Source organism: Zingiber officinale, chromosome 6B (genome assembly GCF_018446385.1).
Source record: "Zingiber officinale cultivar Zhangliang chromosome 6B, Zo_v1.1, whole genome shotgun sequence".
Lineage (NCBI taxonomy): Eukaryota > Viridiplantae > Streptophyta > Magnoliopsida > Zingiberales > Zingiberaceae > Zingiber > Zingiber officinale.
The window spans coordinates 55,753,067-55,825,155 of record NC_055996.1 but is presented as its reverse complement, the minus strand read 5'-3'; the positions used below and the strand labels follow the sequence as shown (position 1 = coordinate 55,825,155).

The 72,089-nt window shown below is 39.7% G+C and overlaps 2 protein-coding genes across 3 annotated transcripts; one reads left to right on the top strand and one right to left on the bottom strand.

Annotated features, from left to right (window-relative positions):
- Nucleotides 1-15,640: 15,640 nt before the first annotated feature.
- On the bottom strand, nucleotides 15,641-16,935 carry LOC121990196 (acyl carrier protein 4, chloroplastic-like). Its single transcript, XM_042544390.1, has 4 exons — nucleotides 16,807-16,935; nucleotides 16,215-16,313; nucleotides 15,996-16,118; nucleotides 15,641-15,911 (listed from the first exon to the last, which is right to left on the bottom strand). Exons 1-4 carry the CDS (start codon nucleotides 16,864-16,866, stop codon nucleotides 15,777-15,779), a joined length of 417 nt encoding a protein of 138 aa, XP_042400324.1. The 5' UTR covers nucleotides 16,867-16,935; the 3' UTR covers nucleotides 15,641-15,776.
- An 872-nt stretch (nucleotides 16,936-17,807) lies between these two features.
- Nucleotides 17,808-25,141, top strand: LOC121992455 (protein Asterix-like). Of its 2 annotated transcripts, XM_042546842.1 has the most exons (4): nucleotides 17,808-18,008; nucleotides 23,977-24,077; nucleotides 24,242-24,304; nucleotides 24,896-25,141. In XM_042546842.1, the coding sequence occupies exons 1-3, from the start codon at nucleotides 17,859-17,861 to the stop codon at nucleotides 24,300-24,302; spliced, it is 312 nt and encodes a 103-aa protein (XP_042402776.1). In that variant the 5' UTR covers nucleotides 17,808-17,858; the 3' UTR covers nucleotides 24,303-24,304; nucleotides 24,896-25,141. The 2 variants fall into 2 exon arrangements, with proteins under 2 accessions (XP_042402776.1, XP_042402775.1); XM_042546841.1 differs by lacking the exon at nucleotides 24,896-25,141 and having other exon boundaries at nucleotides 24,242-24,653.
- Nucleotides 25,142-72,089: the final 46,948 nt, after the last annotated feature.

The following is a 72,089-nucleotide window of genomic DNA, read 5'->3' as shown; positions in this document are numbered from 1 at the left end:
TAAAAAAAATAAGTTAGCTTTCCTACTAGACTCATTTCAAATTCTTGTTCCATTAGACTTGTGAATTCATCTAAAAATTCTAAATTTGTTAACCCAAAGATAATATCATCTACATAGATTTGGGCTATGAAAATATCTTTTTGTATTGACTTAACAAATAGGGTTGGGTCAATTTGACCTTGGTTGAACCCTTTAGAAATTAGGTACAAAGTAAGTCTTTCATACCATGCCCTAGGAGCTTGCTTAAGTCCATATAAAGTCTTTTTCAATTTAAAGACATAATCAGAGTGTTCTAAATTTTCAAACCCAGGTGGTTGTCCTACATAGACTTCTTCTTTTATTTGTCCATTTAGGAAGGCTGACTTAACGTCTATTTGGTAGAGTCTAAATCCTTTGTGGGCTGCATAACTAAGTAACATTCTAATGGACTCTAGTCTAGCCACTGAGGCATAAGTTTCATCATAGTCAAATCCCTCTACTTAACTGAACCCTTTAGCAACTAGTCTAGCTTTATTTCTTGTGATTTCCCTAATTTCACTTAATTTATTTCTAAATGCCCATTTTGTTTCTATTATCTTTTTATCTTTGGGTGGTGGCACTAAATCCTAAACTTCATTTCTTTCAAATTGAGTTAGTTCTTCTTGCATCGCAATTATCTAGTCTGGGTCAAGTAATGATTCAGCCACTGTTTTAGGTTCAATTTTTGAAATTAATGAGATTTGACTTAGGTTTCTAAAGGATGACCTAGTCTGAACCTTTAGGTCTAGATCACCAATTATTTGGCTAGTTGGGTGATTTGGGTTGACTTTAATAGTTCTAGGAGGTTGATTCTCTTGAGGTTCTTCTTCCTCTTCATGATTTAGAGATTGATTGGTTCCTTCAGAATTTGTATTTTCTTGAACAAATTCAATTGGTTGAAGTTGGGTTTGTTCTATGTTTTGTTTGAATTCTTCAAATTTTACATTAGTAGTTTCTTCAATTCTTAAGGTAACTTTATTATAGACTCTGTAACCTCTACTGTTTAAGGAGTAGCCTACAAATATTCCATTTTCTACTTTAGAGGTGAATTTTCCTAAGTGTTCTCTTGTGTTTAGGATGAAGGTTGGGCATCCAAATACTTTAAAATATTTTATATTGGGTTGTTTATTATAATAAAGCTAGAAAAAGGTTTTATTATGTGTTTTATTTAGTGTTATTATATTTTGTACGTAGTAGGCTGTACTAACAGCTTCTGCCCAAAAATATTTAGGTAGGTTGTATTCATTTAGCATTGTCCTAGATGCTTCAAGTAGAGTTCTATTTTTTTCCTTCTACAATTTCATTTTGTTGGGGAGTTTTAGGACATGAAAATTTGTGATGATAGCCATTTTCAAGGCAAAATTTATTAAAGTTATGATTTTTAAATTCTCCCCCGTTATCACTTCTAATTCTTTTAATTTTAATGTCTTTTTCATTTTCAACTTGTTTACAAAAGTTTGTAAATATTTCAAAAGTTTCATCTTTATTTTTTAAGAATTTGACCCATGTGAACCTGGAGTAGTCATCTATTATGACTAGACAGTATAGACTTCCATTTATTGATTTGACTCCATGGGAGTCAAATAGGTCTAGGTGTAGAAGTTCTAATATTGAGTTGGTTTGTGATTGATTAGTTGGTTTGTGAGTAGATTTTGTCTGTTTACCTTGTTGACAAGCATTACATATGGTTGAGTCTAAGTTAGGTAATTTTGGTAAGCCTCTAACTAATCCATTTAATTTATTTATGTTTCTGAAATTTGTGTGTGACATTCTTCTATGCCATAACCAAGTTTCTTCTTTTTGTGTTAAATAACACTTAACTGAAGAAGTGGTTAAGTTGATTGCATAGATGCTGTCTTTTCTAAAGTCTTTTAGACTGATGGTAGGATTATCTAAGTGTTTGATTAAGCATTCTGCAGATAAGAATTTAACATTATACCTAGTGTCACACAATTGACTTATACTTAGAAGATTATATTTAAAATTTTCAACAAGTAAGACATTTGTAATAATGAAATCTATTTTTAATTCAATGTTACCTATACCGATTACCTTGAGTTTGTCATTGTTTCCAAAGGCAACTGTTCCTAGACTCTTGTAGGTAAGTTGGGTGAACTTGGTGTGATCTCCAGTCATATACATGGAGCAACCACTATCCAAAATCCACCTAGTTTCCTACAATAAGTAGGAGTTAAAGTTAGTCTAATTTTGTTCTTTTAAAATCATTTTTAAGGTTGATCATTTTATGTGAGAGTGTGAGTCAATTTTCACGCACACAGAAGTTAAAATAAAATTTTTAAGTAAAAAAATTTAAGTTAATTTTTAAAATAAATTTTTAAGTAAAAAAAGATTTTAAGTTAATTTTTAAAATAAAATTTTAAGTTAAAAAAAATTTAAGTTAATTTTTTAAAATAAATTTTTAAGTTAAAAAATTTAAGTTAATTTTTAAAATAAACTTTTAAGTTAAAATAATTTAAGTTAATTTTTAACATAAATTTTTAAGTAAAAAAAATTTAAGTTAATTTTTAAAATAAATTTTTAAGTTAAAAAAAATTTTAAGTTAATTTTCAAAATAAATTTTTAAGTTAAAAAAATTTTAAGTTAATTTTTTAAAATAAATTTTTAAGTTAAAAAAATTTAAGTTAATTTTTAAGTTAAAAAAATTTAAGTTAATTTTTAAAATAAATTTTTAAGTTAAATAAGTTAATTTTTAAAATAAATTTTTAAGTTTAAAAAAAAATTTAAGTTAATTTTTAAAATAAATTTTTAAATTAAAAAAATTTAAGTTAATTTTTAAAATAAAATTTTTAAGTTAAAAAAAATTTAAGTTAATTTTTAAAATAAATTTTTAAGTTAAGAAAAATTTAAGTTAATTTTAATTTTTTAAAAAAAAAAAAATTTAAGTTAATTTTTAAAATAAATTTTTAAGTTAAAAAAATTTTAAGTTAATTTTTTAAAATAAATTTTTAAGTTAAGAAAAAAATTTAAGTTAATTTTTAAAATAAATTTTTAAGTTTAATTTTTAAAATATATTTTTAAGTTTAATTTTTAAAATATATTTTTTAATATTAATTTAATTTAAATTTAAATTTAATTTTAATTTTAATTTAATTTAATTTAATTTAATTTAATTTTAATTTAATTTTAATTTAATTTAATTTTAATTTAATTTAATTTTAATTTAATTTAATTTTAATTTTAATTTTAATTTAATTTAATTTTAATTTAATTTAATTTTAATTTAATTTAATTTTAATTTAATTTAATTTTAATTTTAATTTTAATTTAATTTAATTTAATTTAATTTAATTTAATTTAATTTAATTTTAATTTTAATTTTAATTTTAATTTTAATTTTAATTTTAATTTTAATTTTAATTTAATTTTAATTTTAATTTTAATTTAATTTAAATTTAAATTTAATTTCTTAGTCATCTCACCCGATCTATGTTTTCAATTAGGGAATTCTATAATTTTATGAGATGAGTTAGATTCAATTTTAGGGTTTGGTTTTAACTTGTGTTAGATTCAGGTTTAGCTTTGGGTTCAACAGATAGACATTCTCTGGATAAACTTCTGGGCTATGGTGAGTCACTTGGACATCATTAGAGTAACCATGCCTTCGAGGTTTTCCAAATAGTCCTATCCACTGAACTTAGTACAAAACCTTGGTCTAACTGGTTAGGATCCATAAAGGATAGCTTCGGTCAGTTCCACTTAGCCAAATGCACCAGGTCGAAGCCATATCTTCCTAGGCATGCATAGACTAAGCTTCCCTAACGTACTATCATCTAAAATTTCACCAGTTCCAATTTTCAAGTTAAACTTGAATCCCTTTCTAATTAGTCCTTAAGTACCCTGTTGGGTAGATTAGTTTGGGTTACCCTTCCGGGTAGGTTAGTTTTGAAGGTGCCAGCTATTCTGGAGCCTCCCCCTGAATTATTGGCCTTTTTAATTTTTCGTTCTAGGTTTATGTCTATTTACTTGATGATTGTCTAAGTTTTGGTGAGTTTTAGAATATTTAGATTTTGAGTTTTTTGGTTTAGGTTTGTATTGTGGTTTTTGATTTGGTTTATTTGACTTTACGTAATATATTTTATTTTTAGGTATGTAATATTGGTTAAGTCCTACTTGCGTGGTTAAGCACGCTTTCGGAACCCAAGCTTTTCTTATTGGTTTGTGTTGGGTTATTAATGAATTAAATGTTTTATTTGAACTTGACTTATAGCCAAGTCCGATTTTGTTGTAACTTGCTTTTTGATTATTTAAAATTAAGTCTAAATTTTTTAATCTTGTAGTAAATTTTTCTAACATTCCTTTTAAATTGTTAATTTCTAATTTTAATGATGAATTCTTCTCCTCAAGTGTTAGATTTTGAGTTGGTTTGTTATTTGTGATTTGTTCCTTGAGGTTTTGGTTTTCCTCAAGAAGCAATTTATTTTCTTTTTCAATTTTCATTAATTTATTATTTAAACACGAAATAATTTTTAAAAATTTTTTGTTCAAATTAAAGTATACCTCTTCGGAACCTTCGGAAATGAGTACGGACTCGTGGCTCGATTCGGGTTCGGACCCGTCTTCCGATTTGTCCTCTGACTCTGCTTTGCGGGCCATCAGCGCGAGGTAACTCTGGTTCTTCTGATCTTCGTCCTCCGATTCTTCCGAAGATGAGTCGTCCCACGTTGCTTTGAGGACCTTCTTTTTGGTCGGTTTCGTTTTGTCGTTCTTCGATCTCAAACACTCATTCTTGTAGTGCCCCTTTTTGTTGCATCCGAAGCACGTCACGTTCCTCGATTCGGTTGTAGTGTTGATCTTCTGAAGATCCTTCTTGCTGAAGCTCCTTTTCTTCCTGGTGAACATCTTCCTTACCAGGTTCACCAGGTGCTCTTCATCTTCGGAGTTCTGGTCAGAATCTTCTTCAAGTTCAGGCTTGTTCTTCTTTTCCTTTGAGGAACCTGCAAGCAAAGCTATACCTTTCTCGGATCCAGCATTAGTTTGTTCGTGTAGTTCTAATTCACAAAAAAATTCATCTAATTTTAGTTTAGATAAGTTTTTAGAAATTTTGTAGGCATCCACGATGGACGCCCACAAACTATTGCGTGGGAATGCATTTAACGCGTACCTTATCAAGTTTCTGTTATCCATCTAGTGGCCTATCGCGTGAAGCCCATTGAGGATGTCCTTGATCCTCGCGTGAAGTTGACTCGCCGTTTCTCCTTCCCGCATTTTTATATTAAATATTTTATTTAAAAGCAAAGCTCATTTCGTTACCTTTGCGTCGTTGGTTCCTTCATACAACTCGATTAGCTTGTCCCAGAGTTCTTTCGCGTTCTGATGCGGTCCTACCCGATTCAGCTCTTCCCTCGTTAGTCCGCATTGTAGCGTGTTGATCGCCTTGTTCTCCGTTGATGCTTTCTTCTTTATGTCTGACGTCCATTGTTCTGGATCAAGCAGATTTTCCGGAGTTGTCAACTAGCGGTTTGTAGGCTTTTGTGACGCTAAGCCACTGGTCGAAATCCGTCTTGAGATACACCTCCATCCGCTTCTTCCAGTACGAGAAATCATCCCCGTTGAACAGGGGAGGTCGCACTGTGCTGAAACCCTCAAGCTGCGACATTTTAATCTTCACACAGGAGAACAAACAAGAGAGGTTCCAAGACTTAGTCTTGGATTAGTAGTGCGGGAAGAAAAAAATAACTAAATTAGTGTTGCACCAATTTAGATTTAATTACAACGGAAAGGAATTTCCAAAAAGGTAAGAATACCAGTTTGGAATTGTACGAAAAATTGAAAACCAAAAAGAAAAGAATTTAAAACAGATCACCCCCTTGTCTGATTGGTGGTTGCACCAAATCAGATCGGTACCTGCTTTGATACCACTTGTTGGATCGTGAAGAATCGATAGAGGGGAGGTGAATATCGATAACACAAATTTCAAAGCTAATTAAGCAGCGGAAAAGAATAAGAAAAATAATTGTAAGGCTAACACAAGTTTTTTTTACTTGGTTCGGAGCCTTTGACGACTCCTACTCCAAGGCCCGCACACAAGGGTGCTTTCGATGGGCAATTCACTAATAATTCGGAAAGTTATTACAAGAATTGAGTATAGGAATTATAAAAGAAATACCGACAGAAAGTAAGAACTGAAAAGGAAAGCGCGTTGTCGGAGAGTTTCATAGCGTCGCAGGAGCACAAGAGAGTGAATTCTTAGTTGTCTTGGAGCTTCAGCCTTGACCCTCCTTATATAGGAGGTTTGGGGGCGCCTAGAACCTTCAGGGCACCCCGGTGTGACGTAGCTGACCCAATCAAGAGCCTCCATGTGGTGTTGACGCGAAGGGGATAAAATCTTGCCTCCAGGCGCTTGGGTACCTCCCTGGCGCTTGGACCTCCGGGCGCCTGGGTACCTCCCGAGCGCCCGGACCCAAGTTTTCCAGCAGACTCCTTCCTTCAAGAAACACGTTAGTCCGAGGCAATTATACCCTGCAAAATAGATTATTAGCACAATTCATTGTTTAACAGAAAAAGAGTATGACTTAGATTCCGTCTTTTCGAGATCGAAATCTAGTCACAATCTCGACTTAGAGTTCCGAAATGGTTCTAAGTTGGATCGGCGCCTATGTTCCCTTCCCGGGAACGCGTCCTCCCAGTCACTTAACTCCAGTGACTTACCTTTACTTACCTGCTAGACGTCCGGCCAGCCCTTCGACCCGTCTGGACATCGCGCCAACTATCTGGTCAGCCCGTCGACCTAGCTAGACTTTGTGCCAAACGTCCGGTCAGCCCGTCGACCCGTTTGGACTTCGTGCCAGCTATCCGATCGGCCCGTTGGCCTAGCTGGGCTTCGTGCCAAACATCCGGTCATCTCGTCGACTTGTCTGGGCTTCTCCTACACACTCGGTCAGAGTGTTAGATTAACAACAAAACTAACTTAACTTATTTTGTCATTCATCAAAACCTGGGTTAGACCGTTAGTGCTAACTGCACCAACACGGACAAGGCAGCGAGGACAAGGGCCGAGGGAAGCGACTTTGAGGCATACATGAAGGATGGCATTGGGGACGAGCCGCGGGCTTGAATGCATCCAAGGGACGAGAGCCAAAGGAAGTAGGCTTGAAGGCCAGAGGTCAAGGCTGCAAAGAAGCGTCAAGTGAGTCATAAGGGTTAGGGTACGAGTGCATGAGAGATTGTACTCGGAGTAAAATTCTAGTTTTAGGGTTTTATTGTAGAGTTATTGTAGCAGTACTGTAGCGTTACTGTAGCAGTTGTCTGCATGTTTTAGCAATCGACTGGTGCACTCGACTGGGAGCGAACAGAATGCTTCTGTTCTTTCGGTCAGTGTGGAGCAGTCGATTGCTAGTTTTAGCAGTCGACTGGTATCGAGCCGTTGGGATGTAACGGTCGAATTTCCACATAGGGCAGTCGACTGCATGTTTTGACAGTCGACTGGTAGGCGTGGTTTTTAACCCGCGGCCTATATAACCAAAGTTTGGGAGCTTGGTTATAGTTGATGAAATTGGACTTGGTTAAAGTCTAATTAGTAGTCTTTTGTGCTCAAGAGATCTTTGTGTGCCAAGAGGTCTTGGTTGGAGTTGTGGTGAGGTTTCTCCACCCACAAGGAGGTTGAGCTAGCCGGAGTTTGCCGGGGACTAATCCATCAACGGATTAAGGGATCGTCCACCTTACAGACACACTGTGGAGTAGGAGCAAGTTATCTCCGAACCACGTAAACGAACGTGTTAGCGGTTTGCATCTCTTCCTTTGTATTTAGCTTTCATATTTGTATTCGTGGTTGTATTCTTTGTTTTCCGCTGTGCACTAACGAATACATAGGAAGCGATCGATTTTGGGGTGCCGTCTATCCAACCCCCCTTCAAGCCGGCCACTGATCCCTTACAAGTGGTATCAGAGCCGAGGTCGCACTTCACCGGACTAATCGGCGTGAAGAGCAAATACAAGAAGATGACCGACTTGATTGAACCGCCAAAGTTTGAAGGCGAAGGCTTATGGGACATCACCTATTGGATGATGAAGATAGAGGTCTTCTTCGACACGGATTGGGATATCATGATGGTGATCAAGGAACCGTTCGAAGTCCAGAAAGATAAGAAAGGGAAGAAGCTCCAACCACAAAATTGGATGGAGGAGCAAACCTCAAGATCGGATGCAAACAATAAGGTAATATCAATTTTAATTGATATGTTGCCTTCTAATGTGATGAGGTGTATAGGTGAGTACGAGAATGCTCATGATTTGTGGAGTAAGATAAAGAAGGTTCAATGGGAAGAACTCATCCCTACACAAGAAGAAAGAAAATCTGAAGAAACGGGTGAAGAAGCTCAAGTAGAGGAGGAGCAACCGAAAGGTGACGAGTGCTCAACTTCCGAGGAGGAAAAAGATGAAGAAAGGTCATCCACAAGTGTGGATGAGGAAGATGAGGCATCATCTACATCCTCAAAGTTTGAAGAAGAATCCAAGACAAGTAAAGAAGAAGAGGAAGTCTTGGAGGTCAACTTAGTAAGCGTCTCCACCGAAGCAAAGTCAAAAGACCATATTGTATGCTTTGAGTGCAATGAGAAGGGACACTACAAGAGTAGGTGTCAAATGGGTAAGAAGAAGGTAAATCCTAAATCCGTTCAAGTTAATTTAAACACTAACAAGAGTTGTAGGAATAAAGAAATCCAAGGAAAAAGGATGCGCATCATATGCTTCACGTGTGGAGAGAAGGGCCACTACCACACCAAATGCCCCAAGAAAGGGGAAATCAAGAAGCTAGCGCAATTAAAGAAATGGGAGAAAGAGAAGAAGAAGAAGAGCTCAAGTCGAGGGGGAGCTTCAAGGGTAAGAGAGGTATACCCTAATTTGAAGTGTAATTCAAATTTAAATTCTTACACTCCCATGCATGCTAAAAAGAATCATTTTCATTATTTACCCATGCAAAATTTTGGTTTCAAATATCATGATAGGAGTAGGGTAAATGTGGATTGAAACCCTAAGGAATCTATGCATGATAAATTTAGAAATGGTAGACCTAAGGAGACCCAAGACATTAATCCCAAGAACGGGAGACAGATGTCTAGAAAGGGTAGGTCTAGGAATGTCCATGGTGGACATGTTGACTCTAGGTTTAGGAACGTAGAAAGGAAAAATCAAGCCTTGAAGGCAATGCTTGATAAATTGGAGAAAACCCTAGAAAGATTCAATATTGGATCTAAGGGTTTAGGTATGGTGTTGGGTAGTCAAAGACCCAACAATGATAGATCGGGTTTGGGATACCGATCTAATCTCTCTAAGGCTAAGGGAAGGTCATATGCTAGGGTTGCATATGACTATAGCAAGGAGAAGCCAATAAATGGTAAGGAAAAATTAACCAAGGACAAGGTGTCCAAGGTTAAGGAAGTTAGGTTTGTAGGCCAATGTCACCGGAGGTGCACCGAAATGGCCTAGCCATTGTGGATGAGTCACCTAGGGAGGTGGCTAAGGCTAAGAGCTCTAGGGGGAGATCAAAGAGTCAATTTGGGACCCATGACCAATGGATCTCAAGTGGATTTTACTTGGGAGTCTAGGTTAGGTCATGGAATGTGCCAAGTGCTTGGAAATATGACATTGGGGTAATATAGCATGATAATTGATTTTGGATGTATAGATGCCATATAAACCAATGCTAGGGATGCATTGTGGGTTAGTATGGGCAAATACATCATGAGAAAGTCAAAACTAAGACTTTAGGTCAAGGTTCAATTGAACTTTTTAGCTTATTTTGTATTTTGTGTCAATCTTGGGATTTGTGATAAATATATTTATATATATTTTTTCCAAGTAGACATTGATAAAATAGACCTCTCCACAAAATTTGAAAATTTTTGGAGGTTTGTGGAATTTCTGGCGCATTTCTGAAGTTGGTCAGAAAAGGTTAATTTTTGCATGAATAGTGTACCAGTCGACTGGTGCAGTTAGCAGTCGACTGGTAACAATATTTTTGAGCACAGAATGTCTCTGTAAGCTTATTTCGATAAGGGCAGTCGACTGGTACTTCTTGCAGTCGATTGATACCAGTCTGAAAGTGTTTTCAGCACTGGATTTTGACCGGGTCAACTCGTATAGATGTATAGGATCCATGGGGGATAAATACATGAGTTTAGGGTCAGTTGGATGATAAGTTTTCAACAATTTGAATATTGTTCGAAAGCTTTTTGGATGTTAGGCAAATGGGGAGAAGTAAGGTTTAATTGGGAAAACCTAAGTGCCTTTGCGTAGGGGGAGCTTTGGAAAAATTCCTAGCTCAATGAGAGCATAGGTGTAGGGGGAGCCTTAGGATAGGTTCCAATGCATATTTATATTTTTATTTCGGCGTTGTAAGTCCAAGTGTGTAGCCTTGGCATCGTAAGTCCACTCGGCAGTATAAGTCCAAGTGTGTAGCATTGGCAACGCAAGTCCATTCGGCGGTGTAAGTCCAAGTGTGTAGCCTTGGCAACGTAAATCCATTTGTTTTAGCATGTTTATTTGCTATTATGTTTTCCCTAACTTAAACATATTGCCAAATATCAAAAAGGGGGAGATTGTTGGAACAATCCCAATAGTCCGTGGGACCATGTGTTTTGGTGTTTGGACAAAGAGTTTAAGTTAGGTTCACCCTTGTTATTTGATATGTGTATGTGAGTTGTGCAGGTTTGCAGGATACACATGTGACTCAGGTTGATGACTTCGGGTCCGGTGAAGGATGGAGCATCCGATGGACCGTGGACAAGGCGGCGAGGATAAGGGCCGAGGGAAGCGACTTCGAGGCATACGCGATGGATGGCATTGGGGACGAGCGCGCGGGCTTGAATACATCCGAGGGGCGAGAGCCAAAGGAAGTAGGCTTGAAGGCAAGAGGTCAAGGCTGCAAAGAAGCGTCAAGTGAGTCATAAGGGTGAGGGTACGAGTGCACGAGAAATTGTACTCGGAGTAAAATTCTAGTTTTAGGGTTTACTGTAGAGTTACTGTAGCAGTCAACTGCATGTTTTAGCAGTCGACTGGTGCAGTCGACCGTGCAGTCGACTGAGAGCGAACAGAATGCTTCTGTTCATTCGGTCAGTGTGGAGCAGTCGACTGCTAGTTTTAGCAGTCGAGTGGTATCTAGCCGTTGGGATGTAACGGTCGAATTTCCACAGAGGGCAGTCGACTGCATGTTTTGGCAGTCGACTGATATGCGGGGTTTTCAACCCGCGACCTATATAACCAAAGTTTGGGAGCTTGGTTATAGTTGACGAAATTGGACTTGGTTAAAGTCTAATTAGTAGTCTTTTGTACTCAAGAGATCTTTGTGTGCCAAGAGGTCTTGGTTGGAGTTGTGGTGAGGTTTCTCCACCCACAAGGAGGTTGAGCTAGCCGGAGTTTGCCGGGGACTAATCCATCGACAGATTAAGAGATCGTCCACTTTACGGACACGATGTGAAGTAGGAGCAAGTTATCTCCGAACTACGTAAACGAACGTGTTAGCGGTTTACATCTCTTCCTTTGTATTTAGCTTTCATATTTGTATTCGTGGGTGTATTCTTTGTTTTCCGCTGTGCACTAATGAATACGTAGGAAGCGATCGATTTTGGGGTGTCGTCTATCCAACCCCCTTCAAGCCGGCCAACGATCCCTTACAGATAATTCATTGATAAAAAGAAAGAATCGCCGATCGTTGGACATACAATGAGACTTCAAAAAACTTTTACAAGACAGATGCTCGGCCTCACTCTATATAATTGAAAACATCATCAAGCATCGAGTCGTTCAATTTGTTGCGATTGATGATGCTGTCTGTTGTATCGAAAGGGAGGTGGTCGTCCGTCTTGAGCTGCTGAAGCGTCCCGTCAATAGCCAGCTCGAAGGCATGGACGATCCGGTGGACAATCTTGTCGGTGTACTAGTCTGAGTGGAGGTACACTTGCTTTAGCGCTTCGAGTCTAGCCGACTCAGCTTCCCGGTAGGTCTCTAGAGCTGAGCGGGACGCCTCCAGGGCATCTTGAGCATCCTTGAGCTTCCCATTCAGAGATGCTTCTGCAGCTGCGCGGTAGTCCCGCTCGATAACCAGGAAGTCCTCGGCCTCTTTGAGCTTCTGAGAGAGCCGTCGAGCCTCTTGGTTTTTTAGCTCCAGATCAGCGATGACTTGTTTCTTCCTTGTCGTGGGCAGCTCGATCTTTTTATCATAGGTTTTCACCTGCGCCTCGAGCTGGCCCAGCCGGTCTTCCTGATCGGCAGACTTCTTCTGCTCGGCCTCAAGGAGCTTCTGGGCCTTCTCTAGATCGACCTTTAACTCGGCGACCGATGGCCCCCGGGAGGAAGATGCACCACCTGAGATCTTGAGCTTCTTTAGCTCGCTCTCCACAAAAGCGAGCCACTGGCACATGACCACACTCTCCACCCAGTACTACAAACAAACAGGAAAATGTTGAGCATCAATCGGAGGTAAATTATGAATTGTTGATGAAATATGTACCCCGGTGGGCATCTGTAGGTGGTTGTTGCCAAGCGCCCCTGGGGATATCATCGCGGCTCGGAGCCTTGCTTCTTCCCAAACGCTGCGCGAGTGACCCTCGGATCAGAATCTTGTGTTCGGGGATACTCGGACGAGCGCACTGCTCAAGATAGTCCTCTGTTGGAAGGTTGAGGACCGTCATCACGGAGCACCGACCGCTCGGGTTCGACGAGGAGGAGACCACCGGACCGGAAGGTGCGGCAGCGGGCGCGGGATCGATCCTGGACCGCAATGGTCTCTGTTGGGCCGGTGGTAGGAACGCGACCGACTGGGCAGCAAGGGTCTCCGGCGGTAGCTCAGCTAAAGACGGGGTCTGGTTAGATGAAGTAACCTCGGGCGTTGTAGGGAGGGTCACAGGATAAGAGGTGTCGACCCTCTCGGCGGCCCCCACAGCCGAGGTGGCGGAGCGGGGTGGATTGTCTGTATGGGACCTCTTGCGCCTAGTGAGTGGCACTTCATCACCCGAAGACTCGGAGCCTCTGGTTCGAGCGGTGGGTTGTGCTTCAGATGTTGGGAGCGGGTCACCAGCCGCTTCAATGCTGGCTGGCGGTGCCTTTGGCCACAGCGGGCGTCTTCCCGCTCCCAGCGGGCGTGCCCTCTTGGAAGCTGACCGACGCTAAGCCGTGACTCGCCAGCTCCTTTGCAGCGACCGCCTTGATCTCGACATCTTTTAGCTTGCTATAGCTGGTCACCCGTGCTCGCATCATGGTTCGGGCTGCAAAAGGAAAAAAGGAAATCAGTAGACTCAAAGGAAAGAGCCCAAGAAATTTCTTACCTAAGCCGCGCGGGAGATGGGATTGGATCAGACTCAGGCCGAAGATGTCCATGACACCTTCTAGTAGCAGCTTATGGATGCCATATCTCTGGTCGGCCAGCATGGTCATTGCGTAAAGATAGTCCGGCTGGCTCTTATACTTCTTCATATCGGGCTGAGGGGGCAAGCTGACATGCCAGCGTGTTCGGAAACAAGGCAGCTCGGGAAGATGCAAAAAGAAAAAAAATACTCCTTCAAATGTTTGTTGGACGTAGGCATCTTGTCAAAAAAGACTAGCTCGACCCGCGACTAGAAAAGGAAAGTCCATAGCTCAGACTGCTTAGGATAGTAAAAATAATGGAAGACTTGCGGGGTCAGGGGAATGCCGTGCAGCCGAAACAAAACTACGATGTCGCACAACAAACGGAAAGAGTTTGGTACGAGTTGTGGAAGGGGAACACAGAAATAGTTACAAACTTCAATGATGAAGGGGTGGATTGGGAATCGAAGACCGGCCATAAATTGGTCTCGGAAAAGATAGATAGTGTCGGTCGGTGGGTTATTCGACTGATCGGACGGGGAGGCTAAGATTATATCATGATCAGAGGGGATATCAAAGACATTTTTAAGACTCTCAGTGTCGTCCGCGTCAAATCTGGTCTCCATGGTACTGTACCAGAGACCAGGAGCGGGGTCAGACGGCTGAGAAGAGCTAGCCATGCCGGAAAACAAGAAAACGGGATTGCGATAAAAATGGATAGAAAGCACGACGAGCACGGGAAAGAGGCGAGGGTCTAAAAGAATCACAAAAGATCGAAGAGAGCTTACAGAAAGAGCAAAGAAGGTTGTCGTAGAAAAAGACGGGAAGCCACCGGAGCACTGATCGCACGGGAATCTCTAGAGCAGAAAGAGCAGAATGCAAAGGTGAGGGAGAAGGGGGCTTTGCAGGGTTATAAGCCTGCGGCTTAGCCAAGCAGAGTCGTCAGATCTAGGGCATAGAATTCAAGACGCAGATCTAGTCATGAAATTCAAACCGCCAGACGTCGCGTCAGAGCCTGTTGCTTCGGGCATGCGGCGACGACACATGGCTTTCCCTCACTGGTGCACATCTAATGGGTGCGTGCTCGGCCTTAACGGGGGTGATTTACACTAATTCCAAAGAGATTCGGGTGACGTCAGCATTGACTGCACATGTCCGAATACACTGAAGGAGAAAGCCCAAGTGCAAATACTCGGAGCGTCGATCGGCTCCCAGGGTCGATCTAAGGGCCGACCGACACTCTTTGGCGAACCGATCGGAGTCCTACCAGTATGATGGTCGATCGGTCAGTCGAGCTCTATACTTCTTTTTGTTCAGTCAGTCGGACTAACAGCCTCCTTCGACTAGACTTGAGGGGGAGGCATGTGATCCGGTGATAAGGGCCCACCCCTCAGGAAGTCAAAGTCTAGGCGGTCAACGCCCCTACATCGCTAGCCTGTCGGACAACACACTTGCTCGACCGGGGTGAAGGATAGCCAAGCCAATATCAACTCAATGTTACCACAGCTCGGTCGCATACCGATCTCCCAACGCTCAGAAAATCGTGCCAGCAAGGCATACTTAGAGCGGCTAGCTCGCTCGGACTTACATCGAACCTTGGAACAGGCGAAACGGGATCACAGCCGAGCAGTCACACCCAAGTATAGCCCGACATAACAACGGAGCTCGGGCAGTGGAATATTGGCCTAGTGGTCACTCTACTCGGCCCAAGGGCCAGACCATCCAGACGGCTGAGGGCTGATCGAGCGGCCATCCTGCTCGGCCCACTAACAGACAAAAGGAGGATCAGTTGATATCCTTGTGGAAATTCGTACCACCGACAGACGACATGGTTGACGGCATGGCCAGGCAAAGGATCGTACGACGGAAGCTTCCACTGTCATGTCAGATATATGCTCGGGTCATTGAGGTATGGTGTCAGGGACGCTTTCCTGACATGTCTTTTCAGGGTAAGCTTTGAGAAGCGTGCATGCCTCGAGGAACGTGCACGCGAGCCTTTGGAGCCATATATAAAGGGCCCCAAGCTTCAAAGGAGGTATGCATAATCTCTACTGTAGCTACACTGTTACTCTGCTTCTCCGTTTCTTTGTTTACCCTTCCCCGAAGACCGACTTGAGCATCGGAGGGTTATCGCCGGGGAACCCCTCCTTGGCTCGGTACTGACGCTGCTGTGATTACAGGACCCTCCAGCTCGAAGTCCACTAACGGTCAACAAGAACGTCACATCCTTCAGCATCCATTGCCTCGACTCTCAGATAGGATCATAATTGAATTACAGTTCGATTCAGTTTCAACTTATGTCAACATTCTAATAAAAAGATGATTATAGTAAAACTTATGCCATTCAACTGCCAATTAATCAATCACTTGGTCTTTTCTCAAAAACAAAAAAACCAAAAATCATGACCACTGGTGCCAACACAAACTCCACACCAATCGCTAAAACTCGAAAATTAAGCTCAAGCGACCTCAGTTTTCTGCTGCACGAGTTGGTCGATCAAATCGGCCGCATCTTGAATCGTGTTTATGTTCTGTGAGTTGTCTTCATCAATGCTGATGCTAAACTCCTCCTCCAGGCACATCACAATCTCAACCTGAAACCCAAACCTTGAGGATGATGCCATGCATATTTTACTAAGGACTAGACATGGACACAATTTGGATAATGATCGATGTACCGTGTCTAGTGAGTCCGCACCGATTTCAGAAAATTTTGACTCCGGAGCGAGGCTAGTTTCGTTGGACAATGCCAATTGTCGTTTCACAATTTCTAACACTTTGTTCACTATCTCAGGTTTGGCCTGGAAAAAGCTTTTCAATTGTTATGCATTGGCATTTACCGCGACAACAACTAGATCAAAATTGAGCATGGAATGAGTAAGATCGAAAGACCGTACCGCGCAACGGATGTGAAGGCGCGATGATCTCGAAGAGGGAAAGTTGAGCCTCGATGTGCCAATTGATGCAACCTTGGCTCGATAAGTAAGCCCCTTAGTCTGCATTGCTTAGAAGGGGATTAAGTTTTCAGTATTAGACATGAAACAAATAGAGAGCAAGGACAGTATTTTGATTCTTCCCACTTAGATTTGTGTAGAATCTAAATGGTGGGTGAAAGAGATCTCTTACCCATCATCTGAATTTTTCATTGTCTCAAACATAGTGACATTGTCACTAGTAAATTGATGACAGAGTCAAAAATTATAATCTACGGGGGCTGAAGCCCGGTTAAACTAACACGCGGCTCCACCCTTACCGTAAATAATAGTCGGAATGTAAGATTTTACAAATGCATCATGTTTATCATGATTCACTTAGTTGTTCATAATTATTAATCGCGAAAACCTACTATATTTATTTGGAAGAATTAAAAATGATCAAATACAGTTTAATTTAACCTACAAAACAATAATATTAAAGATCATGTAGATGATGGAAAAGTTGCATGGAAGGTTTTATGGGATTGAGTTCTGGGTAAGAGAAGATGTGGACCTGGTTAATGAAGCTGGCAGCAGGCTTCCATGACGCAAAAGCAGCCGAAAGAGTAGCCATTAATGGAAGTGGAACTGAAGAAGTAAGAAAAAGAAGAGGCAGAGAGGAAGAAGAAGATGAGACGATAAGAAATGGAGGCCATAATATTGGGTGAGAGGGTACAAGTGTGGTCCATGTCGCCCCTCCCTTGGATAAGGTATTCCTCACAGTCACCCTGATTGGATTTCGATCGATATGATCAAATCCAAATTAACTCTTTTGTTGGTTGGGTCTATAACTATGTAAAACTTTGTTAAAATAAAGATTAGAGTGTCCTGATTAATGTGTTAAGCATGATTTAATAAAAATGTATTTATATTCATTCATCTTTTTTTTCGATATTAAGAGAATTATTAACGGATGTAAAATATCTTATTAGATGTCTGAAATTATCATACAAAAGATTATTATATTAGGATAAAATCCTTTTATAATTAACTTGCTGGTATATTATCATGAAATTGATGATATTGATGTTGCTGCATGAGATCTTGGGATTGAAACTCAAGCATGTCCATCTTCATGTCTTAACCAGTTGTACTAATAGCTAATAATCATCTATGATTTATTTTTTCTATATTAATTTAAGGATGAATTAATGAAAATATTAAGGATAAATTGATGAAAATACTAGAAGCGAGTGAACTTTTTTTTTTTTTTTTTTTTTTTTTCATGAAACCGATGATATTAAATCACCCGAGATAAAGATATCATAGGGAGAATTATACGAGGACTCTTATTTTCAATGTGGTGAATGAATTTTTGGATTTTAGTAAAACCATTCATCCACCCTTTCAATTTTTAGTCGCTTTAATAAATATTAATTTAAAATGTGGAAAAGTAATTCGAACCGGCGTGGATCTTGCAATCGACCCAGATGAATCTCCGCTTCGGCCCATATTTTGGATTCCCGGTCCACCGGTCCATTGAAATTGGTCGTGTAGAAAAACCGTTCCATAAAAAATAGATCTCACAGTGAAGGGCAGGCCTCAAGGGGGGAACGAAGTTGCGTGATGAAGGAGACTAGTTCTTCCGCGACCGATCCGAGGCAGCCGTCCGCGGCGAAGCCCTACGTCCCTCCGACCTTGTCGCCTCAGGATCTCCCCATCGACTATGCTGGATTTCTCGCCGTTATCTTCGGCGTTCTCGGCGTTACCTTGCGGGTACTTCCTCCTCAACCTACTTCTTACTGTTTCTCTTTCTCTTTCTTGAAAGATAGGGTTGTAGATCTAGAATATTCCTTCTTGTTTTTCATGGGAATTTCTTAGATCTGCTGGAAGTTGTCGAGTTTGTTCCTGGTAATGTGAAGATCGATGGGCTATACATGTTTGATCGTGGCTACTTCTGTATCTCTTTGATTTTGATTAAAATAGGTTCTCGGTTTGTCTAATAGGGTTTCTTAATGCAATTTTAATTATTTCTAATATTGGATAAAAACCATTTATTTGGTATTTGAGTTTTTCTCCTGTAACCTCATCGATGAATCAGATAAGAAATGTTTTGAGTAAAAACCTAATTTTGTTTGAGTCCCTACTAATGGAAGTTCTCAGACCAGGACTCCTTATTTGAAATGTCTAAATCAGATCCTTCCTGGTAGATTGGACCAGAATGCTATCCACGATTGTTATCATGCTAACAACACTGTGATGGACTGAAATTATCAAAATTAATGGTCATTTGTCTTTAGTGTGTCTGTGTGTTTTTAAAAAACTTATAATGGTTTCAGTTCAACCTGCTTGGTGTCACCAAACAACTTGATGTGCTGAAATTGGTAATATGAAATAATATCTTTTTTTCTTTTAAAAAAGAGCAAATGGCCATTTGATCAAATGATTATTTCTCATTTTTTTTTGTTAGAAAACTTTTAATGGTTTCACTTTCAAGCTGTTTCATAAATGAACTTGATGGACTGAAATGACCAAAAGTAGATTATTTTGTTTCTTGAAAAGATGAATAACCATTTAACTAAATATATTTGTCTTTTCTCTTAAAGAAAATTGAATAGCTTCAGTTATTGTTTGACCGAACTGTACGATGGATCAAATATACAAAATTAAATTAATTTTGCTTACATTTTATAAGTAAAAACCAATATCTGTTAAAGGGATATTTGATCCGGCCACTGTTGACTAATCTGGGAATTTTCCATTAGCAAGAGCTGCATTTGGAAATTTGTGTGGGTTGTTCTATAATCTTATGTGTTTTCCTGAGCAGGAAATTGATATGATAAAGTTTTGTGAGCTGGAAATTGATATACAAAGTTGTGTCATTCTTGGTGATAAATTAATATAGTATTTTATATTCATTTATATATATTTTGGATTTCCATGTTGATATCCATTAGCTATACTTTGCTTACTCTCAATTTTACTAATGCCTAGATTTATAAGTGTAATTAATTTGAGATGGGAATTTTATTATGTCAGATTAATAGTTGTTCAACTTTAAAATATTTGAATAATGTTTGCGCTAGAAGATATTTATTCTGTTTATTTGATATTTTTGTTAAAATTAGATATTCTTCTTGCTTTGTAATTTTTATGAACAGGATAATATTTTCTATGTTAATTCCGACAATGTTATAAGATCTGAATATTTAGTGAATTTATTTATTGATTCTGTGAATCATTTTATCTTTTTTGATACTATAATTTTTTAATGATACATAGGTAGACAAATGGCATCAAAATAACATACTTATGATTCAACTTGGAGATACACATGTCGACTAGAGAATCGATCATTGGTAGTGTGTACATTGTGATGTTGTTGGATGCGATGATGAGGTTACACGCCTTAAACAACATTTTGCAGGTGTATACTCATGTTTTTAAGTGTCTAAAAGTACTCACAAAATTCATCGTGCAATGGAGGGACTTGTGCTAAAAGATCTTTAAGTCCAAACAAAAATAACATGAACATGAAGATTTTGATTGATGAGTCTTTGGAGAAGCCCATCTACAATGAACTTGAAGGTCTTGGTGATAACGCTCTTTATGCCTCTCGAGCTGAATATGGATATGAGCAACATATGTGATATAGCGATGATACAACTCATGCAGGTGCTAGTTGAATTGGGTCAATTGATGTTAATGGAAGTGTCTTAATCGTTGCACCAACATTGGAGAGGAGTGCAAGGACTCGTGTTACCTCATCACAAGGTGGTATTTGTCGATTTTTCCTTCTATGGGACGAAGATGTGTAGTTAATTTTGCCCATATTAATTCAATGACATTTTCAAACCAACTAGCAAACAAACTAGAATTTGCGCGCGTGCGCGCGCACACACACACAATGTTGCAAAAAGCGCTAGGCGCTAGTCGGGTGCTCGACTGGCGCCTAGTGCCTAGGCGGCGCTCTTGTACTTTTAAATAGAAATATCAAAATGAACATCAAATTGACACAATGCCAAGTAGTAGAAAATAGTAAATGCCAAAATGAATATTACCTGGACGGAACAGACCGATGCCTAGACTGAATAGGCTGCCTATTCGGTGCGCGCGCACGCGCACACACACACACTATAAATAATGATGTCTACTTTAAGAGGGTTGGAGAGCTATTGATGCAAAATTCAAAATTGTTTTGGACATTATGGGCAACACATTGAGTTGATTTGATGATGATAGATATCGGTAAACTCAATATAATAGAGAAGATAATGAAAAGGGGGTACTCGTTAATAAAATTCCTTTATAATCATTATTCAATTCATGGATTAATGACGAAATTTGTGGACGGGGAGATATTACGACCATGAATAACTAGATTGGTGACTCATTTCCTCTTGGTAAAGTCGTCTTAGAAAAATGTCATGGCCACTTTTGAGGATTCAGAAGTCTCTCGGCACTCTAGCACCACCAAAGGTAGAGGCATAAAAACATAAAATAAAAATAAAAAATTGTTATAGTTGCTTGATTTTGAGACTATATTAGGGATATTCTTATGACATTAGAACCTTTGTAAACCTTATTTTTGCAAAGTTAATATGTATAAGAAGTTGCAAATGGGTAATGTCTACTATTTAATTCATGAAGGAAAAGAGGAAATCATAAGTCTCCTACTGTCACCTACTAAGTATCAACATTATGCTGATATAATTACTACGAGATGGAACAATCAAATGGGAAAAATGTTCAGTTGGTAGTATGTGATATTTTAAACAATAAGAAAATTTTAATATTGATTATTGACGATTATATATGTTTAATAGTTTTAAATTATTATGTTAACGAATTCGTATATAATATAACCACAAATGATAATTTCTTAATGACCCTCAGAAGTGGAATATTAAGGCTACATCTAAATACATAATTAGTTGATGAGGCTATTAACAAAAGTCAATTATTTTAAGGGACATGACTCTTTATGGAATTTTTTTGTGTGGTGTCAAACACATAAAATGGATTCTTGGAAATATAAAATAATTTATTATAGTTATTACCAACATATATAGAGACTATTATTCATTGCCAACATCCTAAAATAATTTAGAGGTTTTCTCAAAATTTAAAATTACTTTTAAGTTTAATCAATCATAGTTCACAACGACTTGAATTAAATGAGAATCATCCTAAATAGGTTGCACATAATTGATTCTAACTCAAATTACACTTAATCTTTCACATTAATGATCCATGTTTCATGCAATAAAAAAATTAATAAAAAGAAAATTTAGTATATTAATTAATTATTTCAGTTTAATTAATTAACTATATATATAATAACAAATATAAATTAGGCATAAATTGATATAATAATTATAACATTATTATTATATATTAACACTTATAGATAATATATATAACACTGTTATAACAAAAAGGGAAGCTTGGTGTACGAAACTTCTGCCAATGCAGGGTTCTAGAAAGGATCTATTGTATGTAATCTTACCTTTCTTTGCAAAAGGTTGTTTTCGAGATTCAAAGCCGTGACCTCTCGGTCACATGATAAGAACTTTACTCTAAGGTTCCCCTTCTATATATAACAATGTTATGACAGTTAATAATTGTTATATAACACTGTTATAATTAGATGTTCACCTCTAACCATAGTTGTGGCGGTCTCTTTTTGACTGACACTCCAACCATAGATGCCACCTCGCGAAAAATGCATTACCTTTCTCCATGCTGCTGCGCCACTGCTCTGAAGCTGAAGAGTTCATCATTTCTACTATCGCCTCTTGTGATGTTGTTGGTAGTCTCTTGTCGCTCCTTGCCGTTGCTTAGTAAGATTCCAAGCTTTTATATCCTCTTGGCCCCCTCCCATGTGATTTACAAAAGGATCGAGTGCTAGACTAGTCCTCCCAGGTTCGACGTTACTTGACCTGGTTATTTTTTTTTTTTTACAAAAGGATCGAGTGATTCCTTTTGTCACGTTTCGTGCTAGCTGCAAATGCATGAGAAAATTTGTGGCTTACCATGGGAATCCCATATGACACAGGCGTGCTGGTAGGTTCTCAATGTGTTGGTCCTATGCCAGAAACTCTGATTGTGGTATGAGTGCCTTAATTGTTGGAATAGTACGACACCTGCCCCTAGAGAAGAGGCCATGATTTGTGGCTGTTGTAAAAAGACAAAAAAATCTTTTGTATCATTCTGAAACGGTCTTTTTTTTATATAAATCAAACTAACTTTCATTTTCTTATCATTAAAATTCTAAAGGGTAATTTACTATATCACACACTCAACTTTAAAAATACTTAAATCACACAACTAACTTTGATATTTACCAAAGAACATGCTTGTTTCCCAAAATATACTTTCACTTACTGCATCATTTTTTTTTCCTTTTCTCCTCTTCTCTCCTCTCCATAGCAAAAAAAAAAAGGCAAAAAAAGAAAAACTCTGGAGAGTTCACTGTTGCTGATTTTGTAGGCAGATTGCAAGCATTCGTGACTGTGTGCTCATGGATAGCTGGCTGCGATATCACAGCTGCTTGGTCGTGATCTCGCTATTGCCCGGTTTTGAAGAACTTCTAGTGGTTGTGATTTCTTGGCTAGACCATGGGCATTCAAGGCTGCGAGCTCGTGGCTGGGCTGAAATTTCACGGCGCTTGGCTGAGAGTTTGCGGTCACTTAGTCGTGATTTCATGGCCTCCTGGCCGTGATTTTACAACTGCCTGGCTGCGTGTTTGCTCATGGTTTGGATGGTGCGAGAGTTTTTTTTTCTGCAATTGCACATGCGCACAGTCTAAACAACAGAGAGCTTCCCGCAGTTTCATTTTTCCTTGGAGAGGAGAGGGGAGGAGAGAAGATTTTTTTTAAAGATTGGTGAATTAGACGGAAGGTATCTTGGGAAACAAGTGCACTCTTTGGTAATTATCAAATTAGGTGCACGTTTTGAGTATTTTTTTAAAGTTGAGAGAATGATATGGTAAATTACTCAATTCTAAATAAAGTTCTTTGAAGCTAGGGATGAGCAAAATATCGGTTAAATCGAAATAGCTGACCAAACCGAATGAATTCGCAAGTTCAGTTCAGTTAATTTGAATTTTTTTTTTAAATCTCGGTTGTTTCGCTTTATTCGGTTTGATATCAATTTTAAAATTCAAAATTTGATTAAACCGATTAAACTTAATCCATATCAATCAACTGCTATGTTGTGTGCCTGAATCAGTGTTTGAAAGAAAAATCTCTAAATCCCGACTTGATGTCTCAATCAATTGATAGATTTGACTGCTCAATAGTTAGTCGACAGATGTGTAACATTAGTTGACTGATGTGCAACATTAGTCGACTACTAAGAAAAGTTCAATTAATTCAGTAATAGATCAAATTGGTTTGATTTGTTCAATTTTAGTGATAAAATTCGGTTGGTTCTGTTTGTCTAAAAAAAGTTCTGTTTCAGTTTGTTTGGTTTGATCGGTTTGTTTTTTTAACCAAATGCTCAGTCCTACTTGCAGCTGATCATTAGCATTTTTATCTTTTTCTTTTTTGGTGTTTGTACAATATATATATAGGAAGGAGCTTATGGTTGATTGCTTGCACTTCATTTTCCCACCATTACTATGCAAAATAATTATTTGATTAGAAATAACAACTACTGTTTCAATCAAAACTTCATGGTTTGTTGGTTTCCTTTGCGCTTTGATTGTAATGCTGCACATTAATGAATTTTTTTCCTGCAGTACAAGCTTTGCTCATGGCTGGCAATTATCTTTTGTGCTCAGTCTTTTGCAAACATGAAGAGTTTTGAGAATGATTCTAAACAGTTGTCTATGGCTTTCATGTAAGTAAATGATTCAGATCCATAGCTCGATCCATGATTTCTTCTTTACTGGTTTCACATGAAAATTACATGCTAATTTCCTGTTGAGTTTTTATGGCATATAATCAATTGACTTGTGAAAGCTTTCATTTCTTATTCTTACAAAATTTTTGAACTTTTGTTAGGTTTGGTGTTATGGGGTTGGTTACAAACTATTTGGGACCTCGTCCTGTGAAGAAATCTTAGCAGTAAGATGGTCTTTGAATCATTACCCCTCTGATTTATGGAAACTTTTTCTTTAATTGGTTAGTATCAAGAGAGGTTTTCAGGTTTAGATACTATAACAACAAGACTGGACTATTCTGATGCAGCTCATGCATTCAAACCATATTTCTTCTCGTATTCAATGTCTACGAATATCATGCCAATTCATTTTGGAATTGCATTGTTATGGTGAAAATGTTAGTAGCATCTCAAATTTTCTTTTCTCAATCTGGCTGCTGCCGTGACATTCATAGTCCCTGAGGGAAGTGTCTTAAATAAATCAAGTACCTACAATTTAATTTGTGCCAAATATGAATGAATGAATTAATGTGACGGAATGTTGTCCATGCTCATGTTTGAAATAAATCTTAGAAATAGGAGTCAGTCTTTTAAGGCTATTCTTTGTATTTATGATTCAATAGTCACGTTTTGCTGATAAGAAAATATTCCGTTAGCTGGCCTGTGTGTTCTTTGTCATTTCCTATGATACCTGGCCTACCATTTTTTTTGGCACTCTCTAGATCAGCACTAAACAAGGATAGAGTACCTAAAATACTATCACCAAACTTTCTCAGGATCTACCTTGACCTATGGATCAACTTTGGGACAGAGAAATCTGAGTTTCTGAACAGCCGTAGCAGAGACAATAAAATTTGATTAAGCAGTGAACTAACAGCAGCTGACTTGTTAATGTCTGTATGATTAAGCAGTGAACTTTCCTTGCAATGGGTGGCTGTTTCGCAGCACTCCGAATCAGTGTCTTATCGTATTGATTTGTTATGGATACACAATTTATCAGTTGCTTGCATAGGTCTACTATATATCTGCCTTTTCCATCTACTAGCTTGATTTTTCCACTTTTTCCCTTTGTCTGACCCATTCCTCGAGCAAAATTTTTAGATCTTGGCTTGTAGCATTCTTGAGGTTCACAACATGTGTGTTCAAGGCACTCAACTGGGGGGGCGGCCTTTACAAGGTTGACTTGATAACAAAAGTGTGAATTCTAAAGACAAAAAAAAAAAAATTGACCAAAAAAAAAAGTTTCAGATGATATTGATGATGTGGTTGCTATTGTTCTCCAAGCTTCAGCAATGAAATTTCAAAAAATTGATTTGTTGAGTTACAAAATATTTATGTATACTGAAATAAAAATAAATTTATAAGTATTTGATATAAATTTAATTTAAAATGTGAATCTAAAAATATGACTAGCATATAAGATATCATTTTTAATAAAATATTTGATGTAAAAAATTATAAATTAAATATAAAAAATAGATTATGCAATTTAAACAGTATGATCATACTGACATGTAAATGTAAAAATAAAATTATAAAAATTAAATATAAAATATATTCAATGAGAGAACCCGAACTCCATTGGCAACCAGAGTGAAGGTGCTTCATTAAAAATGTAGGCAATATCAAGAATTTAACAACCTCAAGTGTGAATTACAAGTTACTATTCTATTTCTTCTCCAACTTTAACTTTGAAAAATTGAATAGATAATATTGATGATGTAGCTAACCAGAACTGACCATTGAGATTTTTCAAAAAATTTTTGAGGCGATGAAGTTTGAAAATTCATAAAGAAAGGAAAACCCATAGCACTCTCTCAAATACAGATCAAAGAAAGGACTCTCTCAAATACAAATCAAAGAAAGGCGTCTATAAATATCACCAACTTTGCAACACATGCATCAACTAAAATATTACTCAAAGCTATGGAAAGTGGACCGATATATTTTTATCTACTTTGAAATTTTTATAATAATAATGATTTTGATGAGGAAATGAAGAACAGTTGATGGCTGGAATTGGTAGGAGTAAATGGAAACAAGGTGATGACTATTATTGAGAAGGAGAACCGAATGTAAATGCTATTATCGTGTTGATTGGAAGGATTGTCACCCCAGACATTCGTTGTGATAGGGTGCGGGTGTGGGTTGACGAATATGACATTGTCAGACAAGTTCCTCAAATTGGCTAGATGGATGTTATATTTATATAAATGGTAGCAACTCTGTCCCACTGTTATATTTATATAAAAAAAGTTCATAAACTGGCCGATATAGTTTTGATCAATTGATGTATCATTTATATCAATTAATTATATGGCATAATTTATGGATTGTTATGTTGATATGTTTAGTACATAACTCATTTTCCTTCTTTAAGATTGTTGACGAATGAGTCATCGATGGGTTAATGTCAATCTTGACTTTGACGTCATTCACCTTGGTGTAGCAAGAACTAGTAGGATGATTTGACGTAGCCTAGGGAGAGAGTAATAGAAAGAGATGATTAGAATGACGGATAGGGGTTCCCTAACACAACCACTCTGATATTCAAGTAAGTCTCCGATAGAGGATGAAGGGGAAGATGAACAAAAGTCTAGGGTTTTTTGGATGCGTATGTGCACATACCTACACTCGTAGGAGTGACCTACCTTTTATAAGGTTGCGACTGTGCTTCTAGTGTCCTGAGATCCATGCTAGCATTACCCATGTTCTCTGAAATAAATGACCACGTTACCCACCTTTCTCAAATTAAACGGTCGGTGTTTTCCACGTTCTTTGGGGAATAGCGACTATGTTGTCCATATCTTGAATAAGCAACAACTTATCATCTTAATTGTTTGCAGTCAGATTTACTGCTTCTGTTAGTCAGGGTGATTCAGAATCGAGATCGATGTAGAGCCAATGTTGCTTGGAGTTGGGGCTGTGTGGAATCGGGGTTTCTTGGAGTTAGGGATGCTTGGAGTTGGGGATGATCCTAATCCGGAAGCGATGCAAAGTCAGGGCGATATGAAGTAACCATAGTATGCAAAATTAAGGAGTGACTCTTTGTTGACTTTGACCACCACCTCAGTAGGATTATTGACCTCTTTAACCACGTGACACCCTCTGATTACCTTCCTCATCACCAGTCTCTCCTTTAAATCTAGTCGAAGGAGGTGGGAGTCCAACTGACTAGACTGTTGTGTAGTCAAGTCTACCTTTGCCCCAATTGTAATGACCATGTGGTGAATCCCAAGTGTGGTCCAAATGACATTGTGCATTAAATGCCATCACACCTAATAAATGCACGACAGGCACAATCTGTCTTGGTTGCCGAGGCCGGAGTGTGTCGGCATGCCTCTGAGGTTGCGTCTCATTAGGTGGTGTGACCATCTGCAGAGAAGATGAGGCATCATCCGAATTGCCATAATTACCAAGATTTGGTTTGATCCGCATGCTCGATCGAATAGTCGAAGGCCCATATCACTTGTGATTACAGAGATCCATTAGTCAAAATTGAAGGGGCAAGGGGATATTAGGTTGACGAAAGATGTCGTTACCCTTGTCACGTAGCCATTGCTTCTGTGTCCGCCACTCGCATCTCCTTAGTCTCTGAGCACTTCGGTTCCTAGTTCACAGTAAGTTGCCCTATTCTTCATTGTCACCTTCTTCTCCAATGAACTATTGATCATCTGTTCTTTGAGTATAGCATCTGTAGTTTGTTATTGTGCCTCTCAATGGCTGTAGAGTCTTCTTCTACTCCTTGGTATAGGTCTATTGAGTCCAACATCACCAGCAATGCCTTGGATTGAATAAGGACAACTGACGGAATCCTGGCCAATCATCAGATAATGCTTCTGAATGGTAACAACCGTCCAGATCATCCCCCTGTTTCATTGTTTCATGACTTTTTTCAGAAGTCATCTATTGAGTGGGCCACAGTTCCCTATTTCGGCCTTCTTTGCCAAAGTGTCGTGCTATTTCTGCATTCTTTTGTCTCAACTTGGGCCAAATTCTTTTCAAATCCAAACCAGTGTAGTCATCCTTTATTCCCCTACTTACCGAATCTTCTATTTTTTCTTTTACTCGAAGAAAATGGAAGATGGGGTATTCTTCTTTTCATCTAGAGTCGAACCCAATTTCCTGAAGAACTTCCCATCTTTGTATAAGGAGGGGTTGCCCTAGTTTTTCTTTGTAAAGCCCCCTGAACTTTGTGTCTTGGTCGACTCGATGGCATCTCAAGTTACTCTTGGCTCTTACCTTGAAAAATTATCAATTGGAGCGAGGCTACTTGGATCGAGGCTACTTTACTGCATCCGAGATGTTGCAAGATATGAAATTCGACAACAACCTTCTACTTGAGGAGGGGTTGCTTCACAAATTCGGGCTGAGTCCCATCCCAACCCTTTTAACAACATCATTCGGTAAGACATTTTGCTTGTACCTGTTAGGATCCTTCGTACGGAGGCTAGAGAGGGGGGTGTGAATAGCCGACCCCAAATCGTCGTTTCTTTCTACAAAACGTGTTAGCGCAGCGGAAAATAAACACAGAAACGAAAGGGAAAGAAGACAAACCTCAAACAAACCGATGTAACGAGGTTCGGAGATAAACTCCTACTCCTCGGCGTGTCCGTAAGGTGGACGAAGCCTATCAATCCGTCGGTGGATGAGTCCCCGGAGAACCGGCTAATAAATGCTCCTTGTGGGTGGAGAAACCTCGCCACAATACTTGTAACAACAAGAAAGGAGTACAAGGAAAGCAAGAAGCAAATACAAACAACAATATGAATGCAACACTCGCTTGCCTTCTCTGTCGACCGGAGGTGATGAAGCAGCAACTTCACAACCCAACGACTGGAAGCTCACGCGAAGCTTTGAAGCGAGCTCAACAAAGCTCAGAACCTCGAGCACGGAAGCGAAGCTTCAATCCAAGGAAGAAGAAGAAGGAAGAAGGGGGGGCAGCAGCCCTCCTTTTATAACTGCGAAGAAAGCGAAGAAACACGGAAGAAATCTGGCCGTTGCGTCAACGGCTAGTTACATCGATGGTGCTCCGTCCAGGTATATGGATCGGTCCACGGACCGATCCATTCCTAGCCTTCTCTTCTGTTCCTCGATCGGTCCATGGACCGATCAGGAACCTCCTGATCGGTCCGTAGACCGATCAGCTTCTCCGAACTTCACTGCGCCTCTTGATCTTGTTGGATCGGTCTCCGCACCGATCGATAACTCTGATGAGGCTATTGGATGGTTACCGATCGATCCGGTGACCGATCGTGCTATCGATGTATCATCGGATCGGTCCCTGCATCGATCCAAACTCTCCACCCTAAACCTCGTGCTTTACACCAACATCCGGTCAACCTTGACTGTTGGTTCATCATTCCTAGCATCCGGTCACCCTTGACCTGCTAGAATTCTCCACCAAGTGTTCGGTCAATCCCTTTGACCCACTTGGGCTTTCCTCTTCGTGCCAAGTATCCGATCACTCCCTTGATCTACTTGGACTTCCCAACACCAGATGTCCGATCACCCTTGATCCATCTGGAGTTTCCTGCCCGGCTTCACTCACCAGGACTTTCACCTAGCTTCACTTACTAGGGTTTTACCGGCTTCACTCACCAGATTTCCAATCTGCCTGGCTTCACTGACCAAAACCGCCTGGCTCCACTCACCAGACTTTCCACATCCGGTCCGAGAACGAGCTACCGAGCCCTCTCGACACCTCCGAGAACGAGCTACCGAGCCCTCTCCGACTTCCATCCGGTCCAGAGAACGAGCTCCCTAGCTCTCTCTGACCATTGTCCAGAAAACGAGCTACCGAGCCCTCTCCGTCTTCCCATGTCAAGTTCCCATACTTGGACTTCTCCGTGCCAAGTCTCCATACTTGGACTTTTCCCGTGCCAAGCTCCCTGCTTGGACTTTTCCGAGTCAGGTCACCTCACCTTGGGTCAACCAGGTCAACCTTGACCACGAGTTGCACCCACAATCTCCCAAGCTTGTATCCTTGTCAAACATCAAGATACAACTTTTCTGTTCACGTCAAACATCGTCATAACTCGTCAAACATCAAAACATAACTCGAGTCAAGTCAACTCGAGTCTGGTCAACTAGGTCAACCTTGACCTAAGGTTGCACCAACAATCTCCCCCTTTTTGATGTTTGACAAAACCCATAAACAAGTTAGGTTAACCTGATAACCTAACTTAGGTTTTCCAAAACATTCTCCCATTCTCCCCCTTGGGACATCTCTCCCCCTTTTTGACACACATCAAAAAGAGGGAATCAAGGTCAAGAGTTTCTTCCCAATGAAAGTCTCATACCTTTCATTGAAACCCTTAATTTTCCCCTTGATACTAAACTCAACACTCAACTTAGTGACAATTCCATATCACTAATCCTCAAAAGTCTTAAGGAGTAAAAACTCCCCCTTGACTAATAGGTAAAACTCCCCCTAAAGGCCAACTCCTCCTTGACCATTGCACCAACAATGTCTTGGAAAGTTTCAATCCTTTAGAGATCCGAAACTCAACTCCCAAAAACTGAAATTTCAGACACCTACTGAAAATCAGAAATTCGGCACGCACTGATCGGTCCCCAGACCGATCAGGAACCCCTTGGATCGATTCCCAAATCGATCCTCGCTTTCTAGATCGTCACTGATCGGTCACCAGACCGATCAGGACTTCTCTGGATCGGTCCGGTGACCGATCCAGCCTCTGAAATCAGAGATTTTTGATTTTTCTCCTCGGGAGAAATTCAGAAACTCACAGAAAATTACAGAAAATTCCAAAAATCGTAAAATTTTGAGGATACATTCCTCATACCATATAATATCATGGAAAAATAATTTTAGATGAAAATAACTTCCATTTTCAAATCTTGATACAAAGTTCAAAAACTTTTAAAATTGTTCAAAGTTTAACTCATCTTTGTATCATCTTGCTCAATGATGAATGCTATCACTAGAAAAGCTTCATCAAGGTTTTTTAAATCAATTTTAAAATGATTTTAAACCCTTTAATTTAGGACCATAATCTTAGGACTATATGTACATGATTTGTACACAAGTTTTCCCTATGATCCTCCTTCTTGAATTAGTCTCATCTAGGTATAAGAACTATGCACCTTGATCCTAACTCATGATCCTAATATCTCACACACATCTAAGGTGTATCAAATACATCCAAGTCAATTTTGATGTGAGATATGGGTTTAGGTTATCTTAGACTAGATTCTCATGCATTTTCTAAACATCAATTTGATCTCAATATCAAATTGTGTTTCTATCCTTAAATCAATTTAAATTGATCATTAATGCAAGAGATGATGACATGGCATGAAATAATATCATAAATAGAAGCATGTGCCAATGTCATGATGTCATGGCATAAAGTTTGAAACTTAAATAAACATGACATAAAACTAACCTAAGCATTATCATGACATTTCAAAAGATAAACTTAAATATGATGTCATGACATGTGAGGGCAAACAATCATGGCAAGATTTAGCATGAATAAGACATACCTAGATTACCTATCTAAGTATCCTTAGCCTTAGCTAATACTTAAGCTTTAACCCTTGATTGCCCTAATATGCCAAAATCTTAATTTTGACACTTCTTGAACTCTAGATTCATTCATGCCACTTAAGGATCAAATTTATCCTCAGATCTTGGCATGTTTCATTTTTCCTCAAGAGTTCTCTAGATTTTCCCAAATTGTGCCAATTGAAATTAACATCATCATTTTCCATGATGACACATTTTACTCTTCCAAGGAGTAAATATTAATGATTGTTCCATTTCATTTTCAAAAGTTCCCAAAAACTTTGAAAATGCTCCTTGAGTGTCAATTTCCTCAAAGTTGGGTTAACTACCCTTCTAATCGGAGTTGACACTTTCTAACCCATCTATGGGTTAGAGAAGATGCTCCTAGGTACCCAATACCTATTTGAGCTCATTGGGTTCACTAAATATTCACTAGGGATAACTTCCCTAGCAACCCTCCTAATGACCCTCTTAGGCTTTAAAGCCTTGGTCATTTGGGACTCATCAAGATCAACTCTAGGGGTGACTCCCCTTGTGACCTTGGTGGTGGTCTTCCTAGCTCTAGATTTTGTTCCATAATCGAATGGAACATTATGATAAGTGGGCTTGACCACTTGGGACTTAGGTTTGTGACCCAAACCTCTCTTGTCCTTTGACTTGGGTTTTTGACTCTTAGACCCTAGAGTTGACTTTTCTAAGTTCTTAAGAGCCTTTTCCAAAGTATCAAGTCTTGACCTCAAGACTTGATTCTCCTTCTCTAATACCTCAAGTTTTAATTTATCATTCTTCTTTGAGGTATTCCTAGGCATATGTCTAGTTGTCTTGGGGTTTCTACCTAGGTTCTCCTTAGCCTTAGATGAGTTAATCCTAGGGTTGGCCTTCCTAGTATTATTCTTATCTAAGCTAAGATGCTTAGCACCTAAGCACACATGTTGATTTCTATGATTATCATGCTTATCATTCTTGACAATTGCAATAAGACTACTAGCATGTATCTTATTAGAAGTGCAAGAATGAACCTTAGAGGATACCTTAGGGTTTGCCTTCGCTCCCCCTTTACACGTGCTTGGTCTTTTGTCCTTGTGAGATTGCCTCCCCCTTGGACATTGACTCCTATAGTGTCCCCGTTGCTTGCATTGGAAGCACACCACGTGCTCCTTGCCCTTGCGTTTTGGGACTCCGACTTCCTTGATCTTTGGCGCCGGTGGAGTCTTCTTAGTCTTCTTTGGATATTTACTCTTGTAATGTCCAAATTCCCTACACTCGAAACACATTATATGCAATTTACTTGAACTTAAAGTGTTTGAGTTACCTAGGGTTGAGGATGGATGTATGCTCTCTTCTTCATCCCTCCCGGAGGTAGAAGCTTCTTCTTCGTGCTCTGATCTTGAAGAAGAACTCACCTCCTCTTCTTCTTTAGATGTTGAGTAGCCCTCAACTTCTAATTCCTCACCTCCACGATGTGAGCTACTTGGCTCACTAGGCTCCTCTTCATGGCTTGAAGTGGGGCTCTCCTTATGGAGTTTGGCCAAGTTGTTCTACAACTCCTTGGCATTATTGTATCCTCCTATCTTACACAAAATATCATTAGGTAAAGAAAATTCAATGATTTTCGTTACGTCATCATTGATGGTTGATTGGTGGATTTGCTCCTTGGTCCACTCCTTCTTCTCTAGGGTTTCTCCTTTCTTGTCCATCGGAGGCTTGAAACCTAATTGAACACAACTCCAATTTTCAAGGTTAGTCATAAGAAAATACCTCATTCTTACCTTCCAATACGCGAAGTCGCTGCACTCGTAGAAGGGTGGAAACGTGATGTCTTCTCCGAGTCGATCCATTCTCTAGCTTGTGCTCCTCCGGGTGTTAATCCGACGAAGAGCAACCTTGCTCTGATACCACTTGTTAGGATCCTTCGTACGGAGGCTAGAGAGGGGGGTGTGAATAGCCGACCCCAAATCGTCGTTTCTTTTTACAAAACGTGTTAGCGCAGTGGAAAATAAAAACAGAAACGAAAGGGAAAGAAGACAAACCTCAAACAAACCGATGTAACGAGGTTCGGAGATAAACTCCTACTCCTCGGCGTGTCCGTAAGGTGGACGAAGCCTATCAATCCGTCGGTGGATGAGTCCTCGGAGAACCGGCTAATAAATGCTCCTTGTGGGTGGAGAAACCTCGCCACAATACTTGTAACAACAAGAAAGGAGTACAAGGAAAGCAAGAAGCAAATACAAACAACAATATGAATGCAACACTCGCTTGCCTTCTCTGTCGACCGGAGGTGATGAAGCAGCAACTTCACAACCCAACTGCAACAGCTGATCGATGACTGGAAGCTCACGCGAAGCTTCGGAAGCGAGCTCAACAAAGCTCAGAACCTCAGAGCACAGAAGCAGAAGCTTCAATCCAAGGAAGAAGAAGAAGGAAGAAGGGGGGGAGGCTCGCAGCAGCCCTCCTTTTATAACCTGCGAAGAAAGCGAAGAAACACAGAAGAAATCTAGCCGTTGCGTCACAACGCAGTGGCTAGGATCGTGGACCGATCAGGCTTTATCTGATCGGTCCGCGGACCGATCCATTCCTAGCCTTCTCTTCTGTTCCTCGATCGGTCCATGGACCGATCAGGATCCTCCCTGATCGGTCCACGGCACGACCGAAACTCTGATCGGTCCGTAGACCGATCAGCTTTCCTCCGCTTCGCCTCTTGATCGGTTATCGATCGGTCTCGCCCCAGATAACCTACAGTAGGCTACTGGATGGTTACTGATCGATCTGGTGACCGATCAGGCTATCCAGTGTATCACTGGATCGGTCCCCAGACCGATCCAAACTCTCCAGCCCTAAACCTCAGGCTTCTACACCAACATCCGGTCAACCTTGACCTGTTGGTTCATCATTCCTAGGATCTGGTCACTCCCTTGACCTGCTAGAATTCTCCACCAAGTGTTCGGTCAATCCCTTTGACCCACTTGGGCTTTCCTCTTCGTGCCAAGTATCCGATCACTCCCTTGATCTACTTGGACTTCCCAACACCAGATGTCCGATCACCCTTGATCCATCTGGATTTTCCCTTGCCCGGCTTCACTCACTAGGACTTTCACCTAGCTTCACTTACTAGGGTTTTTACCTGGCTTCACTCACCAGGATTTCCAATCTGCCTGGCTTCACTCACCAGGACTTCCAAACTGCCTGGCTCCACTCACCAGGACTTTCCACATCCGGTCCAGAGAACGAGCTACCGAGCCCTCTCTGACCACAGTCCGGAGAACGAGCTACCGAGCCCTCTCCGACTTCCATCCGGTCCAGAGAACGAGCTCCCTAGCCCTCTCTGACCATTGTCCAGAGAACGAGCTACCGAGCCCTCTCCATCTTCCCATGTCAAGTTCCCATACTTGGACTTCTCCGTGCCAAGTCTCCATACTTGGACTTTTCCCGTGCCAAGCTCCTTGCTTGGACTTTTCCCCATGCCAAGCTCCCTGCTTGGACTTTTCCCGTGCCAAGCTCCCTGCTTGGACTTTTCCGAGTCAGGTCACCTCACCTCGGGTCAACCAGGTCAACCTTGACCACGAGTTGTACCCACAATCTCCCAAGCTTGTATCCTTGTCAAACATCAAGATACAACTTTTCTGTTCACGTCAAACATCGTCATAACTCGTCAAACATCAAAACATAACTCGAGTCAAGTCAACTCGAGTCTGGTCAACTAGGTCAACCTTGACCTAAGGTTGCACCAACAGTACCAACTTTGATATCTAACTGAATGCTTGTCGACTTGTGCAGCTATCACCATGCTGAAGGCCTCAATGAACAAAGTGGTCAAGATGACCGAAGCTAAATTGGAGGATCTTGGCCATCGATTGTTGACTTGACTTTGGATGAGGAAGTGCAAGGGGGGGGGGGCACCACTGGCTCTGCTTGTGATTCCGATAGAGGTTACAACCTAGGTCGATACTAGAGATAACTGTTGGGTGTTTCTTTGTGCGTAGAAGAGTATATTTTTAAAAATATGGAGTAAAAGTATAATAATTTTCTAAATTAATACAACATGCATCACACATGGCCATAGGAACATACATGTGCAGACATAATCGTAGAAAATAATTTTGTTTAGAAATTTTACCTGACAGATGACGTGTAATGGAAACGGCATCAACTAGTAATTCTCATAAGGATTGCCTCTATTTGTATCCATGTTGAGACTCCTTCAAGACAATTTCTCTAAGTCATAAGTTGTCTCCGCTTTGGTACTACCCAAAGGGAGGAGACTATGTGATCTGAGAGAGAAACCCACAACTTGACTTGTGCTAGGTGACTAGTGCAACTCGGTGACACAAGTTGGGAAGGGTAGTAACCTTTTAGCTGCTATTTGGTAGCACAATAGTTGCTACCGGCAGCTGTGAGGCCAACGACAAAGGGTTGACTGACGACAGGGAAAGAGTCCGACGACAAGCAAGGAACAACAACCCTTGCTTACTATCCAGCGACACAGCAGGCACAACAACCTCCTTGGCTATCGTCAGGTGGTTGGGCTACTGACAGGAGGTAGGGATGGAGGCTGGATGGTGGTCGATAATAATGGAGGCAATCGGTGGCTGGGAGACGCGACACAAGGGGCGACGACGACTCAAGAGAGAGTGATAGAAAGAAAGAGAGTCCTAATCATAATTAGGTTGTATTCTTATTTTTCTCTCATAGAGGGGTTTATATACACCTCCTTCAGGGTTTCATAGACAAGATCAAACCAGTACCCATTAAGCCAACCTTACCCATTAGCAATTAATTAGCTTGGTTCAAAAACTAAACCAACTTAGTTTAAAACCAAACCAATTTTGATTTATAATTAAACTAAACCAATTTTGGTTTAATTATAAACTAAAACAGATCCAACTTGCTTACAAGAGGCGCAACCCACTAATCATTCTGGCTCAAAAAATATCTTCCATATTTGTCATTCATCTAGTCCTACTAGACTTAATCTCTCTCAATTTGAGAATCCAATTCTCAAATTTATTTTATGTCTTTCAAATATACTCATAGTGTGTGTGACATAATAGATTTCCGGTTATGTTAGCCATCCATAATTAATCATTAATTATGGATTGATCATCATGATTCTCAATTGACCAGAAAATCATAGTTGATCTTAGAATAAATTCTTAACCCTTTAATAGCTACGGGCATTAGTGCACTTGTTCCTTTCACTCATGTTATACCCATTTAGTTCTGGACATAATCTATGTGTTAGTCCCCACTAGGTTAACTATGTTACACCAAGCCCAAGCAATAGTTCTTTGTCTTGTGGATTCAAATTACTTAAACACGTGTTTAAGAAGACTATCCTTTTGACATGTTTTTCTTTGGCTAAACACTTATGAGTAATAATTCTGACAAGAGGCCGTGGGTATATATCTCATTTATAAAAGGTGTAGTGAATCCTCTGTGGGCTGTTCAAATACCTTCAGACATATTGATTTATACCCAATTATCCCAGACTTACACCTCTTAGGAGATATTATACCAAAATGTCAAAGTATAAGTCTCCATGCCCAAGATGACTTGAATACATTAACTCTAAGAAAACTTACACTTGGGTTGCAATGAGATTTTCATAGACATATAAAGAATCACATGAAATCTTATAGTAGGTCACATCCGATGAACTAGTTACCATAACTAGCATCCCACATGTTAACTCTCAACATCCCAATATTTCTAGCTAGTGAGGATTGATTGCTTGGTTAAACCAAGGAGTATAACATATGTTAGTATCACATAATTGACAATGTCCTATCTCATCAATTTATCTATTAGGAAAGATTTCAATATGTACATAATTACACATGATGAGATACTCACTAATTACGATCTAATCATAATTTCTCTCATGTTATATACTATATTGTAAACTTAATTAATTAAGTTTAAAATCAAATCACATACATATAGAATGTATACTCAAGTAGTGAATTTTATTTATCAAATAAATAACAATATCTAAGGTGATTGCCTTAGAACACTCTCAAATATAACACCAACCCACCAAGGGAGTTGAGCATGCCCATAGCCTCCCTATTGCCATATGTAAAACAGACACTGCCCGCAGAGTTGAGGGCACCCCTAGGAATAATAAGGAAGAGGCTGTTGGGATGTATATTATAAGTCCAACTTTTGTATGAACACCTATTTTGAAATATTTTGAAATGAAAATCACTTTGGTCAAATATTTATATTTTATATTTATATATATGTCAATGCAGTTGTCCATTGAATTTATATTGTAGATAACATGGTGTGTGGTGCTACACAAAAGATCATGTTATCAGTTCCTTATAAATTATAAATAGTAGCTCACAACCAAGATGAATTGTGACAAATCATTGGAACGGTTGTAATTTGGTATTAGTCTGTCTTGACTATAAAATTACACTAGTACACTATGTGTGTATTGAGCAGGACCATTTGAGGTTGTTCGATTTATGCCGACTATATAAAAGAACAGAACCTTTGTTATTATGGATGTGCGTCCTCTTAATTCGCTATATAATAACAAGCACGTATACTTAGTATTTATTTCTTTAACCTATCAATGTGTGAGATTTATTCGTTAAATCAATAGGCCTGATGAGTTGGGAGATAGTATTATTTATATGGTGTGTTGTTGATTATAGAAGGAATCTGTGTCCTAATTATTTAGGTTGATGATGTCCTCTTGAGGAGCTCATAAGGATTATCATGTGAACCCTGCAGGTGGACTTAGTCTGGCATGATAATAATGTTGAGTGGTACTACTCTTGGAATCAGATGTTAATTAATTGGGTTGTCAATAACTCAATTAATTAACGGACATACGATATCTTAAACACGGAGAAATTAACACACTCATGATAAGAAGGAGCCCATATTGTAATATGGGATTGGTGCGGTAGTTCAGTAACAACCCTTTAGTGATATGAGTTATTATTGATGGACTTGGGTTAAGTGTTCGGGCCGAACACAAGAAGCCCAAGCCCATCAGGAGGTCTAAACCAATTCCTCCTCTAGGTCCTTGTTGTAGCCTATATATATAAAGCCTCGCATCCACCCATCCACAACTTGGTTTGGTTTAACTTAACTTGGTTTGATTTAACTTGGTTTGGTTTAACTTGGTTATAGAAAGGGAGATTTTTTCTTAACATAATTCTGTTATTGTTCTTTCTTTGTAACCGACGACAAACCTATAAAAAGGAGTAGGTGGTAGCTCCTAAAACCTAATTTTCTAAATTTTCTCTCTTCTCCTAATTGTGGTCGGTGCCCCTCCCTTTCCTCCTCACCTAGGGATCCTCCTCACCTAGGGTTGGCACCCCTCCCCTCCTCTTTGCTTAGGGCCGGCGCCCCTCCCCTTCTCCCTTGCTAAGAGTTAGTGGCCCCTCTCCTTGCTAGGGCAGGCGACCCCCTCCTTGATAAGGCCGGTGCCCCCCTCTTCTACTCCTTGGTGGGCGGCGGCTTGGAGAAGAGGAAGAAGAGGAGGAAGAAGAGAAGGTGCCCATCCTAAGAGCTCCTTTTGTAGCCGGTGGTTTGGAAATCGAGAAGAGAAGGAGGGTGGTGTTGTCTTGGTAGATCGTCGCCCACACGATGTCCAAGAAGAGGAGAGAAATACGATAGAAGATCAAGAGGTCTTTAGCTACAAAGAAAAGGTACAACTAGTTCTTTAATTCCGTTGCGTAATTAGTTAGTTTTCTTTGTATTTTTTTTTGAAATACCAACACAAGAGGCCAACGATCTTGTACTTCGATCAAGGTGTGCTTTGATCATTTAAGAACTTGCTTGATTGATCAAACACATGACTGATCGAACATGCGGGTTGCTAGGAAAAGTTCTGTTCTTGTACATTTTTTTTGTACAGGGAAATTGAAACAAAACGAAATTCTAGCACATTCAAGTGGTATCAGAGCAACATTTCTGGTTCTGTGTGATTGGTTTTTGGTTAAATTATGCACTGATCATATATAAGTTTAGGTCGGATAATAGTAGGATGTGCAAGATAGATTAACTTCATGGTTGCAGGCATCCTAGATCCAACTATTATGACTTTGTGTGTTTGTGTATGCTTTGAACTCTCGGGCATGTCGAGGTTGTTTGTGTGTGCATGATTGTAATAATTAAATACATCCGGTTTCCGTATTATTATTATTTTTTACATTCTGTTCGATCTACATTACATGTAAATTCCTTTGTGGAATATAGGATTGATAAATGTAAATTTTATTTCTTTTTGTTGCGGTTTGTATCCTTGCTATGCGTGATGCTATTTTGAGGACCGGAGGCGCGGCGGAGAAGGAAGCAAGATAGACGCGACGGCTTGATCCATTGACGACATATTGGAGGACAGCGATCCATTGACGGCATATTGGAGGACAACGTTGGATGAGGCCATAATAGTTGAAAATTTTATTTTCATATTTATTGCCTTTATATGCTGTTTGTGTGTGTTGTGATGATGCTGTTTTATGTGCTGTGATGATGCTGTTTTATGTGCTGTGATGTCTGTGCATGTTAAAATTCCTCAATTTAAATAACTAAGTAGGAGAGAGATTATTTAAATAAATTCCACAGTCTCCATTACTGGTTTGTAAGTGATGCATTCAAACTTACGCGTTGGCTTTAAGTGTCTTCTTCCATATCAGATGAATTTGTTTGCGGATCACTAGATCAAACTTCCTCTATGGATGATTATAAGAAATTATTTAGGTATGTGTGATCTTCACCATCTGAAGGGGTACAATCCTAATTAATGGACTAAGTATCAAGTAATGGTATATACTTAGGCGCATTTAATAGTATCCTTCCCATTAGAGTCACTGCTATTATTTGTGTGACCGAAGATGAACCAACTATTAATTTTATTTGTCATAAAGTTAGGTTGACAAGATAATAAAATTAATGGGTAAAACCTCCTCTTACAAATATTTGAATTAGTATACGTTCACACTATCGTGGCATATGAAATTCACAATATTTTGAGGTATTGGTGAATTTAAATTATATTGTTTGAGGAATCAATATTATTTTAAATTCTAAAGTTTTGACCAAATATTTTATTTTGTGATTCTCAGGATTTCAAAATGGGTTTCAATTCTCTTGTTGTTATTTTAAAAGAAAATAAACTTACTGGTCCAAATTATAATGATTGAAAACGAAACTTGGACATTGTCTTAACTGCTGAAAAATACAGGTTCGTACTTCTTGAGGTCTGCCCTAGCGTGCCTGATAAGGATTCTAGTGAAGAGGAGATAGAGAGATATAGGAAATGGGTCAAGGCAGATGAGATGGCGCGGTGTTACATTTTGACTTCTATGTCAAATGTGTTGCAATATAAGCATTAGGCGCTACCCACTGCCTATGACATGATGCTCAATCTCAAGGAACTCTTCGGATACCAGAATCGAGCTGTCAGGTAGGAGGCCATGAGAAACTTAATGACGACTACCATGACTGAGAGGACACCTGTGAGGGATCATATGCTCAAGATGATGGCTCATTTGAATAAGATGGAAGTCCTTGGAGCTGAAATCGATGGGAAACCCAGGTCGATATCATTCTCCAAACGCTCTCCAAAAGTTTTGAGCAGTTCCGCCTGAATTACAACATGAACAAAAGGGTTTATTCGTTGGCGAAACTTCTGACAGAACTCCAAGTGGCAGAAGGGTTATTTCGTCAAAGTTCTCAAGTTCACATTGCTGAAAATGTTTCTGCCTCTAAGCCGAAAGGCAGAAAGAAGAAGAAGAAACGAGTTGGTTCGACAAAGAAAGTGATTCGACCTCAAGGGACTGGGCCGCAGACAGGTGTGAAGAAGCCGAAAGGCAAGTGCTTTACATGCAAGCAGTCTGGACATTGGAAGGTGGACTGTCCTCGCAGAAAGGAGAGCAATAAAGATATATCTTATTCATTAGTTGTTGAAACATGTTTAGTGATGTTATCTACCAGTACCTGGTGTGTAGATACGGGAGTCACTGATCATGTCTGCAATTCATTGCAGGTGTTCTAGGAAACCAAATGACTACATGAAGGGGAAATCATCATCTACATGGGTAATGCTATGAGAGTGGTGGCTGTTGCAGTGGGAGATGTTTATTTATCTTTTGATAGTAATAAAATTTTGATTTTGAATAATTGTCTTTATGTACCATGTTTTAGAAATAACTTGATTTCAGTTTCTAAATTATTTATGGATGGATATTCTGTTTCTTTTGATGACAAAATGGTTGTCAAGAAAAATAGGGTGGTTATCTGTTCTGGTGCGTTGGTTGGTAATTTGTATACTCTTAATCCAATAACTCCTATGATGCAACAAATGAAAATTAATAACACATCTTCTAATTCTAATAAGAGAAAGTAACATTCGGAAATTAACCAAACATATCTTTGGCATCTAAGGTTGGGTAATATTAACTTGAGTAGGATTCAAAGGTTAATAGCCGATGGACCTTTGGGTTCATTGGTAGTGGAAAAATTTCTGACCTGTGAGTCTTGCTTGGAAGGAAAAATGACCAAGAGACCTTTTAGGACAAATGGGGTATAGAGCCAAAGAAGTGTTGGAATTGGTTCATTCTGATTTATGTGGGACTATGACTATCCAGGTAAGAGGTGGTTTCAAATATTTTGTCTTTTTATAAACGACTATTCGAGATATGAGTATATTTACTTGATGCGCCGTAAGTTTGAATGCTTTGATAAGTTCAAAGAATATAAGGCTGATGTGGAGAAATGTAATGCTAAAAGTATCAAGATACTACGATCTAATCGTGGTGGAGAGTACCTCTTAGGAGAGTTTATGAGTTACTTATCAGAGGTCGGGATTCAATCCCAATTGTCTGCACCTGGTACATGCCAACAGAATGTCGTGGAAGAACGAAAGAATATGACTCTTATAGAAATGGTTAGATCAATGATGAGTTATTCAGAATTACCAAATTCGTTTTGGGGATATGCTCTGGAAATGACATCGTACATTCTGAACTTGGTACCTTTTAAGTCAGTACCCTATACTCCCAAAGAATTCTAGAACGGGCGTAAACCTAGTTTGAAACACATTCGGATTTGGGATAGTCCAACACATATGCTGAAGGGAGATGCTGATAAGTTGGAATCACGTATAGAAGTTTGCTTGTTTGTGGGTTATCCTAAAGGAACGAAAGGTGGTTTGTTTTATAGTCCTAAAGATCAGAAGGTCATTGTTAGCACCAATGTCCGATTTTTAGAAGAGGATTATGTAATGAACCACAAGCCTATGAGTAAAATTGTTCTTGAGAAAATAAGAGAGGACACTTCTACTTTAGTACCAACGGTACAAGATGAGATACCACAAGAAACTGCAACACATGTTACAAATAATGCACAATTATAAGTAGTGCCTCGTCGTAGTGGGAGGGTTGTTAGGAAACCTGATAGATTCATGTTTTTGGGAGAGTCTTCAGACTTGATCCCTGGTGAACATGAAGCTGATCCCTAGACATATGATGAAGCACTCAAAGATAAAGATATAACATCTTAGCAAAGTGCAATGAACTCTGGAATAGAATCTATGCATTCTAATCATATCTGGGAGTTTGTAGAACCACCAAATGGTGTAAAAACCATTGGATGTAAATGAGTCTACAAAAGGAAAATAGGAACAGACGGGAAGGTGGAAACCTTTAAAGCGAGGCTTGTTGTGAAGGGGTATACTTAGAAAGAGGGAATCGATTATGAGGAAACCTTTTCACCGATAGCCATGCTTAAGTCTATTCGGATTATGAGGTTTGGCAAATGGATGTCAAGACAGCTTTCCTTAACGGAAGTCTTGAAGAAAACATTCATATGAAGCAACCAGAGGGATTCATTGCGAAGGATAGAGAGCATCTTGTCTGTAAGCTCAATCGGTCCATTTATGGACTGAAGCAAGCTTCGAGATCTTGGAACATCCGGTTTGATGAAGTGATCCAGTCTTATGGATTCATTCAGTGTCCGGATGAGTCTTGTGTATACAAGAAAAGTGACGGAAACGTGGTGGTATTTCTTGTACTATACGTAAATGAGATTTTGCTCATTGATAACAATGTCAAAGTATTGTCAGACATAAGGGTATGGATGTCCAAGCAGTTTGATATGAAGGACTTGGGAGAATGTGGACATATTCTTGAGATTAAAGTAATAAGGGATCGTAAGAAAAAGATGTTATTGTTAGAATATATACTAAAAGTTTAGCTTTTTGTATAAACATTTATTTTGAAATAAGAATCACATTGGTCAAATGTCTGCATTTAGTTAAATGAAGTTGTCCATTTAATTTCTATTATAGATAACATGATGTGTGGTGTCACACAGAAGATCATGTTATCAGTTCCTTATAAATTATAAATAGGAGCTCACAACCAAGATGGATTGGGACAAACCATTAGAATGGTTGTAGTGTAATTTAGTACTAATTTATCTTGACTATAAAATTACACTAGTACACTATGTGTGTATAGAGCAGGACCATTTGAGGTTGTTCCTTTTATACTGACTGCATAAAAGAACAGAACTTCTGTTATTATGGATGTGCGTACTATTAATCCCGATATAATAACAAGCACATGTACTTAGTATTTATTTCTTAATTTTTCAAAGGGTGAGATTTATTCATTAAATCAATAGGCCCGATAAGTTGGAAAATAATATTATTTATATGGTGTGTTATTGATTATAGAAGGAAACTGTGTCCTATTTATTAGGATGATGATGTCCCCTTGAGGAGCTCAAAAGGATTGTCATGTAAACCTTACATGTGGACTTAGTTCCGACATGATAATGAAGTTGAGTGGTACTACTCTTGGAGCTAGATGTTAATTAAGTGAGTTGTCAGTAACTCATTTAATTAATGGATATTCGATATCTTAAACACAGGGAGATTAACACACTCATGATAAGAAAGAGCCCATAATGTAATATGGGATTGGTGCGGTAGTTCAATAATAATTCTTTAGTGGTATAAGTTATTATTGATGAACTTGAGTTGAGTGTTCAGGTCGAACACAGGAAGCTCAAGCTTATCAGGAGGCCAAAACTAATTCCTCCTCTAGGTTCCTGTTGTAGCCTTTATGTATAAAGTTTCGCATCCACCCAAGTCATCCTTATGGTCGGCCACATCCTTGCTTGGTGCCCAAGCAAGGGGCCAACCACCCGTTGCTTGATGCCCAAGCAAGGGGCCGACCAAGATGGGTTTAAAAGTGGATTTTTAATTTTTTAAATCTTTCTTTTTTTAGCCATCTACAATGTTTTAAAAGAGAAATTTTTAATTTTAAAAACTTTCCTTTTTTTGAAGTCATCCACATGATTTTTAAAAAGAGTTTTAAATTTAAAAAATCTTTCCTTTTGTAGCCATTTACAATGGTTTAAAAGAGAGATTTTATTTTTGTTAAAACTTTCCTTTTTGTAACCATGATTTAAAAGAAAGGTTTTAATTATAAAAATCTTTCCTTTTTTAGCCATCTATAATATTTAAAAAGGAGATTTTTAATTTTAAAACTTTCCTTTTATAGGCATCCACAATAGGAAATTTAAAAGAGATATTTTAATTATTGTTAAAATCTTTCCTTTTTAGCTATTACCAAGGATTATAAAAGAGGATAGATAGTGTCTTAGAGGAAATAATCATCTACACTATTTCTGTTCCTCTTCTATTCTCCCTGTGACCGACCCCCTTATATTCTTATTCTCTCTTTGCTTTCACACCTAAGGCCGACGGCATCAAGAGGCTTCAACCATCTTGTGACCGGCGGGTTGCAAGGAAGAAAGAAGAACAAGAGGTGGTGTTCCTAGCTTTGATCCCTTGGTGGCCAAAAGTCTTGGAAGAAAGAAGGACTTGGGTGGTTTTTGCATCTTGGTAGATCATCGCCCACACGATGTCCAAGAAGAGGAGAGGAATACAGTAGAAGATCAAGAGGTCTTTAAGCTACAAAGAAAGGTATAACTAGTTAATTGTTTCCGTTATGTACTAGTTTATTTTTCCTTTGTATGGATCTTAAAGTACCAACACAAAAGGCTAGCGATCTTGTGCTTTGATTGAGGTCTCTATAGTTTAACCTAGGGTTTACTGTAAGGAGTTTAAATATTCAATTTCTTTGAAAGGCTTTGACTAGGAAGTGGTGGATGATCCCATACCTAATAAGATCGAGTGCCTCGCCAACGACAGAAGCCAATCCTTGAAATAGATATTTAATCAACTTCTGTAATATGGTTTAACTTTTGATGAACACATGGGTTGAACTTGGATTAATAATGTTAAGTTTCGTTTACAATCCAAGTTTAACTTCTGAAAAGCACATGGGTTGCTAGGAAATGTTCTGTACTTGTACAAATTTTTGTACAGAGGAAACAGAACAGAATTCTGAGTAGCGCCAACAATTGGTATCAAAGATAGTTTTCTGCCTCTGTGTGTTTGGTTTTCAGTTAAATTATACACTTTTCATGCATAAATTTAGGCAGGATAATAGTAGGATGTGCAAATTGATTAACTCTGTGATTGCAGGCATCCTAGTTCCAACTATTATGACCCTATTGTGTTTGTGTGTGATTTGGACCCTCGGGCATGTCGAGGGCATTTTATGTGTGTGCATGATTATAATTATTAAATACAGCATGAGCTGTATTAATTTTAGGATTTTACATTCTGTTCGATCTAGATTACATGTACATTCCCTTGTGGAATATAGGATCGATAAATGTAAAATTTTATTTTTGTCGCGGATCGTATCCTTGCGAGGCATGTTACTATTTGAGGACCAGAGGCGTAGCGGAAAAGGAAGTAAGATAGACGTGACGACATGACCCGTTGGAGGCGGCTAGGGTTAGTGGCACACGGAGGACAGCTATGGATGAGGCAACAATAGTTGGAAAATTATTTTTCATATTTATTGCCTTTTATGCTATTTATATGTGCTGTGTGTGTGCATGTTAAAATAACTCATTTTAAATAACTAAGTGGGAGAGGAATTATTTAAATTCCACGGTCTCCATTACTGGGTTGTAAGTGATGCATTCAAACTTGCGTGTTAGCTTTGAGTGCCTTCCTCCACATCGGATGAGTTTGTTTACGGATTACTAGATCAAACTCCTTTTATGGATGATTATAGGAAATTATTTAGGTTTGTGTGATCTTCTCCATCTGAAGGGGCACAATCCTATTTAATGGACTAAGTATCAAGTAATGGTATACACTTAGACGCATTTAATAGTATTCTCCCTATCGGAGTCACTGCTATTATTTGTGTGACCGAAAAAATCAACTATTAATTTTATTTGTCATAAAGTTAGGTTGACAAGATAATAAAATTAATGGGTAAAACCCCCTTTTACAAATGTTTGAATTTGTATACGTCCACAATATCGTGGCATACAAAATTCACGGTGTTTTGAGGTGTTGGTGAATTTAAATGATATTATTTGAGGAATCAATATTATTTTAAATTCTAAAGTTTTGACCAAATATTTTGTGATTCTTAGGATTTCAAATGACTTTCAATCCCCTTGCTATTATATTGAAAGAAAACAAACTTACTGGTCTCAATTACATTGATTGAAAATGAAACTTGGACATTGTCTTAACTGCTGAAGGTTACAAGTTCGTACTTTTTGAGATCTGTCCAAGCCTGCCTAATAGCGATTCTAGTGAAGAGGAGATTGAGTATCATAAGAAGTGGGTCAGGGTAGATAAGATGGCGCGGTACTACATTTTAGCTTCTATGTCAAATGTGCTGCACTATCAACATCAGGCCATGCCTACCGCTTATGACATGATGCGCAATCTCAAGGAACTCTTCGGACACCAGAATCGGGCTGCTAGGCAAGAGGCTATGAGAAACTTGATGACGACTACCGTGACTGAGGGGACACCCGTAAGAGATCATATCCTCAAAATGATGACTTTTTTTAATAAGATGGAAGTCCTTGGAGCAGAAATCGATGGGGAAATCCATATCGATATCATTCTCTAAATGCTGCCTAAAAGTTTTGAGCAGTTCTGCCTGAACTACAACATGAACAAAAGGGTTTATTCGTTGGCGGAACTTCTGACAAAACTTCAAGCAGTAGAATGGCTATTTCATCAAAGTTCTCAAATTCAAATTGCTGAAAATGTTTCTGGTTCTAAGCCAAAAGGCAGAAAGAAGAAAAAGAAACAAGTTGGTTCAGCAAAGAGGGTGAATCGATCTCTAGGGATTGGCCGCATGCAGGTGTGAAGAAGCCGAAGGGCAAATGCTTCACATGCAAGCAGTCTGGACATTGGAAAGTGGACTATCCTTGTAGAAAGGAGAACAACAAAGGTATATCTTATTCTCTAGTGGTTGAAACATGTTTAGTGGTGTTATCTACCGGTACCTGGTGTGTAGATACAGGAGCCACTGATCATGTCTGCAATTCATTGCAGGGTTTCCAAAAAACTCGACGACTACATGAAGGGGAGATTACCGTCTACATGGGTAATGCTACAAAAGTGGCGGCTTTTGTAGTTGGAGATGTTTATTTATCTTTTGATAGAAATAAAACATTGATTTTGAGAAATTAGCTTTATGTACCATATTTTAGAAAGAACTTGATTTCAGTTTCTAAACTATTTATGGATGGATATTCTGTTTCTTTTGATGATAAAGTAGTTGTCAAGAAAAATAGGGTAATTATCTGTTCTGGTACGTTGGTTGGTAATTTGTATACTCTATATCCAATAACTCCCACGATACAACAAATGAAAATTAATAACACATCTTCTAATTCTAATAAGAGAAAGCAACCTTCTGAAATAAGTCAAACATATCTTTGACGTCTAAGGCTTGATCATATTAACTTGAGTAGGATTCAAAGGCTAATAGCCGATGAACCTTTGGGTTCATTAGTGGTGGAAATTTTCCAACCTGCGAATTTGCTTGGAAGGAAAAATGATCAAGAGACCTTTTAAAGCCAAGGGATATAGAGCCAAAGATATGTTGGAATTGGTTCATTCTGATTTGTGTGGACTTATGACTATCCAGGCAAGAGGTGATTTCGAATATTTTGTCTTTTTATAGACAACTATTCGAGATACGGGTACATTTACTTGATGCGCTGCAAGTCTGAGTGCTTTGATAAGTTCAAAGAATGCAAGGATGATGTGGAGAAACGTCATGGTAAAGGTATCAAGATACTATGGTCTGATCGTGGTGGCGAGTACCTTTTAGGAGAGTTTAAGAGTTACTTATCAGAGGCCGGGATTCAATCCCAACTGTCTGCACCTGGTACACCCCAACAGAATGGTGTGGCAGAACGAAGGAATAGGACTCTTATGGAAATGATTAGATCAATGATGAGTTATTCAAAATTACCAAATTAATTTTGGGGATATGCTCTGGAAACGATAGTGTACATTCTGAACTTGGTACCTTCTAAGTCAGTAACCTCTACTCCCATAGAATTGTGGAATGGGCGTAAACCTAGTCTGAAACATATTCGAATTTGGGGTAGTCCAGCACATGTGCTGAAAGAAGACGCTGATAAGTTGGAATCACGTACAGAAGTTTGTTTGTTTGTGGGTTATCCTAAAGGAACGAAAGGTGGTTTATTTTATAGTTCTAAAGATCAGAAGGTCATTGTTAGCACCAATGTCCGATTTTTAGAAGAGGACTATGTAATGAACCACAAGCCCATGAGTAAAATTGTTCTTGAGGAAATAAGATAAGACATGTCTACTTTAGTACCAACGGTACAAGATGAGATACCACAAGAAACTACAACACGTGTCACAAATAATGCACAATTACAAGTAGTGTCTCATCGTAGTGGGAGGGTTGTTAGGCAACTTGATAGATTCATGTTTATGGGAGAATCTTCGAACTTGATCCCCGGTGAACATGAACTTGATCCCTGGACATATGATGAAGCACTCCAAGATAAAGATGCAGCATCTTGGCAAAGTGCAATGAACTCTGAAATAAAATCTATGTACTCTAATCAGGTCTGGGAGCTTGTAGAATCACCAAATGGTGTAAAAGTCATTGGATATAAATGAGTCTACAAAAGAAAAAGAGGGGCAGACGGGAAGGTGAAAACCTTCAAAGCAAGGCTCGTTGCAAAAGGGTATACTCAGAAAGAGGGAATCGATTATGAGGAAACTTTTTCGCCGGTAGCCATGCTTAAGTCTATCCGGATTCTTTTATCTATTGCCGCTCATATGGATTATGAGATTTAGCAAATAGATGTCAAGACATCTTTCCTTAATGGAAGTCTTGAAGAAAATATCTATATGAAGTAACCAGAGGGATTCATTGTGAAGGGCAAAGAACATCTTGTATGTAAGCTCAATCGGTCTATCTATGGACTGAAGCAAGCTTCGAGATCTTGGAACATCCGGTTTAATGAAGTGATCTAGTCTTATGGATTTATTTAGTGTCCGGATGAGTCTTGTGTATACAAGAAGAGTGACGAAAATGTGGTGATATTTCTTGTACTATACGTAGATGACATTTTGCTCATTGGCAACAATGTCAAAGTGCTGTCAAACATAAGGATATGGTTGTCCAAGCAGTCTGATATGAAGGATTTGAGAGAATGTGGACATATTCTTGAGATCAAAGTAATAAGGGATCGTAAGAAAAGAATGTTGTGCTTATCCCAAGCTTCATGCATCGATAGTATTCTAGCTCGTTTTAGCATGCAAAACTCCAAGAAAGGTTTTCTACCTTTTCGGCATGGAGTTCCTTTATCTAAAGAGATGTCTCCTAAAACATCAAAGGAAATAGAGGATATGAAGGCAGTTTCTTATGTTTCGGTTGTAGGAAGCCTAATGTATGCGATGCTATGTACGAGACCGGATATCTATTTTACTGTGGGCATGGTTAGCAAATATCAAAGTAACCTAGGACAAGGACATTGGACTGCCGTAAAGCATATATTAAAGTACCTGAAAAGAATTAGAGATTATATGCTAGTTTACCCGGCAGATGATTTTCTCCCTGTGGGTTACACGGATTCAGACTTCCAATCAGATAGGGACAATAGTAGGTCGACCTCAGGGTATGTGTTTACTTTGGGAGGTGAACCATAGCATGGAGGAGTGTTAAGTAGAAATACGTTTCAGACTCCACTATGGAAGCTGAGTATGTGACAGCCTCTGAGGCAGCCAAAGAAGCTGTATGACTCAGAAACTTCTTGATGGACTTAGATGTGATTCCTGGTTTGCCCAAAATTATCATAATTTATTGTGATAATAGTGGTGGAGTAGCAAACTCGAAGGAACCACGAGCCCATAAGGCAAGTAAACACATTGATCGCAAGTACCATCTGATACGAGACATCGTAAAGCGAGGAGAAGTTGTTGTCACCAAGATTGCATCAGATGATAACCTGGTAGATCCTTTCACTAAGGTCCTTCCGACGAGAGCTTTTGATGGCCATGTTGAGGGGATGAGGATCAGATGTATGACAACATATATGACAGTATAGTATTTTAGTATAAGTGGGAGATTGTTAAAATGTATACTAAAAGTCTAGCTTTTTGTATAAATATTTATTTTGAAATGAGAATTACATTGGTCAAATGTCTGCATTTAGTTAAAAGCAATTGTCCATTTAATTTATATTGTAGATAACACGGTGTGGTGTCACACAAAAGATAATGCTATCAATTCTTTATAAATTATAAATAGAAGCTCACAACCAAGATGGATTGGGACAAACCATTGGAATGGGTGTAGTGTAATTTGGTACTAATTTACCTTGACTATAAAATTACACTAGTACACTAGGTGTGTATAGAGAAGGACCATTTGAGGTTGTTCCTTTTATACTGACTATATAAAAGAACAGAACCTCTGTTATTATGGATGTGCATACTCTTAATCCCGATATAATAACAAGCACATGTACTTAGTATTTATTTCTTTAATTTATCAAAGGGTGAGATTTATTCGTTAAATCAATAGGCCTAATAAGTTGGGAAATAATATTATTTATATGGTGTGTTGTTGATTATAGAAGAAAACTGTGTCCTATTTATTAGGATGATGATGTCCCCTTGAGGAGCTCATAAGAATTGCCATGTAAACCCTGCAGGTGGACTTAGTTCCAACATGATAATGAAGTTGAGTGGTACTACTCTTGGAGCTAAGTGAGTTGTCAGTAACTCATTTAATTAATGGGCATTCGATATCTTAAACACAGGGAGATTAATGCACTCATGATAAGAATGAGCTCATAATGTAATATGAGATTGGTGCGGTAGTTCAATAATAACTCTTTAGTGGTATGAGTTATTATTGATGAATTTGAGTTGGGTGTTCGGGTTGAACACAGGAAGCTCAAGCTCATCAGGAGGTCAAAACCAATTCCTCCTCTAGGTTCCTGTTGTAGCCTCTATGTATAAAGTTTCGCATCCACCCAAGTCATCCTTATGGCCGACCACATCCTTACTTGGTGCTCAAGCAAGGGGCCGACCACCCCTTGCTTGGTGCCCAAGCAAGGGGCCGGCCAAGATGGGTTTAAAAGTGGGTTTTTAATTTTTTAAATCTTTCTTTTTGTAGCTATCTACAATATTTTAAAAGAGAGATTTTAAATTTTAAAAACTTTCCTTTTTTGAAGTCATCCACATGGTTTTAAAAGAGAGTTTTAAACTTAAAAAATCTTTCCTTTTGTAGTCATTTACAATGAATTAAAAGAGAGATTTTATTTTGTGAAAACTTTCCTTTTTTGTAACCATGATTTAAAAGAAATGTTTTAATTTTAAAAATCTTTTCATTTTTTAGCCATCTACAATGTTTAAAAAGGGGGGTTTTTAATTTTAAAACTTTCCTTTTGTAGCCATCCACAATAGGAAATTTAAAAGAGATATTTTAATTGTTGTTAAAATCTTTCCTTTTTAGCCATTACCAAGGATTATAAAAGAGGATAGATGGTGCCTTCGAGGAAATAATCATCTACATAATTTCTATACCTCTTCTATTCTCCTTGTGGACGACCCCCTCATATTCTTATTCTCCCTTTGCTTTCTCACCTAAGGCCGACGGCATTAAGAGGCTTCAACCATCTTGTGGCCGATGGGTTGCAAGGAAGAAAGAAGAACAAGAGGTGGTGTTCCTAGCTTTGATCCCTTGGTGGCCGAAAGTCTTGGAAGAAAGAAGGACTTGGGTGGTTTTTGCATCTTGATAGATCGTCGCCCACACGACGCCTAAGAGGAGGAGAGGAATACAGTAGAAGATCAAGAGATCTTTAAGCTACAAAGAAAGGTATAACTAGTTAATTGTTTCCGTTGTGTACTAGTTTATTTTTCCTTTGTATGAATCCTGAAGTACCAACACAAGAGGCTAGTGATCTTGTGCTTTAATTGAGGTCTATGTAGTTTAACCTAGGGTTTACTATAAGGAGTTTAAATATTCAATTTCTTTGAAAGGCTTTGATTAAGAAGTGGTGGATGATCCTATACCCAAGAAGGCTGAGTGCCTCGCCAACGACCTGGAAGCTAATCCTTGAAATAGATATTTAATCAACTTCTATAATATGATTTAACTTCTGATAAACACATGGGTTGAATTTGGATTAATAATGTTAAATTTCGTTTGCAATCTAAGTTTAACTTCTGAAAAGCACATGGGTTGCTAGGAAAAGTTCTGTACTTGTACAAATTTTTGTACAGGGGAAACAGAACAAAATTTTGAGTAGCGCCAACAGTTGTGCTTATCCCAAGCTTCATACATCGATACTATCCTAGCTCGTTTTAGCATGCAAAACTCTAAGAAAGATTTTTTACCTTTTCGACATGGAGTACCTTTATCTAAAGAGTTGTGTTCTAAGACACCAAAGGAGATAGAGGAGATGAAAGCAGTTTCTTATGCTTCGGTTGTAGGAAGCCTAATGTATGCGATGCTATGTACGAGATCGGATATCTATTTTACCGTGGTCATGGTTAGCAGATATCAAAGTAACCTAGGACCGGGACATTTGACTATCATAAAGCATATATTAAAGTACCTGAAAAGGACTAGAAATTATATGCTGGTTTACCAGGCAGATGATTTGCTCCCTGTGGGTTACATATGTAAAGCCCGAAAAATTCCAGAATTTGTTTTAGAAATATAGTATGATTTTTCTGGAATTTTTAGATATTTTTCCGGAATTTTCCGAGTAGCGGAAGCAGCAAAAATAATTGGAACCGTAAAATAGCTTAGGCGGGAATCGAACCCGAGACCTATGGTTTACGGATAAGTTTAGTAACCGGTGAACCCAGCAGGGCCGTGCTGAAAGGAAGGAGAACCAAATATATTTATATTAGAGTTGGGTTCATTAAACCACTTAATATAAATATAAACTTAAGTTGGGATTTGGGTTATTTTATATTGGTTTTACCGTGACCTATTCCTCACCCTCGCCCTCACGCCGACTCCTCCTTCTCCTCTCCCTCACGCACGGTACACCAAGCCCCAAGGGCCAAGGGAACATCTCCCGGCGACGACTCCAACACAAAAGGGTCCTTCTCCGCGAGAGGAACGCGAGGACTAAGCGGTTCGTCGAACGGACGGTTTTCCGGAAAACCTAGCGAATAGAATCGTAAGAAAACCTTGCGATTGAGGTAAGAAACCCTCACCTGCAGATAATTGCTCTCGCTTGTTAGTTTTGGCGTTAGTTCAGAATTTTAGTTCGCTTTAGGGTGTGTTTTAGTGCACACCAAGCATCCGGTAGAATGCCCAGTTCACCAATAGGCGTCCTAACAGCATGTAAAATATATTAGAAACATTTTTATTCAGTTGGTTATCAGTTATCACAGCTATATGGATCAGATATCCATTGGGTAGGCTCCCACAGTAGCCTCTAGGTTCAGATAACCTAGCTCTAGGTTCAGATAACCTAGAACAGCAAAGTAAAATAAAACAGTATTCAGTATTTTACTTTTATTCAGTTGGCACTGTACTTGGATCAGATATCCATGGGCTGGACTCCCACAGTCGTCCCTAGGTTCAGATAACCTAGTAACCCTGCTGGATTCGGAACTTGCAATCCCGGGTCTCGTAGGGATGCGCGCACAGTAAGTACAGTTGCCAGGGCCCAACAGCATGTTTAGTATTTTCATCTACTATATGTATAGTTTTCAAATTTGAAACCAGTGATGAGAACACAAATTTAGCGTTCAGTTCAGTTCAGGTTCAGTTTACATGATTTGAGTTCGTGTACAGATTTAGATATATGCATGACTAGTTCAGTTTCATGCTCAGTTTATAAGTATGCCATGTTCAGTTTATATGTTATGCCATGCTTTGTGTGATACCATGCCATGCCATGCTTGCATGCTCAGTTTAGTTTCAAACAGCATGTTTTAAAAACATAATCGCATCGTTGCATGTTTTTGTGAGGTAGATGGTTTCTTACTAAGCTTATTGGCTTACAGATACTACTTTTCTTATACTGCAGATACCGGTAAAAGAAAAGTGGATTAGCGGAGGCTGGAGGGCGATGCTACGATGATGTGTGTGTGCAAGGGGTCTAGAATAAAGATCCTTGGGATCTATACGTTTTTATTTCAGTATAGCACTTATCATGTCTAGTTTGATACTTAGTCTTGTTACTAATTGTTCTAGCTTAGTAACTATGTTTTGTTAGCTTATCATGTTTAGAACATTAGTACTTATATGCTAGAATGTATCTTCATTGTTTTAGAACTATTGTGTGATGTTTTGGCACGCCAAAGTGCTGAAATCAGAACTCGAGTGAAATCAGACACTGATCGGTGCCCAGACCGATCAGGGTCTGAGCTGTTCCACTGGATCGGTCAGCCGACCGATCCAGCGAGATACAGTATGCTACTGTATCCTCCTGGATCGGTCAGCCGACCGATCCAGCTCGATACAGTAGCCTCGGAGGAAATTTCCAGGTGCATGGATCGGTCAGCCGACCGATCCAGCATCGAACAGTAGGCATCTCAGCGCCTCCAGGTGCCTGGATCGGTCTGCAGACCGATCCAGACACACCTGGATCGGTCTGCCGACCGATCCAGCCTCTGCTGGATCGTTCCGTAGACCGATCCAGCAGGGCACAGAATCGCAGTAAGATTGATCGATCCGTGGATCGATCAGCAGCTAGCTGGGAAGTTAGTTTGAGTTCCTAGCTCCGATGGGAGGTCAAGCATTCTCCTTAGCACATGTACACCAACCGGAAAGGGTCTTGAATCCTTCCTTATAATAGCATGGGTGCATCAGTTATCAGATTAATAGAGTCAGTTAGTGAAATTTTTATTTTACCTAGTTTTTCGCACAGTACGGCACAGTAGTTCAGTTAATGTAGCGATCTCACAACTCCCTAGTACCCGTGGAGTTGGAGAGAAGTGGTATCGAGCGGTGTTCCATACTTCCTACACACACATCAACATTGTACCGCAGCTTCCAAGTAAGAACATCTCTCACCCAGTTTTGTTTTCACTTTCATATTAGTTATATGTGCTTCATGTTTGCTCGCATGTTGGTAGTTAATTAATTCATGTTTACAAATGATAGTATTTAACATGTTACCGATAGTTAACTATAACATGATAGCCTAGTTATATATATATGTTCTTTGCTATTTAGAAAATGGTACGAGGACGCCCTAAGAAAGCGGGCCGAGCCCCAAAGACGAGGCAGCCCGGCCTCCCGGACCTTACAAGATTAGTGGCTCACCACAACAAAGCTAGCGAACAAAGCAGAGATAGCCTCCTTAAAGGCTAACCACCAGACTACTCCCCCAGTCACTCCAAGATCGAATCTCACGACTCCAGTAATCACAGAGGTAGTACCACCTCAGACTGCAGTACCAGTAGCCCCAGTAGCATGGGCTAAGAGAGAAGCTTACCTTATCCAATGGCAGAGAATTAAGCCCGAGAACTTCTCGGGCACCAAGAACCATGGGATGCCTGGGCATGGTTTAAAACACTGGAAAGCACGATGGAGCTTCTAGATTGGCCGAGCACGAAAGGTGAAGTGTGCCTCCTTATGAGACGCACGCATGTGGTGGGAGCGGATTAAACCAAGTGGCCAAGAAACCGGATGACATGGGCCAACTTTGAGAAAGAATTCTCGAGGAATTCTTTCACATGCAAGTCACGAACCGACACTATGACGAGTTTACGTAGTTTCGCCAGGCAACCTATCGCCAGGAGGCCGTGAAGAAATTCAACAGTTGGCCCGTCGTGTCCGTAACTAGTCACCGAGAAGGAACGAGCACGCTGATGTCAAGATGCTCGCACTGTAGATCGCAATGAATGTGGGTGGTGTTCATAGGCCACAAACCACGGAGGAGCTGGTGAGTAGTGCTCGATCACCGAGCACTATCAACACAAAGATCACCCAAAGGCTTATCACAAGGGACAAACTGGCTCGGTACTCAGCAGAAACAACAAGGGCATAGCTCCAACTGGAAGGGGAAACGCAAGGCAAGCAGTGACCCAAAGGAGGACCAATTGGAAAACATTCCAGACATCCCAAGTGTGCTACTTGTGGGAAACATCATCCGTGAGTTTGCCGCAAGGGTACGCGAGGTTGTTTTGAATGTGATGGGAAGGGCACATGGCTAGCGGTTCGAACAAGAATCTTCCTCACCTCACCGATACAAGATGGAGCTCACCCCACACCATGTATGTCGTCTTAGATGGTCCATGATCGGGCAGATTAGAAGCCCCACACTACCACGAATGCCGTGATTTTCTCACCGACCGAGAGGACGAGCAAATGCCTCGACATTGTCACAGTCGATCAAGATTTTCAAAGATAATGCAACCGCCTTATTCGACATCGGGCAACCCACCTTATGTATCCGTGGCATTGCCGAGAAACTAGCAACACCTCCAGAAGTACTCAATAGTCAGTTTCTGACAACGCTACCCTCAGGAGACATTATGGCGTCTACGCACTGGCTCAGAGCAGTACCAGTCGTTATAGCAGACAGGGAGCTTTTTGGTGATCTGATAGTGCTAGAAATGACTGACTACGATGTCATCTTTGGAATGGATTTTCTGATCAGATACGGCGCTTCTATAGAGTGCCGTAAACAGAAAGTCATATTCCAACCTGAAGCAGGAGTACAGTTTGAGTACACGGGGAAGCCAAAGAGGAAAGCCAGGAAGTTTCTCTCAGCATTGAAAGCACAACAGCTATTGGATTCAGGATGCATGGGATTTTTAGCAAATGTAGTCAACACCAGCCAGGACAAGAACCAACAGCTATCAGAGGTTCGAGTCGTTTGTGACTACCCAGCAGTCTTCCCTGAAGAGCTACCAGGCTTAGCACCAGACAGGGAGATTGAATTTGAGATAGAGCTCATTCCCGGCACAAATCCAATTTCCAAGGCACCGTACCGCATGGCTCCAGCAGAACTGAAGGAACTTCAGGAGCAATTACAGGAGCTTCTTGACAAGGGTTTCATACGCCCTAGTCACTCACCATGGGGAGCACCTGTGTTGTTCGTGAAGAAGAAGGATGGAAGCATGCGCTTATGCATAGACTACCGTGCTTTGAACCAGGTCACAATTAAAAACAGGTACCCTCTTCCCAGGATAGATGACCTGTTTGACCAGCTAAAGGGAGCCACAGTGTTCTCTAAAATCGACCTCAGATCAGGATATCACCAGGTTAAAGTCAAGGAAGGTGATATACCTAAAACAACCTTCAGGACTAGATACGGACATTATGAGTTCGTAGTCATGCCTTTCGGCGTGACAAATGCCCCAGCTACATTCATGGACCTCATGAACAGAGTATTCAGAGAATACTTAGACAAGTTTGTCATCGTGTTCATCGATGACATTCTTATCTATTCAGGCACTCAGAGGACCATGCAGAGCATCTGAAGACAGTTTTGCAGATCCTTCAACAAAACCACTGTACGCCAAATTCACGAAATGTGAATTTTGGCTAGACCATGTAGCCTTTCTAGGTCACATCATCTCCAAGGATGGTGTGATGGTAGATCCCAGAAGATAGAAGCGTAAGTAATCGGAAGAGACCCAGAACGCCAATGAAATCAAGCTTTCGGGATTAGCGTGCTACTACAGAAATTCAGAGGACTTCTCCAGATAGCCTCCCCACTGACTCTCACCAGGAAGAACAAGAAATTTCAATGGACGGAGGACTGCAGCTTCAATGAACTAAAACGGAGATTGACCGGTGCTCCTATTTTAGCTATACCAAAAAACACAGACATCGACATCTACAATGACGCCTCTAAATTGGGATTAGGAGCAATGCTGATGCAAGAGGGCAAGGTGATCGCCTATGCCTCCGCACAACTCAAGGATTATGAGAGGAACTATCCTACTCACGACCTTGAGCTTGCAGCAGTGGTGTTCGCTCTCAAGATTTGGAGACATTATCAGTGTAGAGTGTATACAGATCATCAAAGTCTGAAGTATTTCTTTACTCAGAAGGATCTGAATATGCGACAGCGCAGATGGTTAGAACTGGTCAAAGATTATGACATAGATATCCTCTACCATCCAGGGAAAGCTAATAAGGTAGCAGACGCACTCAGCAGGAAGTCTAGTGCTACCTTATTATCTTTAGCAGCTATGTCACCACCCCTGAGGAAGGAGATTACAACTTTTAGTCTCGAAATTATAGTCGGGCAGCTTTCCACAATGTCCTTAGCATCTACCTTGCTTGATGATATCCAGACCGCAGATCCCCGAAATCCGTAAAATCAAGCAAGGGTTAGCGTAATCCGAAAGTGGAGAGTTCGAGTGTCCGCCAAGGGGTAGTGTACTGTGGTGATAGACTTTGTGTTCCGGATCAGGAGGAACGAAAGCAGGTTCTAGACGAGGCTCACAGACTCCCTATGCGATGCATCCTGGTTCCACCAAAATGTATCGGGATCTAAAGAAACGATTTTGGTGGCCCGGATGAAGCGAGATATCGCCAGACACGCCAAGATCTGCCTAACTCCAAAGGGTTAAGGCGTAACATCACGACTGTGAGGAGTTCTGCACCGATCCAGATTCCGTAATGGAAGTGGAGGATATCTCTATGGACTTCATAGTGGGGTTACCCGTAACCACGAATGGTTTTGATGCCATTTGGGTAATAGTCGACAGTTGACTAAATCACCCACTTCTTAGCTATCGGAATATCCTATTCCATGGAGCAACTAGCTCAGTTGTATCTCAAGGAGATAGTCAGCTGCATGGAGTCCCACGAACCATTATATCGAGAGAGACAAGAGATTTACATCACACTCGGAAGTGTGTGCAACTATGGGCACCCGCTAAAATTCAAGATGCCTTCCATCCTCGCATGATGGTCGATGGAGCGAGTGAATCGGTACTCAAGATATGCTCTGAGCTTGTGCCCTAGATTTCAAGGGAAGTTGGTGCAAATATCTGAGTCTAGCAGAATTTGCATACAACAACAGTTATCAGGCCACTATCGGCATGGCACCTTATGAGGCACTCTATGGGCGGAGGTGCAGATCACCAATCTGCTGGTATGAGAGTGGTGAACAGAAGGAGCTAGAGCTTCAGATAGATCTAGTAGCAGATACCACAGCCGCCATACAGCAGATTCGCCAGAGGATAGAGACAGCACAGAGCCGTCAGAAGAGCTATGCTGATACACGACGCAGACCCCTAGAGTTTTCAGTTGGGGATACAGTTTTCCTCAGAGTAGCTCCCATGAAGGGAGTCATGCGTTTTGGGAAGAAGGGCAAGCTAGCTCCCAGATATGTGGGACCCTACCTTATCACGAAGAGAGTGGGAAAGGTAGCATATGAGCTAGAGCTACCCCAGGAGATGTCAGCCGTCCACAACGTATTTCATGTCTCCATGCTGAAGAAGCATATTCCAGACGCCACCCAGGTGATTGAGCCCCAGATGGTACAGGTCCGTGATGATCTCAGCTATGACAGTCGGCCTATTCAGATAATAGACCGAGCAGTAAAGAAATTACGGAACAAGGAAGTGCCATTAGTCAAAGTCAGTTGGCAAAATCACACAGCAGCAGAGGCGACCTGGGAGACAGAGGCCAGCATGAGACAGAAGTACCCAGAATTGTTTTAAGTTCAGGGACGAACTTTTTATAAGGTATGGGGGATTGTAAAGCCCGAAAAATTTCAGAATTTGTTTTAGAAATATAGTATGATTTTTCTGGAATTTTTAGATATTTTTCCGGAATTTTCCGAGTAGCGGAAGCAGCAAAAATAATTGGAACCGTAAAATAGCTTAGGCGGGAATCGAACCCGAGACCTATGGTTTACGGATAAGTTTAGTAACCGGTGAACCCAACAGGGCCGTGCTGAAAGGAAGGAGAACCAAATATATTTATATTAGAGTTGGGTTCATTAAACCACTTAATATAAATATAAACTTAAGTTGGGATTTGGGTTATTTTATATTGGTTTTACCGTGACCTATTCCTCACCCTAGCCCTCACGCCGACTCCTCCTTCTCCTCTCCCTCACGCACGGTACACCAAGCCCCAAGGGCCAAGGGAACATCTCCCGGCGACGACTCCAACACAAAAAAAAGGTCCTTCTCCGCGAGAGGAACGCGAGGACGGAAGCGGTTCGTCGAACGGACAGTTTTCCGGAAAAACCTAGCGAATAGAATCGTAAGAAAACCTTGCGATTGAGGTAAGAAACCCCTCACCTGCAGTATAATTGCTCTCGCTTGTTAGTTTTGGCGTTAGTTCAGTAATTTTACAGTTCTCAGTTTTAGGGTGTGTTTTTAGTGCACACCAAGCATTCGGTAGAATGCCCAGTTCAGAAGGATGCACCAATAGGCGTCCTAACAGCATGTAAAATATATTAGAAACATTTTTATTCAGTTGGTTATCAGTTATCACAGCTATATGGATCAGATATCCATTGGGTAGGCTCCCACAATAGCCTCTAGGTTCAGATAACCTAGCTCTAGGTTCAGATAACCTAGAACAGCAAAGTAAAATAAAACAGTATTCAGTATTTTACTTTTATTCAGTTGGCACTGTACTTGGATCAGATATCCATGGGCTGGACTCCCACAGTCGTCCCTAGGTTCAGATAACCTAGTAACCCTGCTGGATTCGGAACTTGCAATCCCGGGTCTCGTAGGGATGCGCGCACAGTAAGTACAGTTGCCAGGGCCCAACAGCATGTTTAGTATTTTCATCTACTATATGTATAGTTTTCAAATTTGAAACCAGTGATGAGAACACAAATTTAGCGTTCAGTTCAGTTCAGGTTCAGTTTACATGATTTGAGTTCGTGTACAAATTTAGATATATGCATGACTAGTTCAATTTCAGGTTCAGTTTATATGTTATGCCATGCTTTGTGTGATACTATGCCATGCCATGCTTGCATGCTCAGTTTAGGTTTCAAACAGCATGTTTTACAAACATAATTGCATCGTTGCATGTTTTTGTGAGGTAGATGGTTTCTTACTAAGCTTATTGGCTTACAGATACTACTTTTCTTATACTGCAGATACCGGTAAAAGAAAAGTGGATTAGCGGAGGCTGGAGGGCGATGCTACGATGATGTGTGTGTGCAAGGGGTCTGGAATAAAGATCCTTGGGATCTATACGTTTTTATTTCAGTATAGCACTTATCATGTCTAGTTTGATACTTAGTCTTGTTACTAATTGTTCTAGCTTAGTAACTATGTTTTGTTAGCTTATCATGTTTAGAACATTAGTACTTATATGCTAGAATGTATCTTCATTGTTTTAGAACTATTGTGTGATGTTTTGGCACGCCAAAGTGCTGAAATCAGATCGGTCGACTGACCGATCGGCAGCCATCTCGCTGCTGTGTTCCACTAGATCGGTCCACCGACCGATCCAATGAGATATAAGATGTTATCAGATCCTCCCGGATCGGCCACCGACCGATCCACCGATACGAGTCTCGAGGAAATTTCAGTGCATGGATCGGTCACCGACCGATCCAAAGCCTTAGAGCATCTCAGCGCCTCCAGGTGCCCGGATCGGTCCGCAGACCGATCCAGACACACCGGATCGGTTCGCCGATCGATCCGCCTCTGCCGGATCGTTCAGACCGATCCAGCAGGCATGTAATCGCAGTAAGATTGATCGATCCGTGGATCGATCAGCAGCTAGCTGGGAAGTTAGTTTGAGTTCCTAGCTCAGATGGGAGGTCAAGCATTCTCCTTAGCACATGTACACCAACCGGAAAGGGTCTTGAATCCTTCCTTATAACAGCATGGGTGCATCAGTTATCAGATTAATAGAGTCAGTTAGTGAAAATTTTATTTTACCTAGTTTTCCGCACAGTACGGCACAGTAGTTCCAGTAGTTAATGTAGCGATCCGGCTCACAGCCTAGTACCCAGGAGTTGGGTCGTTACAACATAGATTCGGACTTCTAATCAGATAGGGACAATAGTAAATCAACCTCGGGGTGTGTGTTTACTTTGGGAGGTGGAATCATAGCATGGAGGAGTGTTAAGCAGAAATACGTTTCAGACTCCACCATGGAAGTTGAGTATGTGGCAGCCTCTAAGGCAGCCAAAGAAGTTGTATGACTCAGAAACTTCTTAATGGACTTAGATGTGATTCCTAGTTTATCCAAAGTTATTACAATTTATTATGACAACAGTGGTGCAGTAGCAAACTCGAAGGAACCACGAGCCCATAAGGCAAGTAAATATATTGAGCGCAAGTATCACCTGATACAAGACGTCGTAAAACGAGGAGAGGTTATTGTCGCCAAGATTACATCAGAGATAACCTGGCAGATCCTTTCACTAAGGCCCTTCCAGCGAGAGCTTTTGATAGTCATGTTGAGGGATGGAAATCAGATATATGACAACATTTATGGCAGCATAATCTTTTAGTATAAGTGGGAGATTGTTGGGATGTATACTATAAGCCTAACTTTTGTATGAACATCTATAGAATCACTCTGGTCAAATGTTTACATTTTATATTTATATATAAGTCAATGCAGTTGTCCATTTAATTTATATTATAAATAACATGGTGTGTGGTGCCACACAAAAGATCATGTTATCAGTTCCTTATAAATTATAAATAGTAGCTCACAACCAAGATGGATTGTGACAAACCATTGGAACAGTTGTGGTGTAATTTGGTATTAGTCTGTCTTGACTATAAAATTACACTAGTACACTATTTGTGTATTGAGTAGGATCATTTGAGGTTATTCGATTTGTACTGACTATATAAAAGAACAGAACCTCTGTTATTATGGATGTGCGTCCTCTTAAACCCTATATAATAATAAGCACGTATACTTAGTGATATGGGTTATGATGAGGGGACCCTTTTTTTTTTTAAGAGATGGAAAGAAGGATAACGAAGATGAGGAAGGCTGAAAAGGGCGAGAGGAGGGATTGCCCGGAAAAGGTTAGACCCGACAAAGGGGAGTCGCTATACGCATGGCAGATAGAGATAGGTCGGGGGTGATGGACCGATCGAGCATGTAGGACTGACCGAAAAGACCGACCAAGTAGGTTCGATCGGTCGGATATAAAGGATCGATCCGATGTAAAGAAAGTTTAACCATAAGTGGTCTGGAACATAACTGGGTCGCTCAAGTACATGAATTTGATAAGCAAAGACCGGTTGAGCACGGGTATTCGACTGGACATACATGACCGACCCAACATAGAGAGTCAGCCGAATGTAAAAGTTCTTGACCTTGTACATAATAGACGAAGATTGAACAAACATAATATATCAGTCAAGCCTATAAGCTTGGCGGGTAGAGGCTGACCGAGTTCCATAGATCGGACAAACATAGATGCATTTGGTCTCATATAACCCTTAACCTACAGCTGGCCGAAGGAAGGGTTATCGGATGATGGTGGCTCTACAGACTCAACTGGATGATTTTAGACAATGATGTTGGGTTGGACATGCTTAAAAGACCGACCGAGCATATGAGTTCGGTAAGCAAAGACCGATTGAGTATAAAAGACCGATTGAAAGTAGAAGCACTTAGCATTAATCTATCCTGAAAGCCTACATACACCCGATTGATTGGTCTCGGTCGATGAGGTGGGGCCGACTGAATAGATCGGTCGAGCGTAGAGGCGTTTAACTGCATACGGTCGACCGAAGGAAGAGTTAAAGGGCAAAGTCGTCTTCATACGCCTGACCGATCAATCACGGGCAGGCAGGTGTGATCGCCCTGGTTCAATAGATAGGTCAAGTGTAAGAAATAAATTGAATATAAAGGTCTTCAACCTTACATAGCTTCTGGCATATTTATAATAAAGTCTTGGTCGGGTATAAGTAGTCGATCGAGTATAGAACTAAAACTAGTATGGACAGAATATATTCCACATATATGCCAAACAAATCTATGTGACTAACCTGACACATGTAACAGGTGAATCATAACAGGTAAACCATAACAATATACCATCATATGGCAGCTTAATCAATTTGGCGGTAAATATCTTTTAGAATTCTCCGCAGGTATGCTAAACGACAAAGAAGGTACATCTGAGGTAAGAAAAAGATTCCTTAAACTATTATTATTGCAGTTCTGACTTACATCATCTCTTAACAAACTTCAACAAATCGGGGTCCACCTCATGATTGTGGAGGTTAGATGAGATGGAATAAAAAGGGGAATCCTCTCCACTAGCAAGGTACGCAAGCATACGCATTGCATCCAGATTAAACCCTAATTTTCATACTTCCTTCTTCTTCTTCTCGTCGTAAACTAACTTGAGTGTCGGAGGGCCTAGCTAGGGATTCCCACCCTGGTCTTAGGTCACTAACGCTTTGTCGGTAGGTCTCGTTGTGTGCAGGGAGACGAGATTATCTCATCCACTAGATTGCAAAATTTTTGCTGATCCCCGGAGCCACTTCACCGAGTTCTCTTTTGTTAAGGTATCATTCATAAGATCAACTTTGGTTTTCTCGGATTGGTTATCTTATCCTCAAGTGTCAGTGAGGTCCGCTGTGGTTTTCTCGGATCCTCTCTTGTTCATCAGTATTAGAATCCACCATCACCCATCGCCGCCCAGTGCTTCATCTCGCAAGCTCTCAGACAGGATCACTTAGTATTTATTTCTTTAACCTATCAATGGGTGAGATTTATTCGTTAAATCAATAGGCCCGATGAGTTGGGGGATAGTATTATTTATATAGTGTGTTGTTGATTATAGAATGAATCTATGTCCTAATTATTTAGGTTGATGATGTCCCCTTGAGGAGCTCATAAGGATTATCATGTAAACCCTGCAGGTGGACTTAGTCCGACATGATAATAAAATTGAGTGATATTACTCTTGGAATCAGATGTTAATTAATTGGGTTGTCAGTAACTCAATTAATTAAAGGACCTACGATATCTTAAACACGGGGAGATTAACACACTCATGATAAGAAGGAGCCCATATTATAATATGAGATTGGTGCGGTAGTTTAATAATAAACCTTTAGTGATATGAGTTATTATTGATGGACTTGGGTTGGGTGTTCGAGCCGAACACAGGAAGCCCAAGCCCATCAGGAGGCCTAAACCAATTTCTCCTCTAGGTCTCTGTTGTAGCTTCTATATATAAAGCCTTGCATCCACCCATCTATAACTTGGTTTAGTTTAACTTAACTTAAGTTTGTTTAACTTAACTTGGTTTGGTTTAACTTGGTTATAGAAAGGGAGATTTTTTCTTAACAGAATTCTGTTATTTTTTTTTCTTTGTAACCGATGACAAGCCTATAAAAAGGAGTAGGTGGTGACTCCTAAAAGCTAATTTTCTAATTTTTCTCTCTTCTCCTAATTATGGTCGGCGCCCCTCCCTTTCCTCCTCACCTAGGGTCGGCGCCCCTCCCCTCCTCTTTGCTTAGGGTCGGTGCCCTCCCCTTCTCCCTTACTAAGAGCCAGCGACCCCTCTCCTTGCTAGGGCCGACGCCCCCCTCTTCTACTCCTTGGTGGGCGGCGGCTTGGAGGAGAGGAAGAAGAGGAAGAAGAAGAGAAGGTGCCCCATCCTAAGAGCTCCTTTTGTAGTAGGCGGTTTGGAAACTGAGAAGAGAAGGAGGGTGGTGTTGTCTTGGTAGATCGTTGCCCACACGACGTCCAAGAAGAGGAGAGGAATACGACAGAAGATCAAAAGGTCTTTAGCTACAAAGAAAAGGTACAACTAGTTCTTTAATTCCGCTGCGTAATTAGTTAGTTTTCTTTGTATTTTTTTTTGAAATACCAACACAAGAGGCCGACGATTTTATACTTCGATCAAGGTGTGCTTTGATCATTCAAAAACTTGCTTGATTGATCAAACACATGACTGATCGAACATGCGGGTTGCTAGGAAAAGTTCTATTCTTGTATAATTTTTTTGTACAGGGAAATTGAAATAGAACGGAATTTTAGCGCCTTCAGAGGCATCGCTCACAAAGGATTCCCATTGGCCCATGAGGCCGTCTTCACCGCCGCAAGTTCAGATCCCAACTTCACCTGCTGAGTCGAGGAACCACCAGGCCATGGCTAGTTCCTCCCATCTGTGTGGCCCTACACCACCCTTGAGGGGTAAGACCTTGACCTCTTCGATTGAGTCGAGGATCTCTCACATCATGGTTAGCTCATCACACCTATATCTGGGCTCTGGCTTCCTAATTTGTTAAGATGACACCCTCGCAGGGTCCTTTCTCCTTAATTTGGGCGAAGACGTCGTCTCGGCTATCATAGAGGTCCCCAAGGAACAAGCACCTTCGGAATAAGAAGTCCATGGAGTGTACCAACTAGATGCCACTTTTTATGATCCCATGGTAGCCAGGTGGACAGACTCTGAAGAGATAGCTCGGGGCATGTCCTTTAAGGCACTGGCAGAGGAGATTGTGCTGAATGGAGTCGAGCACATGTTAAAGCTGATGGTATTTGTCAAATGGTTCCATGATATTTGACAAGGACGTTAGGAAATGTGGGCTCGAATAGCCAAGCTAGAGGCTCAACTAGCCCAAGCCCCCTCTTAACAGGTCTTGGCCGTAGCCTAGGTAGAGATGGTTTCAATGCAGACAGAGATCGACCGCCTGAAGAAGCTGATAGTTGACCCTGCCTTCACTTAGGTGGAGATCATCCAACTGAAGAGGGTGCTAGTAGAGTAGATGGTGGAGAAACTCCAAGTGAGGTACAACTTGGACATGGTGAGGTAGATTTCCTAGAATTTGAGAATAAAAAGCTGAAGTCGGGGAAGAAGAAGCAATGAAAGGAAATAACAAAGATGAAGGCTACGTTGGAAGTCCAAAAGATTGAGATGGGGGCGGTCAAAGCAGAAACAGAGGCCGCCAAAGCCGAACTGGAGGCTGGCTGGACCGAAGCTGGGTTTCTAAAGGTGGAGCTGGGAGTTACCCGAGAGGAGGTCGAATCAATCAAAGTCTTAGCGGACGCTCGACTATAGAGTTAGAGTCTACTCGTGTTGAGGTGGAGGCAGCTAAGACTGAAGCTGAGAGCCTGAAAACTTCCAAGTCCAAGCTACAAGTGACATTGGGGGCCCAAAGAGGTCAATTGGAAAACAAAATGACAGAGCTCCAAGAGTATCAAGCTGAGGAGGGCAAGCATTGGCCATTAAGAAAAAAGAATTCCTACACTCCGAGGAATTCTATGACCTAGTCAGCACTCACATAGTCCGAATGGTTCAACATGGCATGGAAGGGGTAGTGAAGCCATTGCTAGAAAATGGGACCCCTTCCTACCGACACTATCAGTCTGTCGAAGATTACCGTCAACATCCTTGAAGAAGACATGGCAGATTTAACCTAATACTGTTGCATCTTGATGTAGCATCCCTCGCTTGTAATTAACTTTTGAATATAATGTAAAATCTTTTGGGAGTCTTGTTGTCTCTCTTATGATGCCTTAGCAACTTATAGTCTTGATGAAAAATTTATTCGTCATTGACTAAGCCTAAGGAAGTTCCCTACTCGGGCATGTCCTCAAGGGGAGTCGAGAGATATGAATCCTATCGCCGAGAGAGGGAATCGAGAGAACAACCTATGAGAAGATAAGCACTCCACCTCAGCTAGGAGGGATGCTGAGCCTCGAATTGGGTTGTATTGAGTCTTGTCCTATTCAGCCATTGATCTTGACTCCGACTATGTCTGAGTCGAGGGAGTTTGGGCATGAAAAGGACATTAGCAATATGATATGCACTCGACCCTTGTATGAAGGGAAGATTGATATCGCAACTTGGATTTCGACCTTAACTATGCCCAAGGCAGGGAGTTTGGGCCATGAAAAGGATATAGGTGATATGATATGCGCTCGATCCTTATACAAAAGGGAGGTTGATATCACAGCCTAGATCTCGATCTCAACTATGTTTGAGTAGCAAGAGTTTGAGCTCTGAAAATAACATTGACAATATGATATATGCTGAACTCTTTTAAGAAGGGAAGGTTGATACTGCAACTTGGATATCGACCTCGACTATGTCTGAGTGGGGGAGTTTGAGCCTTGAAAAGGATATTGATGATACAATATGCACTCAATCCTTATACGAAGGGGAGGTTAATGCCGCAGCTGTTAGTGTAAGAGTTGATTGACTTAGGATATATTGTATCATATTTCATTAACAAAAGGCAATGATTATTATATTTACTTTAGATTTGTGTCAGATGAATAAATAAAATAATATCCTAGGGTAGTAGGTTTTAGTCTATAGTCTATAGCATATCAAACGGTTTAGTTGATAGTGGGAGGTATATATATATAACACTACTCTTAACTATTTCTAGTCAAGCATTAATATACAAAGACAATATTAATACATTAAGACTAGCATGTAGTTCAATTGATGACTTAATTTCGTAAGTCATGGATATAAGATATTAAGTTAACACATGGATATATATTAGAGAATATGTATTGAATTGACCCGCCATGAGAATGTTTCATGGATAGTTATATGAGTGTTATAAATATTTTTATAGTGATTATTGGTATGAATAATCCTTAGACCTAAAGTCACTACAGTTCTTTACATAAGGAGTTGTATATTTTGGTATCAACAAACGCCATCTATAATAAGGTGGACTATAAAGTCAATCATTGGGTATGCAATAAGTTATGTAGAGGGATGTGAGTGATGTAAATGAGATCTAACCTTTCCATATGACGAAAGTGATATCTATGAGCCCCTTAATTAAGTAGGACTACTAAAATATATGATCTTGTTCAAATAAGTTAACATGAGATATTGAGCTCATTTGGTTGAGTCTAATTAGAGATTAAGAAACACAAAGATTGATAAGAGCATGACATGGTCTATGCCTCATTGATCAATCTAGATATCGAGGATAGAAGGACCAAGTCATATAAGATAATAGACATAGAAGTGTTAGGTTGGATATTAACATTCTCGTCATTTTGGTAGCAATGATGCATTGCTAGATGCCACTCGTTTTTATGTATCTAAAATAGTTTTAGATACATTGCCAACGTTACAAGAGCTTATTGGGTCACATAAAGATCATGTTGATTTGGAGATGAGTTTATTTTAATTTGACTAAAATATGATGGACCCTAAGATTATGTGGTTGAGTCTAATCTGAATTTGACTCATTGAGTTAGACTCAAATGAATTCAGATTAGACTCATTGGATTAATGAGTTAGACTTATTGGCTTATTGGGTTAATGGATTATTGGGTTAATGGTTAATCAATATACTAAAATATAATCCATTAAGAAGATTAATAGAGATTAATTGATATCATTAATGGAAGAAGATCAAAAGGCAAACTCTTGGTATTCCTTGAAGAATATAAAAGGCCTTTTGAGTGAGAATTTTTATAAGAGACTTTTGATCTTTTTATTCTTCCCTTGGCCAAACACCATCTTGTTGCTAGCACAACAAGGTTGTTCTTCTCTGAATCTAAGTTCATGCAACGAACATAGAACATGTTTATGTGGATACTGAAAAAAGCACGGATGTTCTGATCGTGTTGAGATTCAACTAATCAAAGTTACTGCTGAGATTGTACCATTCACACAATAAAGGTAAATATTCTATCTTGATAGAGTAGAAAAATATGTATATATTATTCACATGGATCTCTGGAGGGATCATTTTTTTGCTACGTATGTTATTATTTTTTACAAAAGATCCCAACAATGATATTAGAGCTGCTTACGAAGACGTATACATAGCTTTAATTTTGCTTTTTATGTGATATATATGTAGAACATGTGTTTATTATGATTGCACGATTGTATAGCTATTTTTGTCGGGAGTGAACCCCCATAAAAATGTGAACAACAACCTATGTTGCCATTGGACGTTGCCTATTGCTACTCGTTGGTTGCTCCAAACGTGGAAATCATCTCATATTTAGAACAGTAAGGATCGAGGCTCCGAACAATGGCTACAAGGGTCTTAAGTTCATCTTGATGGACTAAGAGCAGCAACTCATTCAATGAGTTAATAAAATAATTTAAGGTTGCAACTCATAAATTGTTGTTTCGAATCATAATAAATTTTATGTCATAGATTTTTTACGAATGATTTATGCCATGGTATATGGTTATGACCTCTTACCCCAATATGATTGGATGATTATGTGTGTGCATGTTGTAATTCATAATACGATTTGCGAGTCGTGTCTATCTCCTTTATATTTCTAATTGTAAAATTAGACTATCCTCGAATATAACTCGAGGTTTCTTTAATTTGTAATGTACAATTAAAAGGAGTGCTAGTTTACTGGATGATGATTGAGAAAGAAGGAGACCAACGACACATGACAACCAAGGAAACACTTAGAAAAGATGCAATTCCCTAAGTTATCCTTTTGATCTTCTCATTGGCTTGAGAAGATCATAGTATACCGACTATAACCATGTGATATTTTTATTATGCATATATGTTGATGTATGTCATGCTTGTATGTGATGCATGTTTAATTAGTTATCATAATTAGGTCATTTTTCATATGCCTACCAAAGTTTAGTACTCACTATTATCTCGATCAATTGTAGTCATGTTTGCCAAAGCAAAGTTAGTCAATTTATCTTGATAGAGTATGATAGGATAATTATGATGTCCGACTATTGAACTTTGGGTGTAACTTAACTAAGTTACTTCAATTGGATTGAGAACTTAGAAGCATGTCTCATATGATAGGAAAATGAACAAATAGCATTGTTCACATAGCTATCCAAGAGTTACATACGATGTAATTGGTACACGTTACCTATCTAAATTATATGAGTCTTGGGAAATTAAACAAAGCTAACTCAAGATGAGGTATAATATCAATCTTTACCCACTTGAATGTCATTGCTTTTGGATTTGGAGCTAGTAGTGTGCGTAAACTACGGTTGCCCACATCCATGACTTACTCCTACCAAGCTTTATAATTTAGTGGGAGAATCATTTAATTAAATATATAATTAAATGATTGAAATATGATACTTATTTCTGTATTTCTTATTGTAGATCACCATGTCATCAAATATGTCTAATACTCTCTCCTACAATCTGTCCTTAATAAGGACAAGCTTAATGG

What these genes read in the sequence shown, in the direction of transcription:
- LOC121990196 (XM_042544390.1), bottom strand. Translation starts at nt 16,866, where the DNA reads ATGGCTACTCTTTCGGCTGCTTTTGCGTCATGGAAGCCTGCTGCCAGC. An exon ending in CTGCCAGCTTCATTAACCAG is followed by an intron (nt 16,314 to 16,806) that starts GTCCACATCTTC and finishes TAAGCAATGCAG; the next exon opens with ACTAAGGGGCTTACTTATCG. An exon ending in GTGCGGACTCACTAGACACG is followed by an intron (nt 15,912 to 15,995) that starts GTACATCGATCA and finishes TTTGGGTTTCAG; the next exon opens with GTTGAGATTGTGATGTGCCT.
- LOC121992455 (XM_042546842.1), top strand. Translation starts at nt 17,859, where the DNA reads ATGAAGGAGACTAGTTCTTCCGCGACCGATCCGAGGCAGCCGTCCGCG. An exon ending in TTCTCGGCGTTACCTTGCGG is followed by an intron (nt 18,009 to 23,976) that starts GTACTTCCTCCT and finishes TTTTTCCTGCAG; the next exon opens with TACAAGCTTTGCTCATGGCT. An exon ending in CAGTTGTCTATGGCTTTCAT is followed by an intron (nt 24,078 to 24,241) that starts GTAAGTAAATGA and finishes AACTTTTGTTAG; the next exon opens with GTTTGGTGTTATGGGGTTGG.